Genomic DNA, 72089 nt, shown 5'->3' with positions numbered 1-72089 from the left:
ACTATAGTTGGCCGGGTACGGCACCTATTGTGCAACCACTGATCAGTTGGGTTTTACCGAGCTCCACGTGGCCGGGTACGATTCTACCGAGCCTATTATGGCCGGGTACGATATGATGATGATGATGCCCACAGAGGCGAATGCTTTAATGGTTTATGTATTTATACATATGTATCATGCATTTCATGTAAGTAGCCCTCAGAGGTACTAAGATGTTAGAGGTTGTATATTCTTTATCTTTGCTTACATTACTGATCGTATTTATGGTTCCTTGCCTTACATACTCAGTACTTTATTCGTACTGACGTCCTTTTATTTGTGGACGCTGCATGTCGTGCTGCAGGTCCTGATAGACAGGCAGGTGCAGCTCCCCCACCACAGTAGACTGTCCAGTTCAGTGGTGATTGGCGAGATCCCTTCTCCGGACTTGCCTTGGTCTTGGTATGCAATTTTTGTTATAGACATTATGGGTATGTCGGGGCCCTGTTCCGGCTATGTTGCAACACTTATGTTCTTTTAGAGGCTCATAGACAAGTGTCGGCTCATGTATAGTTTGGTATGCCTTGTCGGCTAGTTTTTGTTGTATAGTCTTTCATAGTAGCGTGGTAGCTCATACCTTATATGTAGTTTCTTGATTGTCTGGACATCCCCTGCTATGTATATTCATGCCATCATATTTTATTGCTGGTTGTCCATGATCTAGGTCTACCATTTATATTGATCTCGTCAGCCTTAAAAGATAATAATGAAGGTTAGATGAAATGTACGTTGGTGCTCGGCAAGTGTGGTCGGGTGCTAGTCATGGCCCTTCAGTTTGGGTCGTGACAGATATGATGTTCGATCCCCAGCAGAGTCGCCAGAGCTGTCACACCTCCTTTTTACTACACCCCGTAAAGGGCATAAATATAAGGGAGTTTTTTCCAATTAAAGGACAATCGAAATGGGATTAGTTATTTACAATTCAGAGTCGCCACTTGGGATAATTTATGGTGTCCCAAGTCACCGATTGAATCCCGAATCGAGGAAAGATTGACTCTGTTTAACGATCCGCGAACCAGAAATCCGAGTAAGGAATTCTTTTAACCCGGGAGAAGGTGTTAGGCACTCCCAAGTTCCGTGGTTCTAGCACGGTCGCTTTGGTCATACTTGGCTTATTAAATTTCTAATTACTCGTTTTAGAACCTACGTGCATCTACTTTTTACCGCTTTTTAATTAAGAAAATTATCTTGAAACGAGTCACGCGTACGTGTACCCATTTGTTTTGGCGCTTCAAAAATCATGTCAGGCGTACGTGTCCACAATTACTAACGGTTTATTATTGTAAAAAAAAAAGAAGAAAAATTGGCGCGCCTAAAGCAAACTACGAACATTCGGCATTTTGTATGATCAAATGGTAAATGGCACACCTCGGACTATATGAGCTAATTTAATTAATAGCCTACGAAAATCCATTTTATTATTAAGAAGGTTTGTTCGAAGTTGCGCGAACGCATACTCCGAATTGGTTTTTAGAATTGTAATCATGTCACGCGAACGTGTACACAATCACAATTGTATTTTAAACGGCCCTAAAGGCTTTTCTACGAATATTCATCACTAGTGTCTAATTAGTATTTGGGAGGGCTATAGAAAATCAACTAAATGGCACACCTCTACCATTGGTAATTTAGTTAGTTAAGGCCCAAGATGTGACTAAAGAAACCTCAAAAGAAACAAACTCACAAAGGAAGGTTGATTATTTAAAGCAAAGGTTTAATCCAATCCCACACATATTGGTGAATTTAAGTCAAAGAGAGACAGCCCATCACTAACGTGCCAGCAGCCCAACGCGAACAAACTAAGCACATTCGAAAGAAATTGTTTCATTTGGGCCCGAGAATGAGCCCCAAGTTCCTAAAGGTATGCTATTCTTATTTTGGGGTGAGGGACTCAGCATCGAATCTCCATAACACCAAATGGATGCCTGAAGCGAAGCAAATTCGGAAAGCCAACGCTATGGCTACCATATAATCCGACTCGAGTTCGAGTCTCAGGCACCACGAGATCTTTTGAGCATTGCTGAAGAAATCCTAAGGCTATCTCCCTCCCCTTTAAATGCATCACTTAATGTAAATTTCTAATCATAGAACCATAAATTAAAACCTCAAGTAGACTGATACGATGATACCTTTCAACATTACAGTCATGTATTCCTTTTGTTAACATATCTAAGCATGGAACAACCAAAATCAACATACACTGAACTTCATGCATCGAATTCAAATGATACAAATAATCAACTACCGAAACAGTGGTATACTATACGTTTACTAGAACAGACCCTGTATTCAGCCAATATAGATTACTAAATTAACCTTCGCTACAACTAACGTAACCAACAGATCCAAAAGCATTTCATGAGTTCAAACAGTCTCTAATTGATTACATAACATGAAGATCTATCTAATTAGTAAACCTAAATGAACTATATTGAATCGAATGAACACATAAAATAGAAGGAATCAGCATGGCTTTTATTCTCATCCTCAACTTGAGAGCTACATCATGATGGATTTAGAACATGTACCTAGAAATTAAGAAAAATGAAAGAAGGAGTGAGGTTCAGCCAAGCAGTAGCAAGAAACAGCCCAGATTCAGCAGTTTGAACAGTGAAATTCACTCAGAACATCAGTTAGAACAGTAAACCAATCAATACACTTAAATCAACTCTTTCAAATACCCCAGCTCAAACCATTTTCAACCTCAAAGAAGATCAAAACTCATTTCAGCAATGGAAAACTCCAGAATTTGAACATAGAATTCAATGGAACAGTGCTTTTCACTCTTTTCAGCTGTTTTTTTTGAATTTTCAGTATTTCTTAGCCTTCCAATTTTTCTCAGATTTCAGAGTGTGTAAAAAACTCCCCTGAGCTGAGAGTAACTTATGCCTTTATAGGCAAGCCACTAGGGCAACTCTAATAAATTCACAATTGCATTTCAAACCTTCAGAAATTTTCGTTTTTGCTTAGGTATCCTTCTTTTAAATCTTAGAACTTCAAACTAGTCCCCCTCCCCAGCTTTCTAGAAGCTTCCTAGTTAGTTAGAACAAGATTCCTTAGGCCAATTCCCTAGACTACCCTTCGAACCCTGATTATTTACTCTAACAACCCATATGGGTCAGATTGACCCGATATGTAAACCAACATTTGGGCTCAATTCTGACCCAATAACCTAAACCAAATCCCTTGGAATGAATTCTGAAACAGATTCAGAGCCCAAACAGCAAAATGGGTTGAACCAGGCTGACAACTAAATGACTTCACAAGACTAAGACCTAAACTAACATACGGAATTGACTGAAGCTGTCAAATAAACCTAATTAAATTAACCTAGAAGGCTGAAAAAATAGGGTGAACTCAGAAGGCGAATTAAACTTTCAGTTGCATTACTATAAGACAACTAAACTAAAGAAAGGGGAAGAGGATGATAATACGACAATGAGAGAAGAAAACACAAAGGGAAAAAGAACTTACCAAATCAACCTCGACACCAGACGGAAACAAAGGACCCAATAAAACTAATGTCGAGCAGTCGTTCTTTGTTAAGAACAGACTGAGAAACATCAGTCTTGATGAGTCCAAGCTTCAAAACTCGACGAAACACCACCCTATGACCATGCATGCTACCAAATTCCATAGAAAATGACTTTTGGATTTTAGGGTTTCTCTTCAAATCAAGATTCGACGGGTTCTAGAAGGTTTCGAGGGAAATGAGTACCAGATTTGGGAGGAGGGGGTCGTGGAGGTCATGGAGTGTTATTTTGGGAGTGGTTGGAGGTGGTGGCACCGGTTGAGGTGGTGGAAAATAGGGCCGCGGATTAGGGTTTCGAATTTTTGAGCCAGATTTGAGACATTCGGGTGTGATTCGAGGGAAAAGGGTGTGGATTTGGAATGAGGAGAAGGAGAGGGAGCTAGGGTGTAAATTTGGTGGCCATTGGAGACCTACCACCGTCGTAGGGTGATTTCCGGCAGGCGGCATGCGGTGGTTTAGGGCTGTTCTAATGGAGGGTTTCGGAGATGGTGAGAGACGAAGAGGGGGGGTCTGAGAAGGGCGGGATCCGTTCGGATACTTATATACCATCAAGACCCACGGTTCCCAACCATTGGATCTAAAGAAGATCGACGGCTGGGATTCAAGCTCATCGAAACGGGGTCGTTTGGTTTAGTGTGGAGATGGACTGGGTTCGGACGGGTTTGGGCCAATTTTAACGGGTAATGGGTGTTTAATACTTGGGCCTGAGGAAAATTCAATTGTAGTAGCCCAAAATCGGATTTTCTTTTATTTCTTTTCTTTTTCTTTTTCAATTTCAAATTCTTTTCTTTTCAAATTAAAATAAAACCTAAGTTAATTTTTTTAACTAAATTAACCTACCCAATTAGATTAATCTCTCATCATGGTATTTACAATAATTAATTAAATCCTAAATTTAAAAAAAAAACTATACAATTCAAAATTAAAGAGTTAAAATGAAAAATGAACAATTTTTGTGATTTTCATATTTTATAAAACGAACTAATTTACTAATTAATCTAAAAAAAATATAAAATTAAATCCTAAATGCAGTACGTGATATTTTTGTATTTTCATGAATTAAATAAAATAAACGTGCACAAACAAATGCAAATAATTAACAGAAAATGCCACAAAATCCAACAAAATTGCAAACACTGAAAGAAATTATTTTGTTTTGAATTTGTTGGAATAATTCATATAGGGCAAAAATCACGTGCTCACAATAACCAGCTAAACCAAGAAAGCTCCAAATCTCCATAGTTGAGGACGGCCTAGGCCAACTCTGAACCGCCTCTATCTTCTTCATATCCACCTGAATACCCTCACTAAACACCACGTGCCTCGAGAACGCCACTGAACTGAGCCAAAACTCACACTTGGATAACTTGGCATAAAGCTTCTCCTTCCTCAACTGCTGCAACACAACCTAAAAATGTTGGGCGTGCTCCTCTTGGCTACGAGAGTACACTAGGATATCATCAATGAACACAATAACAAACGAGTCGAGATAAGGCCGAAACACACTGTTCATCAAATGCATGAACGATTTTATGGTATTGGTCAGCCCAAAAGACATTACGAGGAACTCATAATGACCATAACGGGTCCTGAAAGCTGTCTTAAGAATGTCCGAGTCCCGAATCTTCAACTGGTGATACCTTGACCTCAAGTCAATCTTGGAGAACACCCTCACTCCCTGAAGCTGGTCAAATAGATCATCAATGCGCGGCAAAGAATACTTGTTATTGATTGTGACTTTGTTCAGCTACTTGTAGTCAATGCACATTCTCATAATGCCATCCTTCTTCTTCACAAATAGAATCGGTGCACCCCAAGGTGACACACTAGGCCTAATAAACCTCTTCTCAAGGAGTTCCTGAAGCTGCTCTTTCAACTCAACTAGTGACATACGATACAGAGGAATATAAATGGGTTGAGTGCCCGACACCAAGTCAATAACAAAATCAATGTCCTTATCAGGCGGCATGCCCGACAGGTCTGCAGGAAAAACATCCAAAAAATCTCGCACCACTAGAACTGAATTAATAGTAGGGGTCTCAACACTAACATCCCTCACAAAGGCCAAATAATAAATACAACTCTTCCCAACCATCTGCTGGGCCTTTAAGTATGAAATCACTCTACTGGGAACATAGTCTAAAGAACCTCACCACTCAATCTGTGGCAATCCTGGTACAGACAACATCAATGTCTTAGCGTGACAATCTAAAATAGCATGTGGAGACAACCAGTTCATACCCAATATCACATCAAATTCAACCATACTGAGCAGAAAAAGATCAACTCTAGTCTCCAATCCCCCAATAGTCACTACACACGACCAGTATACACGGTCCACAACAATAGTATCTCCCACCGGCGTAGATACATGAACAAATAAAGCTAAAGACTCATGTGGCATATCCAGATAATGAGCAAAATACGATGACACATATGAATAGGTGGAACCAGTGTCAAATAATACAGAAGCATCTTGATGACATACTGAGACAATACCTGTGATCATTGTGTCTGAAGCAATAATGTCTGGTCTGGCAGAAAGTGCATAGAAACGGGCCTGACTACTACCTGATCGGCCTATCTGATCTGCTGAGATGAACCTCCTAAAAGGCGGGGACAATGCCTCTTGATATGACCCATATCTCCACACTCGAAACAACCTCTCCCAATAAATAGCGGTAGGGACTAAAGGGATCCCCGAGCACCGGGATAACTACTAGAAGACCTTGACACAGATGAACCCTGAGTTGATGGTGCATGAGACGAACTCTGAGCTGGAAGGGCACTGAGAGATGAGTGTCCCTAATGAGAACTGTGAGAACGATGGCTAGATGATGCACCGCGATGAACTGGGTGAGTCGTCTGAGCATGCCTGTAAGGATGACTTCTGCCATGGTGGAACTGACCTCCAGAAGAAACACCACCAAAACTACCTGATCCATGAGACCTCTTGGCCCCTCTCTTAACCCACTCTTGGCTGTAGACCAACTCTATCTGCCGAGCAATGTCAACAACCTCCTCGAAGGTAGCACGAGATACCCTCTTTCTGGTCATAAGCAACCACAACTGAAATGTGAGGCCATCAATGAACCTCCTAATCCTCTCCCTATCAGTGGGAACCAACCAAACTGCATGAAGGGCTAACTTAGAAAACCTCATCTCGTACTGCGTCATAGTCATATCATCCTGACGCAACTGCTCGAACTGTCTGTGCAGCTCCTCTCTGCGAGACTACAGCACATACTTCTCCAGAAAGAGAATAGAGAACTCTTGTCATGTAAGTGGCACTGCACTGACCGCCTACCCCTTTCATAAGACTCCCACCAGGTGAAGGCAACTCTAGAGAACTGAAAAGTAGTGAACGAGACCCCACTGGTATTAAGAATACCTGTTGTACGGAGCATCTTCTAACACTTATCCAAGAAATCCTGTACATTATCTCCCTCTGCACCACTGAAATATGGAGGCTGAAGTCTGCCAAACTTTTCCAATCTACGCTGCTTATCATCATGCATAATAGGAACCACATAGTCCTGAGCAGCTGTAATCGGATGTGCTGGTGTGGAGTCCCTGCATCACCTACTCTGGTGTGCGGGCGGCGGGAGTCTGAATAGCTCCCCCAGCCTAAGAAATGGTTGTTGCAGTCGAAATAGAGACCGCCTAAGCAAGACTGGTGCACACGATCAGAATATGAGCTAAGGCCTCTTGAAGGCCTGGAATCACAATGGGCACAGCAGGTACCTGAGCTGGCCCCGCTGGCACATCCATAACTAGGACCTAATCCTGAACTGGGCAACTGGTGGATTTGCAGGTGCTGTCTGGGCTGTTGTGTGAGCTGCACCTCTGCCCCTACTACGGCCTCTACCGCAACCTCGACCTCTCACAGCCCTGGCTGGTGGTACTAGTGGTTGTCGTCCTGCCCAGCGGTACGAGTCCTCACCATCTGTGAGAGAATAGAATAACAAAAGTTTAGTTACCAGAATCAACATATTCGCATGATAAGAATTCAAGAATGTAAAGTTTCCTAAGGGTTCTGCAGCCTCTCAAAAATAAGTACAGATGTCTCCGTACCCATCCGCAAGACTCTACTAAACCCTCTCATGACTCGTGAGACCTATGTAACCTAGGCTCTGATACCAACTTGTCACAACCCAAAATCAAACCATGGTCGTGATGGCGCCTATAGGCCATCCTCTACTTAACAACTCATCACCATAAGAATAACTTTGAAAATAACAACGGAAGCAATTAATATTAAAGAAACCTATTGAAAACGGAATAAATCCCAAAATGCATTACAATCCAACCCAAAACCGAGGTGTCACTGAGTACATGAACGTCTAAATCAGAGTATAGTCCACTACAAAGTCTAATGAAATAAACTGAAATACAACTAGTGATAAAGAAGGAAAGTCAAGGACTGCGAACGCCGTGCAGCTACCTTGATAGTCTCCAAGCTCTGAAGCCTCAATTAGCAGCCTCCGCTGAGACCAGAAGTGCCTGAATTTGCACACGAGGTGCAGAGAGTAACGTGAGTACATCCAACTCAGTAAGTAACAAATTCAAACTTTAGACTGAAAGGTAGTGACGAACTCAATCGGTACAGATACAATAGAACTAACTATGCAGAAACATAGGCATGCTTCCAAATAAAATAGGCAGCTCAAAATAGTAAAGTAAGCAGATTCAAACAGTATAAGGAATATAATCTCTGCTATCTCTACATGCCAATGCACATACTGTATGTGATGCACAATGTTGTTAGCCTCATGTGCTAACACTCTTAAATGCTCAACCACTCGGTACTGTATATGGCCCATACGGCTCAGGGAAGATCCATCCCGGAATATATACATCACTAATTATAAGTCACCCAACACTGAGGAAGGCCAATCCAGTCCTATGGAGAAGATCCATCTCCAGGTATCAAGTACTTCGGACAAGATCCATGTCCAGGGAAGATCCATCCCTCAATAATATCATCTGCACTCACTGAGGGTGTGTTAGACTCCAGAAGGGCTCCTACAGCCAAAGCGCTATCATAACATCAATATAACCGCTGCGTCGTGCAGCCCGATCCCAAAACTATCACTCATAATCAGGATCTCGACCTCACTTAGTCATCAATCTCTCCAGCCTTACTCACAGGCTCACAATGTCATGAAAACTAGACCGAAACATTGATATAATGTATCAATGAATAACAACTGACACTGAGATATGATATGAAATACATGAACATGACTGAGTAAATAATATCAATGAAATCAGTAATATGACAGTAAGAAATGACCACTAGGGGTCCCACAGTATCGGTATAAAACATAAATTTGATATCTAGCATGATTGGAAGCTCAATTACTTTATCACATGAGGAAAACATGGATATCAACAAGGTAGAGTCACTATACAGTGTCATGGAATCAACCAGGTTACAATTCTCACAGTGCACGCCCGCACGCCCGTCACTTGGCATGTACGTCACCTTAATACCAATCACATAACATATAATTCGGGGGTTCGAACCCTCATCACCAAGTTTGAAAGCGTTACGTACCTCAATCCGGGCAAAATCCTACTCCGCAATGCCTTTGCCTCTTAAATCGGTCTCCAAACGTCCCGAATCTAGCCACAAGTAGTACAATACAATTAATATAGGCTAAAGGGATCAATTCCACAAGAAAACTACTAAATTATAGCTAAAACCCGAAATTAACTCTAACCTGGCCTTCGGGCCCACATCTCAAAATCTGACAAAAGTCACAAAACCCGGAAGTCCATTCACTCACGAGTCTAACCATACCAAATTTATCAAAATCCGACATCAAATGATCACCCAAATCCCCAAAATTCATTCCCCAAATCCCTAGCCTTAAAGCCCCAAATTTCACCTCAACACCACACAATCTAGGTGGCAAAATCAATGGGGAAACAAGATTTATGATAAAAAATGAGTACGAGAAGCTTACCTCAATAATCCCCTGGAAAATCCTCTCCAAAATCGCCTAACTCCGAGTCCAAAATGTTGAAATAAGACTAAAATCGCGAACCCTTGTTTTTAAACATTCTGCCCAAGCTTTTCACACCTGCGGGCATCTATCCGCAACTGCGAAGCCACATCTGCGGTCAAAACTCCGCTTTTGTGGAAATTCACTTAAGCCACTGCCTCCGCTTCTGCGATAACAAGACCGCATATGTGCACATCGCAGGTGTAGTAATCATACTACACCTGCGGATAAATCCCGCATCTGCGCCCATCTGCCCGTTTCAGCGACCATTGAGGTGCGGGAAAGTCTTCGCACCTGCGACCTCTGCCCATCTTGTCTTTGGTCGCATGTGCAATCCTTGCCACACTTCTGCGGGCTCGCACTTGCGGTGCCCACTTGCAGGTGCGGTTACACCAGTAGCAGCAGCACTTCAGCTACTTCATGAACTCAAAATCAAGTCCGTTAAGCACCCGAAATCACCCCGAGGGCCCTGGGACCTCAACCAAACATACCAACAAGTCTTATAACCCAATACAAACTTAGTCGAATCCTCAAATCACCTCAAACAACATCCAAAACACAAATTACACACGGATTCAAGCCTAATGAACTTTGAAATTTCCAAATTCTACAAATGACGCCGAAACCTATAAAATCACATCCGATTGACCTCAAGTTTCTTACACAAGTTATAAATGACACCACGAACCTACTCTAACTTTCGTAAATCCAATCCGACCTCGATATCAAAATTTCCACTGTCGGTCAAAATTGCCAAAATTCCAACTTTTGCCAGTCAAGCTTAATTCTACTACGGACCTCCAAATCACATTCCGAACGCTCCTAAGTCCAAAATCACCTAACGGAGCTAATGGAACCATCAAAATTCAAATCCGAGGTCGTTTACACTGAAGTCGATATCCGGTCTACTTTTTCAACTTAAGCTTTCAATTAAGAGATAAGTATCTCAATTCACTCCGAAATCATTCCGGACTCGGTCGACTAACCGGCAAGCCATAATACAGCTATAGAACACAAAAGAAACAAGAAATAGGGGAACGGGGATCCAACTCTCGAAACGACCGACCTGGTCATTACAGTGTATGGGTGAATTTACTATCTTTTATTTGGGTGTTAATTATTTTATGTGGTCCAAAAATATAAAAAGTCCATGTGGACTGCCATGTCATATTTTTCCAATGAAAAAAATTGATAATTACAGTTGAGGTTATTTATAGGAGAGGATTTCAATAGGCATATTGGGTCGTCAGTTGGTGGTTATGTTGAGATACATGGCGGCTTCAGCTTTGGCGTTAGGAACGGGGGAGGAACCTCATTGTTGGAGTTTGCAAAGGCTTTCGAGATGGTGATTGCAAACTCTAGTTTTTCGAAAAGAGAGGAGCATCTGGTGACTTTCCAAAGTATGGTGGCAAAGATTCAAATTGATTATTTCATCCTCATGAGGTATGATAAGGGATTGTGCGAGGATTGTAAGGTTATCCCAGGTGAAAACCTTGCGACGTAGCATAGGCTCCTGCTTATGGACGTCGGTATCATAATAAGAAAGAAAAAAAGGTATGATCGTGGTAGATAGAGGATCGGGTGGAGAGGTTATTATCCATTGGTTCCTGGAAGAGTAGTGGAGACTCAAGTGCTATGTGGACGATGATGGCGAACTATGTAAGAGAGGTGGCGAGAGAGGTGTCAGGGGTCTCGAAGGGTTTCTCGAGTAGGCACGAAGGCGACTGGTGGTTGAATGGAGTGGTCCAAGGCAAAGTGTAAGTGAAGAAGGCAGCGTACCTGAAGTTAGTAGGGAGAACAAGCAAGGAGGAGCCTTTTTTTTATAGGTAAGACATGGGGAATAAGCCCGCTTTCACAAATTTACGTCTTTCTCGATCGAAAGCTAAGCGTGACAAACCATCTAAGCAAAGTCCTATTTGTCAAAGAAGAGAGCCAAGACAAGCTCAAGTCATCCGGGATAAGAGAAGGAGAGAGAACAAAGAGAGATATAAGGTAGCGCAGAATGAGGTGAAGTTGACAGGTATAGAGGCTAAGACTTTGGCGTTTGGTCATTTATACGAGGAACTGAGGGAAAAAATGGGGATAAGAAGTTATTTTAACTAGATAAGGTGAGAGCGAGGAAGGCTCAGGACCTGGAATAAGTGAGTTACATCATTGACGAGGACGGTAGAGTGTTGATGGGGGAGGCTCAGATTAAGTAGAGATGGTAGACTTACTTTTATGGATTTCTAAATGAAGATGGGGACAGGGATATTGTGCTAGGTGATCTAGGGCATTCAGAGAGTTTTAGATACTTTGGATATTGTAGGCACATTAAGGTCGAGGAGGTCGTGGGGGTTATGCATAAGATGAGTAGGGGTAGAGCGACCGAGCCAGACAAAATTCTGGTTGAATTTTGGAGATGCATGGGTAGAGCGGTCCTAGAGTGGCTGATTGGGTTGTTTAATGTTATTTTCAAGAAGAAGAGGATGCTGGATGAATAGAGGTGGAGTACGGTGGTACTGTTGTACAAGAACAAGGGTCATATCCAGTGTTGTAACAACTATAGGAGTATCAAGTTACTTAGTCATACCATGAAAGTTTGGGAGAGGGTGGTGGAAGTAAGGGTAAGGAGGACTATGTCTATATTTGACAACCAGTTCGGGTTCATGCTGGGTCATTCGATTACGAGAGCTATCCACATTATTAGGAGGTTTGTAGAACAGTACTGGGATAGAAAGAAGGATCTGCACATGGTATTTATTAACTTGAAGAAAGCATATGACAAGGTTCCTAGGGAGGTTTTCTGGAGATGCCTGGAGGCCCAAAAGTGTGTTGGTAGCTTACATTAGAGTGATTAAAGACATGTATGATGGAACTAAGACTTGGGTTAAAACAGTGGGAGGCAACTCAGAGCATTTTCCAGTTGTTATGGGGTTACAACAAGGATCTGTGCTCAGCTCATCCTTATTTGCCCTGATGACGGACGCACTGACATACCATATTCAAGGGGAGGTTCTATGGTGAATGTTATTCCCTGATGACATAGTTCTGATTCATGAGACGTGAGGCGGTGTTAACGACATGCTGGAGGTTTGGAGACATACCCTTAAGTCTAAGAGTTCAAAGTTGAACAGGACTAAGACAGTATATCTGGAGTGCAAGTTCAGTGCTGAGTTAGGAGAAGTGGGCATGCACGTGAGGCTTGGATCACAGGTCATCCCAAGAGTAGTAGTTTTAAGTACCTGGGGTCGATTATCCTAGGGGACAAAGAGATTGATGAGGACGTCACATACTGTATAGCAGTGGGATGGATAAAATGGAGTTTAGCATCAGGAGTCCTATGTGACAAGAAAGTGACATTGTTACTCAAAGGTAAGTTCTATAGAGTTGTGGTTAGACCAGCCATGTTGTATGGAGCAGAGTGTTAGTCGGTTAAGAACTCTCATATCCAAAAAATGAAAGTGGCAAAAATAAGGATGTTGAGGTAGATGTGCGGGAATACTAGGATGGATAAGATTAGGAATGAAGTTATTTGGGACAAGGTGGGCGTGGCTTCTATGGATGACAAGATGCAGGAAGCGAGGCTCAGATAGTTCGGGCACATGCGGAGGAGGTGCGAGAGTTTGGCCTTGGCGGGAAAGAGAAGAGGTAGAGGGCGGCCTAAGAAGTATTGGGGAGAGGTGATCAGATAGGACATGGTAGAGGGCTTCCTAAGAAGTATTCGGGAGAGGTGTCACACCTCCTTTTTCCGCACCCGAGGGGGCGCAGGGGAAGTTTTTTCCAATTAAAGGACAATCGAAACGGGATTTGTTTATTTATTTCAGAGTCGCCACTTGGGAGATTTAGGGTGTCCCAAGTCACCAATTTTAATCCCGAATCGAGGAAAATAATGACTCTATATTACAGTCTGCGTACCAGAAATCCGGATAAGGAATTCTGTTAACCCGGGAGAAGGTGTTAGGCAGTCCCGAGTTCCGTAGTTCTAGCACGGTCGCTCAACTGTTATATTCGGCTTATTTATCTGATGTTAAATACAATTATGAATCAATGTGACAATTTTAACTTTTTACCGCTTTATTATTGTTATTTCAAAAGAATGTGAACATCGCTTAAAACACGTCTTTGGATTGCGTCACATGAAATGCACCCACAATCCGGAACGCATTTTATTTGATGTTTTGAGATTTGGATTTGGGTCACATGAAATGCACACCCAAGTTTAAGAAAATAGATTATTAAACACGCGCCTAAAGAGACTATCGTGTTATTATTTTGGGAAGGCCGTGAAATTCGCTAAACGGCCCTCCTGAATTCTAAGTAATTTAAAACAAGTATTTACTGAGGGCCCCACAATTTGTATTTTTATTCGGCGAGGCTCATCTCAATCTTATTTTTTTTGAAGGAATTTGCAACGACGTGGAAATGCGTCTCGGGCCACGTCACAATCAATGTGCCCGTGACTAGAGACATATTTCGACTCCGTTGAGATTTGGATTTGGGTCACATAAATGTGCACCCGAGTTTAGGGAGATAATATTATTAAAGGCGCGCCTAAAGCAACTAGCGCATTATTATTTTTGAGTAGGGCCGTGAAATTTGCTAAACGACCCATCCCGGAATCTAAGTATTTAGTATATACATTTAGAGGTCCCCGCAGCTTGTGCATTTTTTCGAGGATCGTCTCATTTTATTTATTAAAGGCAAGCCTAAAAGCAATTATGATTTTTACCCATGACGTCATCTGAGGTTAAACGAAAACAACGATTCTAATAAATAATAATATCCATGGTAAAAATGAAAAAGCGATTCAACTAAGATGACTCGCAAACCGTTCATACATTCTCACATTTACTTTAAGCATGCGGTAACTACATAGAATAAACGTTTTTAACACAACAACAAAAATTGCATTGTTGACATTCATAAATATCGAATATTCTCATTTATTGCCTTGAACCATAATATGCAAAATGAATGAAATGAAACAAAGGACGAAGAACACCAACCTTCGAACCTCGACAATCCTAGAACGACAAACAGTGCTTCCTACGGAACTCGAACCGGACCTCACTCGACGAGGAATAATGATGAAACCTCGGACAAACACCTCGACGTACCGGACCTCGACGACCCAAAGTCGACCTCGACGGAAAATAGAAAACTCGGCAAGGCGGGATCGCGGCAACCCACAACTGCTCGCGAAAGACGGGACGACGTCGACAGCAGTAAGGTCGACGCGGGGGGGGGGGGGCTACTGACGGACCTGTTTGGTGGTGGGATTACTGGTTGACGGGGGTGGTGTTTAGTGGTGTTGTTTGGACGATAGGGAGTAGGAGCTCGTAGGGTTTTGGGTGGTTTGTTGCCGGTGGTGATGGAGTAGGGTTTGTTAGGGCTGGGGGGTGCGACTGGTTATGGCATGGGGTCGACGGGTAGGTACGGGTGAAGCAGGACAGTAGGGTGATGGTGTTTCAACGTGAGGGAGTCGATGGGGGAGCTGGTGGTTTTGCTGTTGGTCGTGGTGCTGGGGAAGGTGGTCGATGGTGAGGCTGGTAGCCGGCAGCGTTGGTGGTCGACGACCGGACTGGGACGACGAACAGCTGAGGTCGTCGGGGTTGCAGCGATGGAGGGAGTTTAGTGGTCGTTCATGGTGGTTTTGGGCAGTGACGTTTGGGTGCGACGGGTCTGGTTTTTTGGAGTTTTGGAGGGGACGGGTGGTCGTTTGGTGGTGGTTTGAGGCGGAGAGGGAGCTGGGGAAGGTGACGGGGTGGTCCAAGCGTTGGGGGGAGTTGGTCGTAAGCTAGTGGGGTTGGGGAGCTCCTTCCTTCCTTTTGGAAGGAAGATGATGAACAGTGAATTCAGGTTCAGTAGGGTTTTTGTTTTCACAGGAGGACCCAGAAGCATGAACCGTGATTTGGGTTTAAAAAACTGTCCATTTCCAAGATTTTCCAAGCCCTGTGTTCGTTCGTTTTTTTTTTTAGCAGGTTTTCTTTCTTTCTTCTTTATGAAGAAGAAAGATGAACAGTAATTTTCTTTCAAAAATCCAAAAGTCCCCCCTTTTCCTTTTTCTGTCCGTGTATATTAGCATGGGTTTGCCCAGAAAAATGAGCCCACGCGTGGTGGGGTTCAAGGCATATGTCTCCCACGCGTGGTGGGGTTCCCCACGTGTCCTGGACACTGTTTATTATGGGCTAGGTCCGAAAATTAGGCCTAAAATCGGGTAATTTGAACCCGAATATTATTCTTTTGCCCGGACCCGAGAAATAGGAATACGTTGCTTAACTAGTCCTATGTAAGCAAAGTAGCTACTAAAATAAGACTAATTATTTAAAACAAAACTATATTATTTTCTTAATATTTTTTCAAGATTTAAAATAACTACAAAATATTAATAAAACTATTTTTTTGTAATTTTCGTTTTTTATATAAAGATAAAATATAAAGTAATATTTTTGTATTTTTCCAAAATTAAAATGACTATAGAATATTAATAAAACTATTTTTTGTAATTTTCGTTTTTTAATAAAGACAAAAATATGAAGTAATATTTTTTGTATTTTTCAAAATTATAATGACTGCAAACATTAATAGAACTATATTTTTTTTGTAATTTTCGAATTTATATAAAGTACCAAAATAAAGTACAATTTTTGTATTTTTCAAGTTTATGAGAGATACATAAACTAAAATTTATATATATTTTTTGAAATTTTTCTTTTTGCAACGAAATAAAGTAAAAATAGTTAAAATAGCTATACTAGACCCAATTTCACATATTCACGCTAAAAATGTGAAAATTCTCGGGGAGGGTCAAAAATCACGTGCTTACAGCTGCCCCTCTTTGACTGGAAACACGAAGAGTTTTCCGACAAAGAACGACTAGACGTGTTTTTGACCCGACCATTACTTGGACGGACTACACTTAAGGAAAGGGAGGGAATGTGACCGAGCCCTGGTATCTGAGCTGCCTACATATCCTTGGTTATACAGGAATCAGGCCACGTGTAGTTCGAGCATGGGAGAGATAGTGAAGTGTACCGAGGTGAAGAGCCGATCGAGGTGCCGTTCCGTCGAGGTTCCGGTCCGCGGTCCTGTCATTACAACAAAAATGAAAACTGAAAAAGACTAACTAAGCCTATCAGCTACTAGTTACAAGGATTCCTATCTCTTAAGTCTTCTGAAACTTGGTCTTGAGTCTTGAATGATGCTTCATACAGACTTTGGATTTGAACCTTGATACTTGCTAGTTGTAGGTGTTAGTTCTTGAGCAGACCACATCTGTTCTCCACTTCCGTATTTTTCTCTTTTTTGTTTTTCTCTTTTCTTGTTCTTCTTCTTTTTTTTTCTTGTTTTTTTTTTGTTTTTTTTTGTTTTTGTGACCAGACTATTGATTCGCGTTCTTGAGGCGAACTTCTAACTTGGATTGAATGCTAGGGATTTCTGTTGTAATCCTTCTGCTTTCCAGTGGGTCACTGCTTGATCTTTGACAGGCGGACTCCTGACTTCTTCGATCTTTGACATACCACAAACTCCGTTCTACAGGCGGGTCCCTGACAATCAAAACAATCAAAACAAACAAAATTTCCTAACCCAGTTTGCACTGGGGAGGTTTGTGAGTCGTTAGAAAAATCGTAGCCCACTGATACTACTGATGCAGTGCTGGGAGTGAACTAAAGACTAGGCTAGGATGTGCATCTCCTATGAGTAAAACCAAAACTCTTGCTAGCAAATGTGTCTGCTAAAATAAAAACCTCAATGACTCAAACTAGAAAGTGTGTCTTCTATGGTTGAATCGGAATGAGCTAAACTAGGAAGTGCGTCTCCTAAGGGTGAAAACTTCAGTGACTAGAACTAGGAAGTGCGTCTCCTATGAATAAAATCTCGATTAGGAAGTGCGTCTCCTATGGGTAAACTTCAAAAAACTAGACTAGGAATTGTGTCTCCTATGGTCGAACTTAAAATGAATCAAACTAGGAAGTGCATCTCCTAGGGGTGAACTATTCTTAGGAAGTGCGTCTCCTATTGGTGAAACTGAACTTAGGAAGTGCGTCTCCTACGGTAAAACTGAACTTAGGAAGTGCGTCTCCTATGGTAAAACTGAACTTAGGAAGTGCGTCTCCTATCGGTGAAACTTAACTTGGGAAGTGCGTCTCCTATGGTAAAACTGAACTTAGGAAGTGTGTCTCCTATCGGTGAAACTTAACTTAGGAAGTGCGTCTCCTATGGTAAAACTGAACTTAGGAAGTGCGTCTCCTATCGGTGAAACTTAACTTAGGAAGTGCGTCTCCTATGGTAAAACTGAACTTAGGAAGTGCGTCTCCTATCGGTGAAACTTATCTTAGGAAGTGCGTCTCCTACTGGTGAAACTTGCTTAGGAAGTGCGTCTCCTATTGGGAAAAACTGTTCTTAGGAAGTGCGTCTCCTACTGGGTGAAACTATTCTTAGGAAGTGCGTCTCCTATTGGTGAAACTGAACCTAGGAAGTGCGTCTCCTATTGGTGAAATAAACTTAGGAAGTGCGTCTCCTATCGGTGAAATTTGCTTAGGAAGTGCGTCTCCTATTGGTGAAACTTGCTTAGGAAGTGCGTCTCCTATTGGTGAAACTGACTTAGGAAGTGCGTCTCCTACTGGTGAAACTTATCTTAGGAAGTGCGTCTCCTATTGGTAGAACTGAACTTAGGAAGTGCGTCTCCTATGGTAAAACTGAACTTAGGAAGTGCGTCTCCTATGATAAACTGAACTTAGGAAGTGCGTCTCCTATGGTAAAACTGAATTTTAGGAAGTGCGTCTCCTATTGGTACAACTGAACCTAGGAAGTGCGTCTCCTATTGGTGAAATAAACTTAGGAAGTGCGTCTCTTATCGGTGAAACTTATCTTAGGAAGTGCGTCTCCTACTGGTGAAACTTGCTTAGGAAGTGCGTCTCCTATTGGGAAAAACTGTTCTTAGGAAGTGCGTCTCCTACTGGGTGAAACTATTCTTAGGAAGTGCGTCTCCTATTGGTGAAACTGAACCTAGGAAGTGCGTCTCCTATTGGTGAAATAAACTTAGGAAGTGCGTCTCCTATCGGTGAAATTTGCTTAGGAAGTGCGTCTCCTATTGGTGAAACTTGCTTAGGAAGTGCGTCTCCTATTGGTGAAACTGACTTAGGAAGTGCGTCTCCTACTGGTGAAACTTATCTTAGGAAGTGCGTCTCCTATTGGTAGAACTGAACTTAGGAAGTGCGTCTCCTATGGTAAAACTGAACTTAGGAAGTGCGTCTCCTATGATAAACTGAACTTAGGAAGTGCGTCTCCTATGGTAAAACTGAATTTTAGGAAGTGCGTCTCCTATTGGTACAACTGAACCTAGGAAGTGCGTCTCCTATTGGTGAAATAAACTTAGGAAGTGCGTCTCCTATCGGTGAAATTAACTTAGGAAGTGCGTCTCCTATTGGTGAAACTTGCTTAGGAAGTGCGTCTCCTATTGGTGAAACTTGCTTAGGAAGTGCGTCTCCTATTGGTGAAACTGACTTAGGAAGTGCGTCTCCTACTGGGTGAAACTATTCTTAGGAAGTGCGTCTCCTATTGGTGAAACTGAACCTAGGAAGTGTGTCTCCTATTGGTGAAATAAACTTAGGAAGTGCGTCTCCTATCGGTGAAATTTGCTTAGGAAGTGCGTCTCCTATTGGTGAAACTTGCTTAGGAAGTGCGTCTCCTATTGGTGAAACTGACTTAGGAAGTGCGTCTCCTACTGGTGAAACTTATCTTAGGAAGTGCGTCTCATGTTGGTACCTGAACTTAGGAAGTGCGTCTCCTATTGGGTGAAATAAACTTAGGAAGTGCGTCTCCTATGGTAGAACTGAACTTTAGGAAGTGTGTCTCCTATTGGTACAATGGATCTAGGAAATGCGTCTCCTATTGGTACAATGGATCTAGGAAGTGCGTCTCCTATGGGTAAAAATAAACTTTAGGAGGAAATACATCTCCTATGGGTAAAGACGTGGAATGTATGCCTCTGTTATCTGGGCGGGCTCCCAACTTCAATACTTAAAATAAAAAGACTGAATGTATGCCTCTATTATCTGGGCGGGCTCCCAACTTCAACACTAAAAATAAAAAGACTGAATGTATGCCTCTATTATCTGGGCGGGCTCCCAATTTCAACACTCGAAATAAAAGACTGAATGCAACATATCCTATTCGAGGGCGGATGAACCCAAAATATCCTATTCGAGGGCGGATGAACCCAAAATATCCTATTCGAGGGCGGATGAACCCAAAATATCCTATTCGAGGGCGGATGAACCCAAAATATCCTATTTGAGGGCGGATGAACCCAAAATATCCTATTCGAGGGCGGATGAACCCAAAATATCCTATTCGAGGGCGGATGAACCCAAAATATCCTATTCGAGGGCGGATGAACCCAAAATATCCTATTCGAGGGCGGATGAACCTAAAATATCCTATTCGAGGGCGGATGAACCCAAAATATCCTATTCGAGGGCGGATGAACCCAAAATATCCTATTCGAGGGCGGATGAACCCAAAATATCCTATTCGAGGGCGGATGAACCCAAAATATCCTATTCGAGGGCGGATGAACCCAAAATATCCTATTTGAGGGTGGATGAACCCAAAATATCCTATTCAAGGGCGGATAAACCCAACAGATCCTATTTGAGGGCGGATGAACCCGACATATCCTATTCGAGGGCGGATGAACCCAAAATATCCTATTTGAGGGTGGATGAACCCAACAGATCCTATTTGAGGGCGGATGAACCCAACATATCCTATTCGAGGGCGGATGAACCCAAAATATCCTATTTGAGGGCGGATGAACCCGACAGATCCTATTTGAGGGCGGATGAACCCAACAGATCCTATTTGAGGGCGGATGAACCCGACATATCCTATTTGAGGGCGGATGAACCCAACATATCCTATTTGAGGGCGGATGAACCCAACATATCCTATTTGAGGGCGGATGAACCCAAAATATCCTATTCGAGGGCGGATGAACCCGACAGATCCTATTTGAGGGCGGATAAACCCAACAGATCCTATTCGAGGGCGGATGAACCCAAAATATCCTATTCGAGGGCGGATAAACCCAACAGATCCTATTTGAGGGCGGATGAACCCGACATATCCTTAAGACTTGAAAATGTCTTATCTGGAAAATTTGGTGGGGATTATTTACTTACCTGTTGGGGGTAAAATGTTATCAGCTGGGGGTACCCGACCTCCAGAAAATTTTCTAAATTTAAGGAAAATTTTCTGCCCCAGTTTGATAATATCCCTTGTGGCATGCGTTTCTGCATCAATGCCATTTCCTTTACCTCTGTCAAATCAAACAAAATTTGTTAGTTTAAAACATGGTGGTTGGTTGTGATACTCCTACTGGGAGGGCTTTCCCTTTCTCCTTCCTTGCTCTGCGCTCCACAACTTGTTGGGGATGATATTATGTGCTGGGGATAATCTCTTCCTGCTGGGGGATATCCCTCTTCTTTTGTGGCATAGCTTGGAAACCGGCATTTCCCCGACCTTTTAGTCTAGTATGGATTCCGCCAAATCATGCTCACTACTTTCCTTGCTTTGTTCATGGGCCTTGGCCTTGAGGCTTATAACTTTTGATAAAGGCAATGGTATCCCTCTTGACACTTGTCAATCCTTCTGTCAATTCCCTTTGCTGGGGATATCTTTTTTTGACACTGGCCTCACGCTTGTTCCTCACTGACTATACCACTTGGATGTACTAGTCAGATCTCATTTTGGAAAGCTGATGGCCTATTTGAAGTCATTTCATACTTGTTCTGACCAGACAGACTCTATTGGGGATTTTTCTATGAAAGGAAAAAGATAAACATGACTTTTTAACAAAAGAAACTATAAATAAAAACCCTACCAAATGCAGACACCGACTCTAATGGCCATGACATGCGTATGTGGCCTATCCTCTATCGTCAATCATCTTTTAAGATCTTCAATTGGCGATTCCCCCTCTGACTCTCAATCTTATTCGACTTGTAGTGCCCGAAGGGTTTTCACTATCAAGTCTCTCTCATTTTTGGGTTCTTCTCTCAGTTTTCATCGCCTTATGGTGCCTGTGAAGGTTTTCACCAATAAGACTCTCTCATTTGTATCACTTTCCAGCTGGGGATTTGGGAGTGTCGCCGGTATGACTTTTTCTGCTGGAAATTAGAGTTCTTTCTGCTGTGGAACAGAATGTTATGTTCGCCGGTAAGACTCTTCATTTGTCTGACTTGGCATCTTTTGAAGACTGATCAGAAGGTCTTTCTTTGGACCGTAATGTGGGTTTTGGATAGGCTAGAAAGAAAGGGTATAAAGGGCTCAAAGAATACATTAATTTTGGGTTATTAATTACAACCTTCGGAATTAGATTTATTTACATCAAACGCAACATCTGCCTCAGTTTCTTTCTTGGGGATATCTTAATTGATTTTTTTTTTATTTTTTCAAAACTATGACCGAGCCGTGAAGCGCCTACGTATCCTCTTTGAGGAATCAGGTCAAACGTAGTTCCCAATTCCTCTTTTTTCTTGTGACTTTCTTTTCACTCATTCTTATCTTTGTTTTCTTTTTATTTTGCCTTTTTCTTTTCTCATTTCTCCTTTCTTTTGTCGTTTTTTTTTTCTTTCTCTCTTTTTTCTTTTATTCTTCTTTTCCATTTTGTTGTTTTCTTTTCTTTCTTTTCTCTTACCTGCCATGCTTGCGTATTCTAATCGCTGCTACTAATTCCGAACGAGGGGTATGAAAGAAAATAAATAAGGCTCAAAAGGGGTAACGAAGGATAAAGTGTTTGGGTAGCAGAACAAAATGCCTTCGTCATTCCAGTCTTCAAAACATGCCAAGTGCAGACAACACAATTTAAACTTGTAGTCTCTTCTGATGGTGCTGGACTTGACAATTATGTTAAACGTTTTATTTTTCCTTTGTCATTTCTAAAGCACCGTCGGGCGACACTCTCATTATCATGACCGAACCTCATGCCAATTTGGCGAATCTTGCTTTGAACGGTTTCCTTTGTGCTTAACTTGCCCCAGTTCCACATGACTCGGGCTCTGAATAATCTCAAACCGTTCTTATTTCCTTTAAATGGTCTGATCACCTTTTCGGGGTGTTATGATTAACTTTAAATGCTAGGCCCAAACTGTGCATGCATGTCATGTCACTAGAATCGGCGTTGAATAAAAATGATAAAATGACCAAACAGAAAGATGACTGGGAATAATCCAAGACTGAATTTTTTGCATTGGACTGAACAAATAGTTTCAAAAACAAAGCAAACCGGAATAAAATCCTAAACAACTTGGACAAAACTTAAACAAACCGCTATGACAAAACGGAAAGATAAGCGGAAAGATATTGACACAAAACAAATCCGAATTACAATCCTAATAATCCGAACAACGGAAATGACAACAAAATAGACCATCAAAGATCCTCTCCGGTTGACCCAAAATGGAGTGTCTTCCAACTGCAAAGCATGACATTTTAGCCATTGAGCTCTATATCAACATTTCCAAGACCATCCCCAACTTTAGTATTATCAACATCAATCAACAAGTTCTCAAGATGATTCGCCTGCTCCCTGTCACTGTCGTCGATCACAATTGCCCCTTCCTGAATCATTCTTTCGATTTCCTTTTTCAAAGAACGACAGTCTTCAATGCTATGTCCTTGGACATTAGAGTGGTACATGCATCGTTCAGCAGGATTGAACCCTTTTGCATATGGATCTGGAGTATAGCCAAGGAGTGGCTCAATCAGTCCTGAAAGCTTTAGCTTTTCAAACAAACTTGCGTAGGACTCCCCAATTGGAGTGAAATTGTTTCCTTGCCTTTGTTTTCCCCCATGCCCCTGTTTTCTAGGGTCGTTGGGTGCTTGGAAACGATGTGAAGGCAAGAATTCATTACGTGGTGTTGGCTCTCGCCAGCGGGGGTGACCTGATGGTTGACCCTGCGACCGGACCTTGTTTGGAGGATAATATTGAGGCGGATTATATGGAGCTCGGGGGCAGGCTTGGGCATGATAGGCTGAACAGAGTGGCTCTGATGGTGGGTAGTAGGGTTGTGGAAGGTTGTATGGAGTGCGTGGATAATTTGGATGACTGGGTTTGGGCTGGTAGTGAGATGAAGGACCTCTGAATTTGGACCCAGTACCTGCTTCGACTGATGCGACCTCGCGTGCACCTTCCCGTGCCGCTCTGAATAGCCTGGGTCGTTGCCTTGAGCGCTGAGTAACTTAGGATCTTGTTAGACCTTAGGCCCTCCTCTATCATGACCCCTATCTTTACCACTTCATTGAAGGATTTCCCAACCGTTGTCACCAAGTGACCAAAGTAGGTTGGATCCAATGTTTGCAAGAAGTAGTCCACCATTTCTCCCTCTCTCATGGGAGGATCAACTCTGGCCGCTTGCTCTCTCCAGCGGAACCCAAACTCACGAAAACTTTCCCCAGGCTTCTTTCCAGTCCTCAGCAATGTGAGACGGTCAGGGACTATCTCGAGATTGTATTGAAAATGACCTGCGAAAGCCTGCGCCAGATCATCCCAAGTATACCATCTGCTGGAATCCTGCCTGGTATACCATTCTAGTGCCGATCCACTCAGACTTTGGCCGAAATAAGCTATCAGCAGCTCATCTTTGCCACCTGCCCCTCTCATTTTGCTACAGAATCCCCGCAAATGCGCCATGGGATCACTGTGCCCTTCATATAAATCAAATTTAGGCATCTTGAACCCGGCCGGGAGTTGGACGTCCGGGAAAGGGCATAGATCCTTGTAGGCCACGCTGACATGGTTGCCCAAACCGTGCAGGCTCCTGAAGGACTGCTCCAGGCTTTTGAACTTTCTCAACACCTCATCCTGTTTAGGGGCTTTAACCGGTTTTTCGACCTCTGCCGGTACCTCCAAGTGTGGATTGTAAGCATGTGGTTCGGGGGCATGGAATGCAGTCTTAGGGGGATAGTATTGCGTATCGTGAGCCTGAAACAATGGCTCACTGGTCGTTCTGTGCAAGGGGGCTGATGTGGGTCCCACAAAAGTGGGAATATCGGGTGTGGGGAGAGGTTGATGGGGTGGTGGAGCCTGGGAATCATGAGGGCTTCTTTCTTGATGGTAACGGGGATTTGGGAGGCTTGTTGAAGGGCCGGAGTGAGGGTATTCTGGCATGTGCCCCAATGGCTCAGGGCTCTTTTGTGCTTTGGCTAGAGCTAGCTGCATTGCATTCATATCTAGTCCCATCCTTTCTATCTTTCACATCGCTTCCTTTAACAACTGGCTCATCGGCCTTTCTTCCTCGGTACTATTCTCTGAAGTAGTCATGCTTGTTGTTATCGGTCCTTTGGATCTAGTTTGGTAAGGGTGTGTTGCCAGAATTCTTTAACAACTAACTGTTTGAGATTCGGAAAACAACAAACTTGTTAGCGTTTAGAGTGTAACAGATTTGATAACAACACATTGAGGATGCAATGCCCCTAGGCAGTTAACCGTTTCTAACATGCTTTGCTTCAAACAACATGCGTCATCTCGGCTTGCTTATTTGCCCCTTTGAAGTACTTTGGGAACCCTTGTATTTTATTCTATTTGTATTTTCTTTTTCTTTATTACTGGCGGTTGAATCTTATGCGGATTGCCTACGTATCACGTCCCCGCGTGAATCAGACCTTGCGTAGTTCGGACCAATAAGAGATAAACAATAACAAACAATTTTTTTCAATTTTCATATTAAAACAAACTGGGTTTCAAAGGTTTGAAGATGACCTACAAACTCGAAAATCAAATAACCCATATACTTTAATCAAGAGATTTATAAACTCAAAAACAAAAGGCTAACTCCCTTTCTCTGTTCGACAAATGCAACCAAATGGTTATTTTTGCAAATGTGGCCCCTTCCGAATTTCACATGAATTTTGAGGCCGGGGAGGATTATTTTATGACACTTTACCAACTTGTCCATTCTTTTACGAAAATAGCCTTTCGACAACTGAAAGATACTCTAAGGCTATTTCGGCAAGAACGGTTTAAGACGCGGCCGAAGCTGGCTCGGCTTATTTTATTTTTCATTTTTTTTTTGACTAAACATCCAAACGGCATTCACCTGACCGTTTACTCTTTGTTTTTTTTCAAATTACGATAAAAACCTTGTGTTGCAAACACGGCCTTTCGACGTATCGGGGACGAAGCCTTTTAAGGCTGTGTGGGTCAATTGGACCAAACTCATAGACATGACCCAAAAGGTGGCTATTTATGCAAAGTCAGCCTTCCGGCGTCCCTTTCGGGAACATTCGGCTACGTCTTGATAAAACAGCGTCACCCGACTTCTTTATGACAAAAACTAAAATTTGACATGTATTTTTTGTTATTATTATTATTATTTGTTTTTTTTTTGGCTTTTTTAGCAAAAGGTGGGGTAGGACCCGATGAGGGTTGCCTACGTATCTCACATCCGGTGAGAATCAAACCCGCGTAGTTCGGGCAAAAGAACTACTTTAAAAGAAGAAAGGAAGCATTTTTTGATTGATTTTCTTTTTACAAGAAACACTTCTAAGATATATTTTGAATTTTCATTTGCTCTTTTTTTTTCTTTATTCTAAAGAAGAAGAAGAAAATATTTTTTCGGAATTTTGCTTTTAATAAAAGAAATGCTTCTCAAAATGTTTTTTTTTTTTGGATTTTGAATTTTCTTTTCAATTTTGAAAAAGAATCAAAATATTTTCGGATTTGTTTTTTTTTTTATATTATATTATTTTTTGAAAACAATTAGAAAGACTTCCTAAAGAAGTCAATAATGGAGAAAATATTTTTGGATTATTTTAATTTTGTCATTTTCATAAACAAATAAATAACACATATTTTAAAAACAAGACTCTTTTTTTCATTTTTATGGCAAGGCAAACAATTTTCTTTTCTATTAATGCCTTTTTTTTTTAATAAAACAAACTAATAAGACATATATTTTTTATTTTATCTTCTCAAAATTTCGGCAGAGTTTCGACACTACTTGGACATTTGTTTTTTTTTTCTTTCTAAAAATAAGTAGTTATATCTCTACACTGCCATTTCCTCATCTTTTCACGATTTTTCTAATTTGTGGAAAATGATGACAACATACAAAATCTTTTGAATTTTCATGCCTTGTTTTTATATGCATTTTTATTTTTTATTTTTTATATTTATTGTTATTTTCAAAATGTGGCATGGGAAACATAAGGATTTCCAAGACATCTCGGATTTCGCAAATGTTCCCCATGCGCTTTTTCCAACATATGAAGCGTGGGGGACATATGGGAATTCCAAGACTTCTTGGATTCCACAAATGTTCCCCATGTGTTTTCCCAAAAAGCAAGCGTGGGGGACATAGGGAATTCCAAGGCTTCTTGGATTCCACAAATGTTCCCCATGCTTTGATTAAAATAACATCATGCTGGAAATGACCAAATGACCCATTCGCCCTTGACTGAATACAACATGTAGCACATAGGATGCCATAAGCTGGTCTATTATTTTCAGGTTGCTTGTCCTAGACGGACCCAACCCCTGTGTTGAGTCCCCTAAGTCAAATGCACATGATGCAAATAAACGTTCCTACTAGGGATCCGGCATGTGGCTTTGTTATACTAGGTTCAGAACCTGGGTGTTTGTTCTAGACCTGGCTTACCCGAGCGGACAGCTCGAGCCGAGGGGGGCAGCGTACCGGGAATACAGAAGCTTCACCGGCTTAGCAACTTGTCCGAACCTCGTTCTAAATTGGGATTTGACACTATACAGAAAAGAAGTCGTACGAAGTACACCCTTCTTCATGATTCAGAAGACTCAGAAAGGATATGGGTTTCGGCACAGTTTATATACAGTTCAAATAATATCAAAGCGGTAAAAGCAACATTTAACACATTAGGCTCAAACATGTAAAAATCAGATAATAGATAAAGCCAAATAATAACAATTATTTTAAGCTCGAATTCTTAACCCTGAACAGTGGTTCTGGGTCCTGATCCCCAGCAGAGTCGCCAGAGCTGTCACACCTCCTTTTTCCGCACCCGAGGGGGCGCAGGGGAAGTTTTTTCCAATTAAAGGACAATCGAAACGGGATTTGTTTATTTATTTCAGAGTCGCCACTTGGGAGATTTAGGGTGTCCCAAGTCACCAATTTTAATCCCGAATCGAGGAAAATAATGACTCTATATTACAGTCTGCGTACCAGAAATCCGGATAAGGAATTCTATTAACCCGGGAGAAGGTGTTAGGCATTCCCGAGTTCCGTAGTTCTAGCACGGTCGCTCAACTGTTATATTCGGCTTATTTATCTGATGTTAAATACAATTATGAACCAATGTGCCAATTTTAACTTTTTACCGCTTTATTATTGTTATTTCAAAAGAATGTGAACATCGCTTAAAACACGTCTTTGGATTGCGTCACATGAAATGCACCCACAATCCGGAACGCATTTTATTTGATGTTTTGAGATTTGGATTTGGGTCACATGAAATGCACACCCAAGTTTAAGAAAATAGATTATTAAACACGCGCCTAAAGAGACTATCGTGTTATTATTTTGGGAAGGCCGTGAAATTCGCTAAACGGCCCTCCTGAATTCTAAGTAATTTAAAACAAGTATTTACTGAGGGCCCCACAATTTGTATTTTTATTCGGCGAGGCTCATCTCAATCTTATTTTTTTTGAAGGAATTTGCAACGACGTGGAAATGCGTCTCGGGCCACGTCACAATCAATGTGCCCGTGACTAGAGACATATTTCGACTCCGTTGAGATTTGGATTTGGGTCACATAAATGTGCACCCGAGTTTAGGGAGATAATATTATTAAAGGCGCGCCTAAAGCAACTAGCGCATTATTATTTTTGAGTAGGGCCGTGAAATTTGCTAAACGACCCATCCCGGAATCTAAGTATTTAGTATATACATTTAGAGGTCCCCGCAGCTTGTGCATTTTTTCGAAGATCGTCTCATTTTATTTATTAAAGGCAAGCCTAAAAGCAATTATGATTTTTACCCATGACGTCATCTGAGGTTAAACGAAAACAACGATTCTAATAAATAATAATATCCATGGTAAAAATGAAAAGGCGATTCAACTAAGATGACTCGCAAACCGTTCATACATTCTCACATTTACTTTAAGCATGCGGTAACTACATAGAATAAACGTTTTTAACACAACAACAAAAATTGCATTGTTGACATTCATAAATATCGAATATTCTCATTTATTGCCTTGAACCATAATATGCAAAATGAATGAAATGAAACAAAGGACGAAGAACACCAACCTTCGAACCTCGACAATCCTAGAACGACAAACAGTGCTTCCTACGGAACTCGAACCGGACCTCACTCGACGAAGAATAATGATGAAACCTCGGACAAACACCTCGACGTACCGGACCTCGACGACCCAAAGTCAACCTCGACGGAAAACAGAAAACTCGGCAAGGCGGGATCGCAGCAACCCACAACTGCTCGCGAAAGACGGGACGACGTCGACAGCAGTAAGGTCGACGCGGGGGGGGGGGGGGGGCTACTGACGGACCTGTTTGGTGGTGGGATTACTGGTTGACGGGGTGGTGTTTAGTGGTGTTGTTTGGATGATAGGGAGTAGGAGCTCGTAGGGTTTTGGGTGGTTTGTTGCCGGTGGTGATGGAGTAGGGTTTGTTAGGGCTGGGGGGTGCGACTGGTTATGGCATGGGGTCGACGGGTAGGTACGGGTGAAGCAGGACAGTAGGGTGATGGTGTTTCGACGTGAGGGAGTCGATGGGGGAGCTGGTGGTTTTGCTGTTGGTCGTGGTGCTGGGGAAGGTGGTCGATGGTGAGGCTGGTAGCCGGCAGCGTTGGTGGTCGACGACCGGACTGGGACGACGAACAGCTGAGGTCGTCGGGGTTGCAGCGATGGAGGGAGTTTAGTGGTCGTTCATGGTGGTTTTGGGCAGTGACGTTTGGGTGCGACGGGTCTGGTTTTTTGGAGTTTTGGAGGGGACGGGTGGTCGTTTGGTGGTGGTTTGAGGCGGAGAGGGAGCTGGGGAAGGTGACGGGGTGGTCCAAGCGTTGGGGGGAGTTGGTCGTAAGCTGGTGGGGTTGGGGAGCTCCTTCCTTCCTTTTGGAAGGAAGATGATGAACAGTGAATTCGGGTTCAGTAGGGTTTTTGTTTTCACAGGAGGACCCAGAAGCATGAACCGTGATTTGGGTTTAAAAAACTGTCCATTTCCAAGATTTTCCAAGCCCTGTGTTCGTTCGTTTTTTTTTTAGCAGGTTTTCTTTCTTTCTTCTTTATGAAGAAGAAAGATGAACAGTAGTTTTCTTTCAAAAATCCAAAAGTCCCCCCTTTTCCTTTTTCTGTCCGTGTATATTAGCATGGGTTTGCCCAGAAAAATGAGCCCACGCGTGGTGGGGTTCAAGGCATATGTCCCCCACGCGTGGTGGGGTTCCCCACGTGTCCTGGACACGGTTTATTATGGGCTAGGTCCGAAAATTAGGCCTAAAATCGGGTAGTTTGAACCCGAATATTATTCTTTTGCCCGGACCCGAGAAATAGGAACACGTTGCTTAACTAGTCCTATGTAAGCAAAGTAGCTACTAAAATAAGACTAATTATTTAAAACAAAACTATATTATTTTCTTAATATTTTTTCAAGATTTAAAATAACTACAAAATATTAATAAAACTATTTTTTTGTAATTTTCGTTTTTTATATAAAGATAAAATATAAAGTAATATTTTTGTATTTTTCCAAAATTAAAATGACTATAGAATATTAATAAAACTATTTTTTGTAATTTTCGTTTTTTAATAAAGACAAAAATATGAAGTAATATTTTTTGTATTTTTCAAAATTATAATGACTGCAAACATTAATAGAACTATATTTTTTTGTAATTTTCGAATTTATATAAAGTACCAAAATAAAGTACAATTTTTGTATTTTTCAAGTTTATGAGAGATACATAAACTAAAATTTATATATATTTTTTGAAATTTTTCTTTTTGCAACGAAATAAAGTAAAAATAGTTAAAATAGCTATACTAGACCCAATTTCACATATTCACGCTAAAATGTGAAAATTCTCGGGGAGGGTCAAAAATCACGTGCTTACAATATACAGACTAAAGAGAAGATAAAAAGTGCGACAAATTTCCGAGGACATGGCCCTTGATAGGAAGGTGTGGAGGTCGAGCATTAGAGTTATAGGTTAGGACGTAGTCGAGTCCGGGGGTGAGGCTAGTTCGATAGGGTTGGCCTTAGACTGCTAGTGGTTTATGTTGTGTTCTCACTATCCTTCCGGTTTTCATAGCATTGGGGCTTATTTTGTGGTATTGCATTTCAACTATTTTCTAGTTCTTATGATGTTGTTATTATTTTTTTGGTTTCTGTTTGATGGTACTAATATATTGTCCCTTCCCTCTTCTCGTCTTTTCTGTCTTCTTGAGCCGAGGGTCTTTCGAAAATAGTCTTTCTACTCCTTCGGGGTAGGGGTAAGGTCTGCGTACACACTACCCTCCCCAGACCCCACTTGTAGGATTTTACTGGATCGTTATCGTTGTTGTTGTAGGAATAATTGAGTGACTTTTATATTACAAACGAAAGAAAGGTGGCTTTAGTGTATAATTTTAGATAGTTGAGTGAACTCCTGGAATTCTTGCCAGAGTTAGTTTGTATAATTAGCAAAAATAATTAGTAAAAGCAGATGCCCATTTTGCCCTGTCATTGATTTGAGCATAATTTAAGGTGGATTTCATATCTGCCACCGCCATAAAAGATTTGAACTTTTAATTTTTCCCTCTCTATTTGATAGTATTGTGAAAATAAAATATACGATAAAGGCTGCCGCTCACGCTAGGTGTTTATCCTCCTGCTTTTAAGATTTAAGAACAAGTTAATGGCGGAGCTGTAATATTATGTACGAGTTTGGACGAACTCAATAGTTTTGTTTGAATGCAATATTTGTATTAAAAAACTTAGAAAATATACATAAATATTTAAGTATGAAACTAATAACTAAAACGAGTTATGAATTTAGTGACAAATTCATAACATATAAACTTTAAATTTTGATTCTACCTCTAGTTAACGCCTTCACACCACTAGAATTATATATCTACCTCTTATTTTGGGAGTATAATTACATGAGCATGGCACCCTGGCAATTGACAGATTGGAGCAAACAGGATTCTCAAATAATGTGTATGTCTAACGAGTTTTGGAACTTTTTTAATCAAAATAACAGTGTGGACTTTGACCAATTTGTAATAGTACAGTTGTACTTTGAGCCCGCGCCAAGTTTATTAAATTCCAATACCCCTCTCAAAACAAGCAAAAACAAGCAACCGGAGCCAAAATGAATTTGGATGTGCCTGTATTTTGCTTGAGAATGGAATTAATTTATATCACTAATAATTAGAGCTTTATACGCTATCAGTACAATTTAAAATACTACAAAAGGATGCTTTATTTTTTTCAGCTACTCCTTCTGTCTCAAATTATCTATCATGAATTATAAAAATAGTTGTCTCAATTTTGTCATTTTATAAGTTGAAAATAAATTTAATTATTTTTTCTCAATTTAACCTTAGTAGTAATTGCTCTTGAAGACTACAAACACCTCAATTATGGCGTAATATTATGATTATTCAAATACCAATAAAAATTTATAAGGGTAAAGTAGTAAAAAATATCTCATAATTATTATTTTCTTAAGGAGCATGTAAAATAAAATACAATAAATAATTTGAGATGAAGGAAATATTTAATTTCACTAGTTATTGATAATTGTTATTGTACCTTTCAAATGATTTAATAATGTATATATTTTTTTATACTATCGATGTATAGAAATTAAATTTGGAAGGAGATTGCCATGCTTGTACGTCAGCAACAGAATTCTTCATTAAGAAAATGAAAAGAAACAAATCTGAATCAGAATTCAGAGAAAAAGATATAATATAAAGCATTAAATAATGATTGAGTAAACAAGTAGCAAATAAAATACATATACAAATGCCTTGGTGAATGGTGGTATCACGTGACACCATGAGAGGTAATCAAAATCTCTTTTTGGTTGGAGGAGCTGTAGTGCCATAGTGGGAGAAAAGAAAGTGGGAAAAAGCTAGTAATAACAACGACAACAATAATCCAGTATAATCCCACTTAGTGAGGTCTGAGAGGGTAGTGTGTACGCAGACCTTATCCCTACCCTGGGACAGAGAGGTTGTTTCCAAATAGACCATCGGCATCCTCCCCTCCAAGAAATTCCCACCTTGCTCTTGGGGAGACTCGAACTCACAACCTCTTGGTTAGAAGTGGAGATTGCTTACTATCATAGCAACCCCTCCTTATCGAAAAAGCTAGTAATAAAAGAAAGGGAAAAGGTACAAGAAAGATGAGAGATGCATCCAATTAGAGGTGTCTTTAACTATCAATTAAGATAAGAGAAACTAAAAAGGGCTACTATGTGAAATAGGACAGGTTAGTCCTTCGTTAAAAGTTGGTCTCTATTCTGCTCTTGCCGTCAATAAATGGGCTCGTATATGCCCTCCATCACTAACGGAAAACTCATAAAGCCACATGAAATATATGTAAGGGCAAGTTAGACCTAGTTCGAATTGTACAGGGGCATATATGAGTCAATTATAATAGTCATTTCTCAATTACTTCACAACTCCATATCAGTTTACTTAGACACCTATTTGGCAACACCAAACTAATTATCACAACAAATAAACTAAGTCATAGACACAAACATTCAAATGAACCGCAATGACTTCATTAAATCCTAGTAGCTCAAAGGGGTCGAATCATAACAAAAGACAATGTCAGAATGTTCTAATAGCTCAAATGGGTCAAATAGAAGGTGTCATTACGGACTTACTGCCAATTATTTCATGGCATGGATACCTTTAAATGCTAGGAGAAGGTTTTTCAAGTGCCCGAAGCATGAGGTAAGTAAATTTTTTGATGGGTTCTTTTAATTATTCCGATTTGCTTGTAAATTTATTTTTGGTTTTTAGGATGAAAATAATTCCTATTGGGAATGGCAAGATGAAGAGCTTCCTCCTAGAATTTCAAATCTCATATGTAGTTTAAAGAAGGAAAAGGAAGCTCTAATCCGTGAAAGAAATGCTCTCCAAAAGAAAATTTGATCTTGAGAATGTTATGATGCTCGTCGATCATGGAGGAATAAAAACCTTGGAATTGAAAAGAAATGTTCTAATGAAGAAAATGACCGATTTAGAGTACTCAGTTGTGCTTGATGCTAAATTTTGGAAGAAGATGTTGATTTTCATGTGTGTGATATTGGGATGTCTTGTTATGTTCTTTGGATTAGTGCGAAATGATATGTAATGCTAGTGTTATTGTGGATTAATTGTTGTCTTTTATTATGTAATGAAGCTTTATGTTTTTATACAAGGATTTAATAAAGTCATTGCGGTTCATTTGAATGTTTGTGTCTATGACTTAGTTTATTTGCTGTGATAATTAGTTTGGTGTTGCCAAATAGGTGTCTAAGTAAACTGATATGGAGTTGTGAAGTGTTTGAGAAATGACTTTTATAATTGACACATATATGTCCCTGTACAATTCGAACTAGGTCTAAATTGCCCTCACATATATTCCGCGTGGCTTTATGAATTTTCCGTTAGTGATGGAGGGCATATACGAGCCCATTTGTTAACGACAAGGGCAGAATAGAGACCAACTTTTAACGGAGGGCTAGCCTGTCCTATTTCATATAGTAAAAGGGCATTTTAGGCCCTTTTCCGTAAGAGAAATTATGAGAAATCAAGAGTTTAAATTTCAGTCGAAATAAAACAAAATTAGATAGTCTTTTTATTTACCAAAGTTGATAAATCAAGTTACATGGAGGGTCTATTGAAAATAATCTCTCTAATCTTTACAAGGTATGGATAAGACTACCTTCTCCAAACTTGACTTATAAGATTACACTGAATTTGTTGTTATTGATAAATAAAGTTACTTTATATATTGTGCTAGTGAAAAATAATACCACCAAAAGTTATAATGGGTGAATATGATCTTTCCACTCTTATATCATATTTGGCCGAGTTTCTAAAATCAGCTTATTTTGAGAACTGTTTTTCTCAAAAGTATTTTTGGTGAAAATTAATTTGTATTTGGCTAATTTTTTAATTTGAAAAGCATTTCTGAGCATCAATTAGTGGTTGACCAAGATGTAAAGTACTTCAAAGTGTATTTTTCTCAAATCTCAAAAGTGTTTATCTCTCTTCTGCTTCTGCAAAACTGTTTTTGCTTCTATTCAAAAGCACCTTCAACTTCAACTTTGAAAAAGAGAAAAAAAGAATATATTTTTGGCCTTGTAAAAGTTTGGCCAAACAAGTTGTTAATCGATCTTGAGTTTGACTCGTGAGATTAAGAGCCCGTTTGGCCATGTAATTTTTTCACTTTTTTCGAAAATATTATTTTTTTTAAATCAGTGTTTGGCCATAAAGTTTTCAGTTTTCACTTGAAGATGAATTTTGAAATTTTTCGAAAATTTAAAAAACTGTAAAAAGCTATTTTTCAAAATCTTCATTCAAATCACTCACAAAAATTTAAAAACAACCCAAAATTATATTCATGTCCAAACACCATTTTCACTTAATACAAAATTTCACTTTTTTCCAGAATTTTACAATTCTTATGTCCAAATGGCCACTAAAATTTTTCTTGTAGGAACATTTTTCCCTTTAAAGAGCTTATACAATGCATCAAAATTAGCCGAGGTTTCAGAGCAAATACGGGATTTGAGTGAGTACAAGATTTGTCCCAAAAAAATACTTTTACTGTTCCAATTTATGTGAACCTATTTTCTTTTTAGTCCGTTCCAAAAGAATGATCGCTTTTTTAATTTGGAAACAATTTAGCTTAAACTTTCAATTCTACCCTTAATGAGAAGCTTTTATAACCACACAAATACTCTGGGCCTCATTTTAACTTATTTAGGACCACAAATTCTAATTTTTTTTTTTTTTTAAACTCCGTATCCAGTCAAACAAGTTCATATAAATCAACGAGAGGACTAATAGTAAAGGAAAAGTGTGAGGGTCACAAGGGTAGTTTAGATTGAAATCGAGGGTCACAAGGGTAGTTCTTCAACAACGTGAAATCGATCGTATCAATAACTCATGACACACTGCTTTCAATGTGCTATTTCTATAGACATAAATTTCACTCTCATTTATTTACTTTTAGATCTGAAAACATTGAACAGACACAGTACACAGTCACTCTTTTTTCTCTCTCTTTTACATTGGATAACCTGTCCTTTTAAATAATTTTTGCGTTCAAAGCTGCTGACCTCCACTTTCTCTCTTCCAATTCTGACACCACCCCACTACTGTTATTGTCCTCTGGAGCCTACAGGACCAAGAGAAATCAGACCCCAAAATAAGATACTCAAGAAAATAAGAATACTCCACATTAAACTAAAGAAGAAAAAAAAAAGGGATTAATTTAAGTTATATATAGAAAGAATTAATCGAGTTTAAGTTATATGCATTGATTAATGCATAACGGTATAATAATTTTATACACGTGCATGACTTAAAAGATAATTGTAGGAAACTCAATTAAATAGGAGTACATTAATTAGTAATATAAAATAAATGCTAAGTAATCTACTTTAATAAGTTCAATTATACTCCAAAAACAATAGCAAATAATACTTTATCTTAAATAGTTACCTATCAACTAAGACAAGTGTAAGAAATTTATGCAAGTCAATGAAGAATTTATTAGACTCAAGAAGGAAATAAAGACCAAGCATCTTTTGGCCCCCCAAAACAATACCAGAAAGAACTGCTCCATAATGCAAATATATCCATCATATTCAAAGCTAGCGTGTATCTCTCGCTTTCACTTTTAATATCCAGTCTTATTTTGTCTTTGTATTTTTGCTTCATTCACTACTTTTCCTTCTACTTTAAAAGCCTGAGAATAGCATATATAAAAATATATATATATATATATATATATATATATATATATATATATATATATATATATATATAATTCTTTCAAGTTCTCCTCCAATATTTTCATTTACTAATTAATTCTATGGGGAATAAGAAAGAAAGATCTTCATCTTCTTGGTTGACTGCTGTTAAAAGAGCTTTTAGATCTCCTACTAAAGACCCTGACAAGAAGAAGCAAAATAAAAGAAGAGATGATAATAATCAACCTATGGAAGTTGACGAAGATGAAGAAGAAAAGGCACAACCCCCACTTCTCTTTCTCTTTATTTTGTTTAGTTAATCATACTTTACGTTGCAGAAATGCAGGCTAAGGCTGTTGATCCTTGTGGTTCGGTCCTTCTCCGCTCTCTTGCATCGCGGAGCTTAGTGCACCGGGCTGCCCTTTAAATCCATCTTTTGCTATAGCTAACTTTCTTGTTTTTGAATTCATGCAGAAGAAGGAAAAGAGAAGATGGCTTTTCAGGAAGCCAACTAATCTTGAAAATGGGACAACACATCAGACTACGATTAAATCGGAGAATGATGATGTGTCCACTCCTGCAGCTGAGGGAACGGACCAAAGGCATGCCATTGCAGTGGCTGTCGCAACTGCAGCCGCGGCTCAGGCTGCAGTTGGCACAGCTCAGACAACTGCTGAAATAGCTCGACTTGTCAATCCGCCTGTTTCTAGATTCTATAGTTCTCCTATTTATGCTGGGGATAGAGAGCATCAGGCTGCAATTATAATTCAGACAGCTTTCAGGGGATATCTGGTATGTGATGAGTTCTGATACTATCTTTAATTTGCTCTTGAGTTGTTGTTTGCCTTGTAGATGTATCAACAGATATACAATATTCAATCCAAAAATTCTAGGTGATTTTTTATATCAGTTTAAACTTTGGTAGACAGAATTACCCGATACCTTTATATTGGTGAAAAATAGCAGGTACTCGATAAAATAGTCTACTTGTCGAACTGTGGCACAAATAGGCTGAACACCACCTTTGTCAAAGAAGATTTATTGAATCATATCAAGAATGCTATCTGGATTTTGATTTCCTCCCACCTTAGAATGAAGACATTTCTTAGAAATGAAGCTCAATTTAAAAAGGGGTTGTTATATAAATAGCCGGTCAAATTTCCTATTTACCTTTTCTAGCCGGTATATATAGGTTATACATAGTTATACACATATTACACATGAATTATACATATATACATCCGCGAGCTATGTTTAATTTAAAAATTTAGGTGGGCGACTATTTCGGTTAATTCTTCCTTTAAAAATGGCATTTGAGCATCAGACACCGTAGTGTCTTAATTACAAAGTGAGCAAAAGAAGAATGGTTTCTTTGACATTAATTATGATTATCCAATATAGGAAATTATCTATTTGTCAAGACTTGTAAACTTGAGAAACTTGGCTGATTGAATGAATTGCTTATGTTGTGATTGTAAGGCAAGAAGGGCTCTAAAAGCATTAAAAGGTCTAGTAAAGTTGCAAGCTTTAGTGAGAGGTCACAATGTTCGGAAACAAGCGAAGATGACTCTCAGATGTATGCAAGCTCTTGTTAGAGTTCAAGCGCGAGTACTTGACCAGCGGTTTAGGCAATCTCAAGAAGGAAGTAGAAAATCAACATTTAGTGACACCAGTAGCATGTGGAATTCACAGTATCTTCAAGATATCACAGATAGAAAATCAATGGTAAGTCAATATCTTGATGTATTGTTAATTTTCTTACCTATGGTACTGCTAGGAGTTTCTTTCCAAGACTACTATTTTGATGCAGGTTGAATTTGGTTTTGTTCTCGAAATAAATTTAGAGAATAATCTTGGAGGTAAATTTTGTTTTGAGTTTGATGTTCTCTCTGAGCAAGGGAGAATTGGATTTGAAATTGATTTTGGAAAGGAAAAAGATTCTTCATGGTTTTAGATTTCCGAAAGCAACAATTTATCACCTTGTTTCTGTCCAATTCTTGGTTTTAGTTTTTGAAAAAGTCTCTGTGTGACCTACAGGTTCGAGCCGTAAAAACAGGCAATAATGCTTGTATTAGGGTAGGTTACCTACATTACACCCCTTGTGATGTGGGCCTTCCCCGAAACCTGTGTGAACGCTGGATGCCTTGTGTTGAAAATTTTTTAAATCAAAATCTGCATTTGGTGGTATTTGGACTTGATTTTGGGAATGCTTTTGTAAGAAAGTGTGCTGTAAGATTTGAGTTTCCAAAACCAACCAATTTTGGATGGCATGTTGGTTTTGGGATTGGTTTTAACACCAAACATGAATTGTTCTAGGCCTAAGAGACTGATTTTAGTACCAAATAGGCAGTGATAGTAGATATCTTTCGTCTAACTCATCAGCATAATTTGTGTATGCCAGTCAAGGGATGGAAGCAGCATTCCAGATGATTGGGATGAAAGGCCACACACTATTGAAGAGGTAAAAGCAATGTTACGAAAGAGAAAAGAAGCTGCTTTGAAACGCGAAAGGACCTTATCCGACGCCTTCTCTCAACAGGTTCTCTATATCCATGTTGGTTATTTTCATGTTTCCAAAACTTTCTTGGTGTAAGCTTCTTTTGCCAATCCTTTCTATTTTTTGCATGACAGACACGGAGAGCAGGAAGAAATTCCTCGATAGGAAGTGAAAGTGATTTTGGAGAAAAGCATCAATGGATGGACCGGTGGATGGCTGCGAAACCATGGGACAACAGCAGGGGAAGAGCATCAACTGATCAAAGTATTGACCCTGTTAAAACTGTTGAAATGGATACGTCGCAACCTTATTCATATTTAGCTCCTAATTTAAGAAGATCAGATGAACGACAACAACATCAACAACACCAACGACCAAGTTCACCCCTTCATATATCCTACCAAAATCAATCTTTTCAATTCCCTGTTACACCTTCTCCATCCAAAACACGACCTATTCAAGTCCGTTCTGCAAGTCCTCGATGTCCAAGAGACGACAGAAGTAGTAGCGGGGCTCAAACTCCAAGCCTGAGGCCTAATAATAACTACTCATTCAATGGTATCTCACACCAACGTAATAGACCAACTCCCGGTGCTGCACCAATTCCCAACTATATGGCTGCTACCGAGTCTGCCTTGGCAAGAATCCGTTCACAAAGCGCCCCACGACAGAGGCCTTCAACCCCGGAGAGGGATCGAGCAGGGTCAGCTAAGAAACGGCTTTCTTTCCCTGTCCCTGACCGTTATGGCAATATTCCTATAGGTTATGAAGCAGGGTATGAACATAGTCTGAGGAGTCCAAGCTTTAAGAGCCTTAATGGAGTACATTTCGTATATGAACAACAATCTAACTATTCTTCTTGTTGCACGGAGAGTCTTGGTGGCGAGATCTCTCCTTCATCAACAAGCGATTTGAGGAGGTATTTGAGGTAACCAAAGGGCAATAATAAGGTGATCAATGTACATGTTAATGCAACTTATCATCCTGAAGCATAGTTGGACTATTAGAAACCACTTTTCTTGTTTCCTTTGTTATATTTAGCTTTGTTTGGAGTCTCGTTTTCTTTTAACCATTGCACCTTTCTTGTTATGAAGGGAACCTTGGAGCAACGGTAAAGTTGTCCGTGTGACATATAGGTCACGGGTTCTAGCCGTGGAATCAGCCAGCCACTGATGCTTGCATCACGATAGACTGCCTACATTACACCCCTTGGTATGCGGCCCTTCCCCGGACCCTATGTGAATGCAAGATGCTTCGTGTACCGGGCTACCACCTTCTTTGTTCTGACTTCTAATGTATTTGAACCCATTGATGTGCTAGTCAAGACTATTGTAACTAGTTGTTGAAGCATTGTTTAGTGAAATAACACTTATCTTACCATTAGAAATAACATTGATGTGATCATACTTACATGTGTTTTTTTCAAACTTGTAATATCTCACAAGTGCAGACAGCTACTACATTGATTTTCAGTTGAAGTTAAAATAGTTATAGTACTTTTCTATTGTCGGCACATCCACCTATTCATTTCTGCTTTCCCTCTATTAATAAATAAATCTGTACAGGTTCATTTCCTCTTGAAATTTCTCCAAATTGATGTAGAGCATAGCCCCACCTATTTAACAAAGAATTATAGAGGGGAAAGTGGAGGACCCCCACCCTATAATAACACCAGTTTGGGGGCCCTGTATCTATTATTTCTCGGCAAGAAAGATTTGACTTGCAATGATTATAACTCCGTCTTGTTCATTTTAGGTATGTATTTAAGTAAGGGTTTGGACAGAAAAATTATGATTCTTGAAAAAAAAATTAGGTTTTGGAGTTAAGTTGAAAATAAAGTATTTGAAATTTGAAATTTTGTTTAGACATGCAATTTACTTAAAAAATTGTTGCAGTTTTGTGACGGGAGATGAAATTTTACATGAAAATTCATCTTCAAAATAAATTTAAAAAATTCAGTGCAATGTATAACCAAATATAGTTTTTATACTATCATTGTCATCTGTTGTTCAATCGATGATAGCAATTTAGTTATCATTTTTTCTTGGTTATCAATTGATGCTTATAAATATTTGCATATAATTAATCTATAGGTAATGTGATTAATTAAATATATTTTGCATGCATCAAACTTAAACTCCTTAGGTATATAGAACATTAATCAAATTTAACAGAAAATGCTCTCTCCATCTTTGTCCCTCCCTATAATTACTATTCCATCCCATCCTAAAAAGGTTTATAGGAAGTGCAGCAAAATTGAAATAATTACGAATAATTTCCTTGTATCCCTTAGTCACGAGCCCACTACAAAGCCTACTTAAAAGTAATTCTCCAGTTATTGCATTGTTGGTCATGGTCACAACTCCATAATAATAGTCGTCATAACTTCAATGATGGTCGGCATAGCAATCTTTATAATCAAGACTAAAATTCATTTTGTTGCAGACCTAAAATAAGTAACTAACTTATCCTTTCTGGAAAAAGTTTAGGCTTTTAGATTAGACTATTCAGTCCAGTCAACATGGGTATATTGGTATTAGATTAGTTATAGATCCTGAATTTGAGTTTTATCACCACTAATCAACAAGATTTACTTTTACATACTTTCTCAATAAACTAATTATGTTCGGACTTGCAGGTGTATGTTGCTAGGGGTGTTCAAAACCGAACCGAAATCGAAAACCGAACCGTAAAAATGGCGTAATAGCTTATTGGTAACGGGTTATCGGCTTAACGGATGGGGAACAGATTGAATTTTTTTATTAACGACTTATCGATTTGGGGGCGGATTATTCAATTTTCTTAACGGATAATCCGTTAATTAACCCGTTAACAATATATATATATATACTCTATTAAACTTTAGAAACCCTAACACTCAAGAATATATATATAAAATTACCCATACATGTACTAAATAATAAAAATTCCTTCCACACTTCCACTTCCAGTAATGATTAATGACGTCTGGACCAGTATAGTATTACTCTATTAAACTTTAGAAACCCTAACACTCAAGATGTCAGATCTCAATTCTCATGAGCAACAACAAGTCACAACTCATAACCTAGCCGCCAGCCCTCTCGACCTCGAGGCTGGCCTGAGCCTCTCCCTTTCGCCTTTCCCTCTCGCCATAGCTAGAGCAGGCAGCAACGGATGGTAAGTTTAGTATTCATATTCAAGCTAAAAAGCAATGAAAATCTGCACATCTTTATGAATAACCTAAACAAAAAAAGGTTAACATGAAGGTTTTTTTTAAAAAAAAAGTAAAATAAATGAAGAATAGTGCAATCTGAAATGAATGCAAATCTTAGGAATTACTGGAAGCTCACTCCTCCAACTCCCAGTTTACATTTTAAAGTGCAATAAGTAGTACCTACTATATTCTTAACCTGTCATCGCTTGACAGATGTAATTGCCATGTTTGGAAGTGATGAAGTACTGTTGGCTTTTTGCTGGTATGTACAACTGTAACAATGTAACATGAAGGACTAAAATAGTCCTCTGTAATACAGAGTGAACTAGGCCGATAACCGCCCGATAATAGCTAAACCGATACCAATCCGCCATATATCTTATCGGGTGGCTAGCGAATTAATATATTTAAAAGCCGATAACTGATAAGCCGAACCGTTGAAAGTAAATAACCGCCCGATAAATAGCCCTATATGTTGCACATCTAAAATAAGTAAATAAAAGCGTCTCATATTTAGAATTTCAAGGTACGTATTAGATGAGGTGGTACATAATTGGAAATCTTACGGAAATGTCACAAATAAGTCCTAATTTATCAACTTCTAGCTATTAATCATAGACTTATCAAAATTAGCTAAGCACATACAAAAATTTAAAACCTCTCCTTTCATATTTTTAAGCGTGATCATCAATATTAGATGCAAGAGGAAAAAAATATAAAAATCTAAGCAAAAAGTGACTTTTTTCAATGGGTACAGTTGAAATTCATTGAAAGTGCATAGATGCGTCAATATACAACATTTGAGGAAGATTGGAGTTGATTTGAACTGATTTGGTATCAAAGTTCTTAGTTAAAATCGAGTTCAAAAAATCTTTTGCGACACACGTATTAAACATGTATCACACATATGTTTCACACACAGGTAATATATGGATATGCATGTGATACAAATTTGATGCAAATATGATACATATGTGATGCATAAATAATACGCATATCATCTTTTTTCATGTTATCTTCTACTTCGAAATTTTAATTCAAACCACTTCAAAACTCTACCGAATCATCCAAAAAACTGAAATTTAAGCTCTTTAAGATATATCCAATCTATTTCAACTACACCCACTCAAAAAAAAAAAAAGCAAAAAATTGATATTTTGTTGCTACAAATAGCTAATTAGCTAATATTGGTAATATTTGATGAATTGACTAGTTTTTGTACTAACTTATGGACTGACATAACTGATAATTTCCCTGCACAATTCTAACATATTTTATATCCAACCCTTTAAAATTTGATATGCAAGTCCTTATAGGTTATCTATCTCTGTTCCTTCCCCTTCCCTTCCTTTCTCTACAAATCTTTTGGCATTCTCCTTCTCCAATTAATTCTTTATTTCCAATCTTGTAGAACTCAATCACAATACTTGTATGATTTTTTATACAATTATATTATATTATAAACTTATTTACTTCTACTAGAGAAGTTTTAGCGTAATTATAATTTGATTTACGATTTATCAATTATATATAAATTAATTATAAATAAGGATCCCTTAATATTAGACATTTAATAGGGAATAATTGATACACACGTATCTCTTTTTTCGTCTCTCTCTTTCTCTCTGTTATTTTTCTTCTTCATTTTCTCTATTTCTCTTCTCTTTTCATCTTCTTTCTCTTTTCTTCTTTAGGGAATTCAATAATGGATTTTCCATCACTTTTTGTCACCAGTGGATCGCCCGTTGACTTTCCACCATTGATAACCACTAAAAAGAATTTAAGCTTTAATTTTGAATTTGGGTTTCCAAAATTATTATTTATATGAATTAAGTGTTATTGCAAACGATTGGCAATGTCTTTTGGAGTTTACATCTTAAAATTTAAGGGTGTACGGCGAAGATTAGAGTTAATTTTGGTTGAATTTTCAAATTGTATTTTTAAATTTATATTAAAGTTATATGAAAATTGTATTTAAGTTATATGTTATTTTAGTTGCGTTACTTGTGTATGAATATTGTATGAAAGTTATAAATAAATTGTACAGAAGTTGCATACTATATGAATAGTTAAATAAAATTAATATTGAATTTATAAATACTCTCTTTTATATAAAGTTGTGTGTATACATATTAAAATTGTTATATTATAGTTGTATGAAATTTATATGAAAATTGTACTTTAGTTGTAATAGTATTTTCTTGTGCGAGTATCGTATGAAAGTTGTATATATGTATCAAGTTATATCAAAATTCTATTATAGTTATACTAAAATTACATTTAAGTTGTATGCAAGTTAATCTTGTTGCACTATTAGTTGAACTCCTCAAGTAGAAATTATTTACCTGTACTGCTTCTGGCACATAGCTGCCAATACCTTTCATTTCTAGTCAACATTCTGTAAAATTTAAAGGCTTTAATTTTTATTTTTTTGGTAAATAAAGACTTTATTACCAAGTAAAATATGTACAGCTCAACAAAAAAAGAAAAAAAACGCTCAATAGAGGAAAATGAACACCAATTGCATTTTCCTGTACATCATCCATTCCCCTCTTACAATGCCCACCTACATACTCAAGGATAAAAATTAAGGTGCTGCAGCGTCCTTGCCATAGTTGCCTCCTTGCTTGCTCTATAGAAGATGTCCTGAACTATCATCTTGGTGATTTTTGTTGTACTTCTTTGTGTTTGCCTAAACACCCTTTGATTCTTCTCCATCCAAACATGATATAAAGTTCCGGCCAACACCATTCTGTAGATTTTTGACTTAGGATTCTTGCCATTATAGTGCATTACAGGTAGGGGTGTGTGTTCGGTACTTCGGTTCGGTATTTGAGAACTTCAGAGTATTTCGGTATTCAGTTTATCAATTGTGTATATCAAATACCGTACTAAAGTAGTTTGGTACGGTACGGTATTTCTTATTTTGGTTCGGTATGGTTTCAGTACGATTTCGGTTTGATACATTAACGAAATCATGTCTTTTTAAAGGAATATCAATTATCATAATGTACACATTGACGATTAACACACGTTCAGGCTCGACCAAAAAAAATATTGAAGAACGAGCACCAACACTTGCCAATTGCAGCAACAACTAAGGAGCATCAATTATTCTTATTTCTAACTTGACAATTGGAGCAGCAACTAGCAGCAGCACCAACTGTTTAACCAAAAAATAGAAATTTCGGTCAAAACTTATTTTAAGAAGTACTCGAGCTACTGATAATCAAATACAAGAATATTTTTGTAAAAGAAAATTAGAATGGAAAATAGCAAAGCAATCGATATAAAGCAAAGTAAACTAGTATATTTCAATAGTAATCATATCGTGTCCATACATATATCATTTCTCTTCCTTTTATAGCTATTTCTAAGTACAACGTCTCTTTCCTCTCATAATCGAGTCATTATGAGCATTTAATGACATTAATAAAACGTTATAATTGGTAATTGTAACTATTTCGTGAAGATTCTAGAACGTTTCCAATCATTCATGTTGATTAATTGAAGATTTAGCGAATCTGTACTTTTTGTTGTCTTGGTTCATTCCACCGGTGCCTCTTCAAATTATAAAGAGACCTGAGCAACCGTTCCTTCTTGTCTTCTAGACACTTTGCTCGTACCTATTAAGACTCGCGTCTCTTTAAGTACGCTTCGCCAGCTGTCACTCTTCTAATAATCCACGTGTCTTGCCATGTCAGCCACATAATTAATTCCAAGTGTACTATTGATTTTTTCCAATATAGATAGTCCCCCCACTTGCTAATTATTAAGCAATTGAATATTTGGGAAGTGGATCTCATTAAAATGGAAATTTTTGTTGCCGTTTCCCATATATCATTATACCTTCTTCTGAACTGACACATCGTATGTCACTTCCATTTAATGCATATGACACATGGTGGCCAACGATTGGTTCTGCAATTCTTCAGTGGATTCTAAGGTTTTTAAGGCTGCATCAATCACGAAGTGACAGTTTTCATAATGACGTTTCTATCATTACCTTTTTGCATGACGGTTGCTTCCAAGTATAAATATATCCTTTGTCTTTTCTCTTACGAAAAAGTTTTCCATAACTTGCTTGTTCAATTTATTCTACTCCTTCATACAACTATGTCTTCTCCAAACCCTGATCCTCAAAAAGTTCTTATTGTAGATGAACTCCCACTCGCTCCTACCAGAGGTAGGAGAGGTGGTAGATTGCATTGTTTGGGGCCAGTTTCTGTACGAGGTTCTTCTTTTCAACCTAGTTCTATTCCTCCACTATCTTCTAAAACTAGGGCTTCTTTTTCACATAGGTCTTCCGCTAAAAATAGGGATTCCAGCGAGCCAATTCGTGAACCTACGGTCGATGAGATTATCCCTGCTGAACTTTCTTTTTTTTCCGATAGAGAATCGATTAGGAATCAAGTCAGCTCTATGACTTTTCATGATCGTGCTGATGTTTACCCTTCCCAGATTACTGAGGGTTTAATTTCTGTTGTTCGTAGAAATTGTCATTGGAAATATGATTTTCCAATTCTGGTCCCCAATGAAAACCAAAGGATCACTTCTTTTAAGGCTGGCTTTTCTTTTATGTATACGTATCCCTTCACATTAGGTTTTAGGCCTCCTATTGACCCAGTCATATTGAATTTTTCCGTTTCTTCAATGTGTGTTTAGGACAGATCGGCTCATTGTATGGAGGGTTGTAGCATGCCTTAGGTATTTGGCTAACTTGGCTCAATTACCATTCACCTTTTATCATTTAATCCATCTCTACTCTCACAAATTATTCCGTCATGGGGTTTTTACTCTCGTGGCAAGGAGGAAGAAAGTTTTGGTCAGCCCTGAGGATGATAAAGATCGTGGCTGGTACGCCTGATTTGTTGCTGCTCCTACAAATGGGTTAGTAGGTGAAGAGAATATGCCCTTCCCTGAGAAGTGGAACTTTGCACATAAGTTTCCCTTTCAATTCTTTTTTTTGTATAGAGCCTGTACTTTCTCATAACTGTTTTACTTTTCCTTTTCAGCAACCATGGAAACCGTTGAGGAGATTTACGGTTTCCGTGGTTGGGTAGAAATTTTTTTAACAATTTCTCCCATGGATGTAAGGTCTTGAAAGCATCTTTCGAATAGATTTGGTTGGAAGGTTAAGACTCACGGTAACTTTCTCTTCCTCTTTCTCCTTTTCTTTGTTCTTACTCTAGAACTTATTAACCCTTCTTTTTATCAGGGTTTTCCATTCGGGGTGTGAGTGCTGATTTAATCGCGGCTTCAAGGCTCTCTCTAGCAAGAGCTCAGGAAATAATCTTGAGTTCTTCGTCGAAAAAAAAGCCGATAGACCGCAGGATTCTGAAATTGGTTCTTCTAGTGGAAGCAGGATGATGAAACAAGTTACCATTGAGATTCCTGTCGATGGTAACCTTTTGGAGAAGTCAGGCCAGGCTGACGTGTGGATAAAACCTCAGATAGGCTCGGTGGAGAAGTCAAAACTGGAAAGTCATAGCTCTCTAACTTGGATGAACGATATCGTCCAGTCATCCTTGAAGGTATAAACTCCTTCTTTTTATCTTATGTGATTCTCCTTTCGTTAAGATCTCAGCCTTTTTTTATGTAGATTAATCTCATTGGTACGGAGATGATGAAAAGGGTTGTCCATACGGAGCAGTTAATGCATGACTATCACACTGAAGCAGATAATTGGAAAGAGCAATACGAAAGCCTTCAACTTGAGATGGAAGTTTTAGAGGGAAATAAATGTACCTTGGAGAAGCAAATAAAGGTTATGGCAGCAGAGCTAGCAGTTGAGAAAGCCTCTTGCAATTAAGCGGGCAAGGACAAGAACCTCCTTGAGTCTTCTTTTGCTGAAAAGCTTTCTGAGGCCACCAAAAAGATCAGAGGTCTGAAGGCCCTATTGAGTGAAAAAGAAGTTTATGCCGGTGAGCTTGTTCAAACGCTCACCCAAGCTCAAGAAGATCTCTGAGTGTCTTTCGATAGGGTTCAGTTTTTGGAGAGTTTATTTGTTCCCTTGAAGGCTTCTTATGATGTTGCCTTAGCTGAGAAGGAAGAGCTTAGGAATGAGATTGAACATTGGGAGAGAGATTACGAAGCTCTTGAGGACAAGGCTACTATTGAAGTAAGTTGGGCTTTTTTGAATGCACGCCATGATACTCTTATGGAGGCAAGCCGGGAAGGCTTTAACTTGGCTGCAAAGATAGCCAAGATCAAGGAAACAATTGAGAAAACCCAGCAAAGTCAGAGTTTTTCTTCACCCGTGGCTGATACTCCCGAGGGTGATGAAGCTAATCCCGGTGAAGTGGCTATTCAACCCTCTTCTGCTCAAGCTGCCCATCTTGACCCTGATGATACCATTGCTGGTTCAGATTCTGCCCCTTAGTGAAAAGTTTTCCAGAAAATTTGAAGTGTGTTGTTTTTTATATTTGGTGGAAAGTTTTACCCCTGGTTCCATTTAGGGGTAGTGTTTTTTTGGAAATATCATACCCCTAGTCAGTTTTGAGGGTTTTGTTGAAGCAAATTAAGTTGAAACTAAGTTTATACTTAGTTTTAACTAAGTTATCAATATATTATAAAGTTTTTGCTCAACTTTTATGATACTTTCATTTTGAGTTTCTATTTTACTCTTTTAGTGGTCCACCCATGCCTTTTTCTTATAAGTTTGGGGCTTTAATTTTCACTTTAATTCTGATATGTGGATTTTTATTTTACCCTTTAACTTTTGCATTAAAAATGCTTTGTTGATTTCGTGACTTTTTGAATCAAGCACGAATAATAAAAGAGGACCCTTTTATACACGACACTTAATGAAGAAGACGTCTCAACTTTATAATGGTGTAAACATATGAAAGAAGAAATAGGAACAAACATGTTTCTTTGAACAACTTCGAGAAAAGTTTTATGTCATTCGAACTTTTCAAACTAAATAATACTTTACATATATTTAAGTATCATCTATAACTCTTTCGTAACTGTTTTCTTTACAACAGATTTGTAAAAACTTCAGGGGTTTATCTTGCAACCCATGACTAAATATTGCCTTTAACCTAAACATTTGTAAGATTTTGGAATTTACATCTACAAGTGTATTCTTCATAGGTTTTTGAATCAGGCTTGTGTTTTTAGCTCGTGACTTTGCTTTGAACTTGAGATTTGTTGAGTAGACTTTAGGCTTGACTTGGATTCTAATCGTTCCAGTCTTCTTTGTCTTCCTTATACATATATTATATAGTCCCCCAAGTGTTTGAGCTTTGAAGCATGAAATCTTGAGCACTTGATTATTCCTCCCACGCGGTACTTTTCCTGAAAAGGAAAAATATACGGGATTCGGAGGTATAACTTAGATGAAAACTGCTTAACCCTTTATATTTCCATCAGAAAAGCTGTAACCCTAGACCGGGAGTTATGTTTCTTCCGCGTGTCTTTCAGGTCTAATATCATCATTTGGCGTGGGCTAGCTTTTCTCCTATCATTTAAAATTGTTAGTATGATTTTAACTATTCAAAAACAAAAATCGTAACTGAAGATACCTGACCGTGGGTATTTCCTTTCCTTAGAAATAGTACTTTTTCATATGGAAAACATTCCAACTCGAGGGTAGAACTTTGCCATCCATAGTTTCAAGTTCATATGCACATTTTCCTGAGATACCTCGAACCTTGTAAGGTCCTTCCCAATTTGGACTCAACTTTCCTGCATTGCTCTTGTGGATTGAAAAACCTTCTTGAGTACGTAGTCTCCAATCTTGAAGTATCTAAGACGAGCTTTCCGATTGTAATATCGCTCAATAACTTGGTTTTGCGCAACCATCCATATTAAAGCAGTTTCTCTCCTTTCTTCAAGCAAATCGAGATTTACCCGCATCTCCTCTTCATTTGACTCTTCGGTTGCTTGAGCATATCTCATACTTGGCTCCCCTATTTCAACTGGGTTTAAGGCTTCAGCACCGTACACAAGTGAGAATGGTGTCTATCCTGTACTTATTTTGCTGTTGTTCGGTAAGCTCACAAGACTCCAGGTAGCACCTCTGACCACTTGCCTTTTGGCTCTTCTAGTCTTTTCTTCAAGTTATTGATAATAACTTTATTTATTGATTCAGCTTGTCCATTGGCCATTGGATGATAAGTTGTTGAGGTAATCCTTTTAATCTACCAATTTTGAAAGAATTCTGTGATTTGCGCACCTATGAACAGCGGGCCATTATCACACACGATCTCTTTTGGAACTCCAAACCGACATATGATGTTTTGCCAGATGAAGTCCATGACCTCTTTTTCTCGTACCTGTTTGAAGGCACCTGCTTCTACCCACTTAGTAAAATAATCAGTGAGTACTAATAGAAATCGTACCTTGCCTTTGGTTTGTGGTAGTGGACCTGCTATATCCATCCCCCACTTAATAAAAATCCATGGTACAATGAACCGGATGTAATAATTTAGCTAGTCGATGCATGTTGTTACCATACCTTTGGCACTCGTCACATTTAGCCACAAAAGTTTCTACTTCTTCTTCCATTTTTGGCCAATAATACCCTGCTCTAATTAAAGTTCTTACCAAGGATCTTCCCCTGGCGTGATTTCCACAATGTCCTTTATATACTTCCTTCATCACATATTCTGTTTGAGAAGGTCCGAGACACCTAGCTAGAGGGCCGCCGAACATTTTTCGATATAGATTGCCCCGATCTAAACAGTAACGAGCAGCCTTTCGACAAAGTGCCTGAGCCTTTTTCTTATCTTCAGCTAGTATTCCGTACTACAAAAAACTAACAATCTCGTTTCTCCAATCCCAAGTTAAATTATTTAAATTTACCTCGTTTTTATCTTGGTCGAGTACCGAATGAAATAAATTTATTACAGAATCATTCTCTTCATTGGTCACTTCTGCAACGGATGCTAGAGTAGCTAACGCGTCTGCTTCAGCATTCTCATCTCTTGGTATCTGCACAATTTTCCAAGTTTGGAATTGTCTAATTAAATCCCGTGCCTTTTCCAGATATTGTTGCATCCTCGCCTCTCTAGCTGTATAAGTCCCCTGCATTTGGCTAACTACGAGCTGCGAGTCGCTTCATATTCTACTTCATTGTTAGTAATAGGATGGCATTTTATGGCTTGTCATATAGTTTCTCCCGTAGGTGGGATCAAGACAATGCCTAAACCTGCTCCCTTTACATGTGAAGAGCCATCGGTAAATTCCAAGTACCTGGATTAGTCCCGTTAAATACCTGCAGTTTTTTTTCTGCCTCTGCTTGCATCCATGTGCTAAAATCTGCCACAAAATCTGCTAAAACCTGTGACTTTATTGCAGTTCTAGGTTGCTATGTGATGTCATATTCACTTAGTTCTATAGCCTATTTGGCTAACCTACCTGATAATTCTTGTTTATGCAATATATTACGTAAAGGGTATGCAGTTACTACGGAGATAGAATGACATTGAAAATAAGGCCTCAATTTTCTAGATGCCATAATTAATGCTAGTGCACGTTTTCTAAATAAGGATATCGAGTTTTAGCATCCAGTAAAGACTTGCTAACATAATAAATTGGAGATTGTTTACCTTGGTCCTCTCGAACTAATACATCACTTACTGCTACTTCCGAAATAGCAAGGTAGATGAGTATCTTTTCCCCGTCCTTTGGCTTGGATAGCAATGGTGGATTTGACAAGTATGCTTTTAAATTTTTGAGCGCTTATTGACATTCTTCAGACCATTCAAATTGATTTTGCTTTATCAAGGCTGAAAAGAACTTAAAGCATTTTTCCGATGATTTGGAAATAAATCTTCCAACACTGCTATTCTTCCTGTCAACCTCTGCACTTCTTTTTTGCTCATAAGTATATCCTGTATTTCTTCAATAGCCTTAATTTACGCGGAATTTACTTCAATGCCACGGTTAGAAACAAGGAATACTAAGAACTTACCTGATGACACGCCAAATGCACATTTCTTAGGATTTAACTTCATGTTAAATTTGCGAATAATCTGAAACGTATCTAACAGATGTTGAATATGATCCCCTGCTTGCTGTGATTTGACTATCATATCATCTATATAAATGTTACACCCCAAGTTTTCATACGTGAGAGTATGTCGTAAGTCATTGATGTAAGCTCGGAAATGAGATTATATTTGGAAGAAAATAAAGTAAGTTAATCATGTTACCTTGGAGGTTATAAATATTTAAGTTCATGAATAACGAGTACCAAGAGGGTTGGAAATCTTAGAAGCTAAACCAATTGAAGAAAATAAGTTTCGTCAAAAGTCGACAAGTTTGGAATGTTATAACATGTACTTTGGGGTGAGACTAGGGTTCTTACATGATAAGGAGGTTATTCTATGAGTTATTTTAGTCGTATGATATTCATTTTCTACATTTTGAAGGTAAGCAAGTTGTAGAACAAGAGTTGGCAAAAGTCATCACAAGTTACATTCATAAATTTGCGGAAATTTAGGTCAAATGTATCTGAGAATTTCTACAAATATACTTGGAATCATGGGGTGTTGTACCTACCAAATTGAATATCTATGAGTCTAGTTTCTAACTCATTAAACCGTTCATCAATACGACATTGGAGTAGAGAGATATTCGTATTTTCGCAAGACCGCGCAAGCAGCTCCCAATGGAACCCACTTAGGCGGTGGTTGACCTACTTCAATTTATAAACGATTTGGACGCCTATTTTTGCTCATTTTTTAACTAATATTCATCTACAAACTTCTCCTAACCCTCCTAACATAGACCACAAGGGTTTGAATTGATTCCAAAGTGATTACACCATATTTTAACATCAAAACTTAGTTCTAGTGAAGAACAACACCTATTTGAGGTTGTATTGTCATTGAGGATTGTTGTGGGCTGTATTTGGATGAAATTCCAAGTTGTTGTTACTGTCTAAGGTGAGTATCACAACCTACTAATTGTGCTTAAGCTTGCTTGTATGTTGGTTAAGTTGTTAGGATGATAAACTACAAGATAATACTTGGATTAGCTTAAGTCACTTCTATGGTGTTGTATTGCTATTAAGGGTTGTTGTAAAATGAATATAATTTGGATTTTGACTTGAAGTTACTGTAGGAGGTATGTATATTTTGTTCTTGCTTGTGCCTAAGGTTATCTTGATATTGATTAAATTAAATGGATGGGCTAGACATGAACTAGTGAATAAAGTTGCTAGTTGGGGATAGTTGAAGTTGTGGATTATTTTCGTTGTTATAAATATATGGTATAAGGCTGGAATCATTGATTAATGACTTCATTATCAAGTTAATGATACTTTTATGTTGAAGTAAGAAGTCTATAAGGATTGATAAGGGGTATACGGATTCCAATCGGAGCTTGCCGCTCGTCGTAATGTAGTTGTGACTTGTTGTTGTTATATGGTGTCTTGATATTGATAATTATGTATTGATGGATTGCTCTGGTCATTGTTGTTTGTATATGGTATTGGAGGAGACCCTTGTTACAAGGGAGATGCTGCCAAAATTTACGTAAACGAGCTACTAGCTTAAGTTATAGACTTAGCCTTTGCTCAACACTGATTTTGAATCTCCTTATACTATGATAGATTAAGTGGACTTATTTGAAGAGTTGCTTGGAAGTGATTAAGGACTCAACGGGTTTAAGGTATGTTAAGGCACTTTCTTCTTTCATTTGGCATGATCTAAAATGAAATGAACATAAACTATACGCTATTTCGTAATGACTCTACTCCTAGCAACTAAGGTTGTCTATGTTGTTCTTTCCTTATAAAATTATTCTAAACAAGTGTGTATGATCCTTAAATCCTACTAAGGTTCATATTGATGGTAGGGATGTCCATAATGTTCTTAAGTCACTCCAAAAGGTTTAGAATGTGATTCCATGAGTTGAGCATGCATTATGTATATGTATTTATTTTACTCTACCGAGCCGCGCTATAGTCGGCCGGGTATGGAACATATTGTGCAACCACTGATCAGTTGGGTTTTACCGAGCTCCACGTGGCCGGGTACGATTCTACCAAACCTTATGATGGTCGGGTACGCTTTTACCGAGTCCTCTTTGAGGCCAGGTACGATATGATGATGATGATGCCCACAGAGGCGAATGTTTTTAAAAATTTTATGTATATATATGTATTATGCATTTCATATCATAGCCCCTAGAGGCACTTAGATGTTACAGGTTGTATCTCCTCTATCTCTCTCTTTACATTATTGTTCTTGTTTATGCTTTCCTGCCTAACATACTCGGTACTTTATTCGTACTGACGTCCCTTTTGCCTGGGGACGCTGCGTTTCATTCCCGCAGGTCCCGATTGATAGGTTGACAGTCCTCCTAGTAGGTTATCAGCTCAGCGAAGGTGTTGGTGCACTCCACTTACTCCGGAGTTGCCTATTTGGTCAGTATGCTTTGGATATGTATTGATTGGTATGGCGGGGCCCTGTCCCGACCTTTATGATTTTATGTACTCTTAGAGGCTTGTAGATAGATGTCAGGTGTATGGATAATCGTATGGCCTTGTCGGCCTATGTTTCAAGTTTACTAATGGTCATGTCGGCCTTATAGGCTCGTATGTCACATATATTAGTTTGTATATCATGTTGGGTCTTCATATGTTGAGTATTCCCTTATGTTTTATTCTTGTTATCTCATGACGGGTTTTCTGGCTCATTTACTCATGATAACATGTTAAGAAAGATATGTTACGTTGGTACTCGGTTGAGTAAGGCACCGGGTGCCCGTCGCGGCCCTTCGGTTTGGGTTGTGACAGAAGTGCTATCAGAGCAGTTCTGTCCTAGGGAGTCTACAAGCCGTGTCTAGTAGAGCCTTGTTTATAGGTGTGTTGTGCACCACACTTATAAGCAGGAGGCTACAGGGCATTTAGGTCTGTCACTCTTTCTTCTTACTCTAGATCGTGCAGTAGAGCTCAGTTGTAAGAATTCAAACTCTTAAATTCGACTTTAGTTGTAATACAACGATACCTACATCCACAAAGACTGTTGGTAAGAGATTGCATGTGGATGTGGAAGAGTTGAGTCAGAGGAACTCGATTTCACATCATGCTTATGATTAGTAAATATGAGGTCTTCAACAGATTATGTGTGTACTAAGATGTGTATGCTTCTTAATAAGGAGCCTTAAGGCACAGATATCTATTCACGAATATGGTGAAAATCTATGAGGAATTCAGAAGCTAGATACAAGTTTTAACAAGTAAAAGAAGTAAGGTGAAGAGGGGTACGAGGTACCCAGATAATGATGATTATAAATATTTTCAAATCAGGCAGAGAAATATAAGCATTTTGGTACCTTCATCAATGATAGAGGTAAGTACAATTGGCCACACCCATCTTAGTTATGTTCTATGGGAGCTAACAGATATTATTTAAGAGAAATATGGGATATCAGGATCCAGTTGGAGTTAGAGTAACCCAAAAATTGTGGATAGGTTGTTATCATTAACTAACGTTTCCGAAAGATGGTGCAAATGTGGTAATAGATCTCCTTCTAAGACACCCAGATGGTGAACTCTAGAGTAGTACAATCAGATACGAATACTGGAATATTCAGAAATTTTAGAAGATAGGCAGTGGGATCCTAGAAGGGACAAATATTTACCTTAGTATGACTCTAGTCCCGAGTAAAAAAAAAAGAATGTTAGGCATTCCCAAGAGCCAGTGAGATGAAGCTAGGGGAGCTTATAGGGAAAGAACTTTTTGTTGAAGTTTTCAGAATAAAGTGATAGACAAAAAGAATATTATCCGGAGAATAAGAAGAAAATAAATAAAGCATCATGAGTAAGATGTGATATAGGGGTGATAACAGTAAATCAAAATATGACACGATGACAAAGTCTATAGTCAAAGTTAAGGAAAATACAAGAGGTGACAAGCCTTAAGGCAATAAAAGAGTATAAGCCATAAAGTCATATTCTTATTTCGAGAAATGAGATGGTGACTTCAACGTGATTACCAGGAGGAAAGGTTAGACCCTAGAGTAATAAAAATCAGTATGGGCTGGTGAACAAGATAAAACCGGACATGAATTAGGGATCGGAGAATTTGATAATGGTCGACATCGTGAGAATTTCAAAGATTGTGCTCCAACAATAATAGAATAGACAACAGACGAATAACCTTTAAAGGACATTTAGGAAGTCGCTTACCTAAAGCAAGCACTCTGAGCAGAGTTAATCTTAAGGGACTAAGTGTGCCTGTTACAGTAGGTGTCACCTTCGTGCATAAGAAATTTAGTTATCCCTGGTACAGAAGGTTACCATAAGTTGATTAGGGTTCATTGATAATGTGAAAAGACGCCAAATATGAAAAGGTAAAACAACTATAGGTATATCGTCGTAGTACTAAATCTTAGTACTCCCCTAAAGGGGGGAATATGGTGTGATATGATATTAAGTCGGAGTTAAGCGGTTCAGTTAACTATGGAATGGTAAAGAAAGAATGTGGTAAAAAGGAGAAAGGGATGATGTTGCATTTATTCAGTTCCTGCAGATATGTTGCGACTCCAGAACATTATACAAGCACGACACCGGAGAGAGGCAGTAAAAGTTTCTGGCCAGGATGTTATTGATAAATAAGTGTGAATGGACACTTGATACATCAGGAGCTAGTGGCGAGAGATAAGTTAAGACAAAGGATATATCCCAAGAGGGATTATGCAGAACTAGACAATATGAGAATGGACCAACGAGTAATTAGTAGTTGATTCAGGAAGAGCCCAGTTATGGCTAGACAAAAGGTCACAGATAAATCAATAAATCATGCAAGATAAATGTAGTGAATCGCAACATAGTGAATTCAGTCTCGCAGATACGAGATCACAATCATTTGAAAAAAATTTCAGATAGGAGTTGAGTCAGTTAAAGGTACCATTTTTAAGGTTTATGAAAATAAGAGAGAGTGCCACTAAGGAGACAATAAAAATTTGAGCTTAGAAGTAACCCTACGAGCACAAAGGCATAAATTTATGTAACTAAGGATTATTATAGGCGAGTAAGAATAACAAAAATTACCTTCGGGTGTACGATATATCAAGCTCGCAACTTTACAAGAGCCAGAAGGTCTCCCTAAGTACTACAATAAAAGACTAGCTGAGGAAATAAGGAAGAAGGTTTCCACCTAAGCATAGTGAGCTAAAGAGTAAATTATCCTGTAACAACAGTCTCACTACAATATTGTATACACTCCATAAGAAAGTGACACCTATCATGGCTAATGAATGGTAAAAAAACGCCATCAAAGGTGATGTTTGAGATCATATGAGGTACAAGAAATTATAGTATTCGTGGGCAAAATGACAAGCCAAGTATTCATGCAACAAGTGATAGAACGACCAGCAAAAGTAATTGCTTACATTTAAGGACAACTGAGAAGGCACGAAAGGAAATTTATGGTGCTAGCAAGTTAAAGGAAGGTTGCGAGTAGTATAAATAGATCGGTGTAGGTCCTAAGGTAAAGTATTGTAGAGCAACAAGGTTTTAGGTTGATAGGAGTAAAGATATGAAAAGTTGAGTGAGAAGGTGACGAGAATATGTATGTCCTCGGGATTAAACCCATCAAAACAAGGGAGCTGATGATTTCCATATGTAATAAAAAGCTCGGTACAGCCTGAATGAACACAGAGGAGTCTGAGACTAGGTGCATTTGGAAGAGATGGAATGTTGCCCTGGCAGTAGAATAAGGGTCTAATTGTGATAGATAAGAGGATGATGCTTAGGCCTTTGATTGAGTAACGATTTAACGAGAAAGGGATTTCATTAATTGCACGGGATTAGAATGCCCCCATAAGATGAATCGCGTTGGGATGCAATGAAATACGATTATTGAAGTATAGTATTATCCCTAGGTGGATCAGGAAAATCACTTCATATGTTCCCCGATAAGATGTGAGCCCTAGTGATAGTGTATTACGTAAGAGGTTGCAAGTTATCAGTGATAGATTATAGATCAACATTAAGGTGAATAAACAATAGATGGGTACAAGTTCCAAAGTTCGAGATGAGATTTGTTTGTTATTCTTAGATGAATAATAATGAGGAAGCACTAAAGGACTTAGATTTATACATATAGGATAAGCAGCGAGAGAGTAACCTGGAGTTGGGTAGCAAACCTCGGTAATAATAAATCGAAGTAAGTTTTATGGTATAGTATAACCTACTTAGATGTAGTAAATCCATAAGGATAGATATACAAGGCTATGAAACAAGAGATAGAAATAGTCTTAAGTTCGATAAAGTACCAAGCGAAAGACATCAGTACACATATAGATGCCTAGAGGGACAGCTTGTCATAATTCTGTATATGTTCATAAAGTGAGGCTTAGAGATTGGCTAAAAGATGAAGGAAAAATAGAAGAAGAGTCGCTAGGTGCTCATATAAGGACACAGTCGTACATACTGCATGACATAAGGAATCAAATGTTAAGATGTTGGAAGAATTCCAACCATATGTCATGGTGTGACAAAGAGGCCTAAAAGGGGGGAATGCCCAAGCATTTGGATTTATTAACAAAACAATTGCTTAGATGGAAAGATGAGCATTAAAGTATTCGTAAGAGCCATAGTTTATGAAACTGATAAGCGCATCAGTCAACATTCGAGGACGAATGTTCCAAAGGGGGGAATGATGTTACCACCCAAGTTTTCATACGTGAGAGTACATCGTAAATCATTGATGTAAGCTCGGAAATGAGATTATATTTGGAAGAAAATAAAGTAAGTTAATCATGTTACCTTGGAGGTTACAAATATTTAAGATCATGAATAACGAGTACCAAGAGAGTTGGAAATCTTAGAAGCTAAACCAATTGAAGAAAATAAGCTTCGTCAAAAGTCGACAAGTTTGGAATGTTATAACATGTACTTTGGGGTGAGACTAGGGTTCTTACATGATAAGGAGGTTATTCTATGAGTTATTTTAGTCGTATGATATTTATTTTCTACATTTTGAAGGCAAGCAAGTTGTGGAACAAGAGTTGGCAAAGGTCATCACAAGTTACATTCATAAATTTGCTGAAATTTAGGTCAAATGTATCTGAGAATTTCTCCAAATATACTTGGAATAATGGAGTGTTGTACCTACCAAATTGAATATCTACGAGTCTAGTTTCTAACGCATTAAACCGTTTGTCAATACGACATCGGAGTAGAGAGATATTCGTATTTTCGCAAGACCACGCAAGCAGCTCCCAATGGGACCCACTTAGGCGGTGGTTGACCTACTTCAATTTATAAACGATTTGGACACCTATTTTTCCTCACTTTTCAACTAAAATTCATCTCCAAACTTCTACTAACCCTCCTAAACATATACCACAAGGGTTTGAAGTGATTCCAAAGTGATTACACCATATTTCAACATCAAATATTAGTTCTAGTGAAGAACAACACCTCTTTGAGGTTGTGTTGTCATTGAGGATTGTTGTGGGCTGTATTTGGATGAAATTCCAAGTTGTTGTTGCTGTCTAAGGTGAGTATCACAGCCTACTAATTGTGCTTAAGCTTGCTTGTATGTTGGTTAAGTTGTTAGGATGATAAACTACAAGATAATACTTGGATTAGCTTAAGTCACTTCTATGGTGTTGTATTGCTATTAAGGGTTGTTGTAAAATGAATATAACTTGGATTTTGACTTGAAGTTACTATATGAGGTATGTATATTGTGTTCTTGCTTGTGGCTAAGGTTATCTTGATATTGATTAAGTTAAATGGATGGGCTAGACATGAACTAGTGAATAAAGTTGCTAGTTGGGGATAGTTGAAGTTGTGGATTATTTTCGTTGTTATAAATATATGGTATAAGGCTGGAATCATTGATTAATGACTTCATTATCAAGTTAATGATACTTTTATGTTGAATTAATAAGTCTATAAGGATTGATAAGGGGTATACGGATTTCAATCGGAGCTTGCCGCTCGTCGTAATGTAGTTGTGACTTGTTGTTGTTATATGGTGTCTTGATATTGATAATTATGTATTGATGGATTGCTCTGGTCATTGTTGTTTGTATATGGTATTGGATGAGGCCCTTGTTACAAGGGAGATTCTACCAAAATTTACGTAAACGGGCTACTAGCTTAAGTTATAGACTTAGCCTTTGCTCAGCACTGATTTTGAATCTCCTTATACTATGATAGATTAAGTTGACTTGTTTGAAGAGTTGCTTGGAAGTGATTAAGGACTCAACGGGTTTAAGGTATGTTAAGGCACTTTCTTCTTTCTTTTGGCATGATCTAAAATGAAATGAACATAAACGATACGCTATTTCATAATGACTCTACTCCTAGCAACTAAGGTTGTCCATGTTGTTCTTTCCTTATAAAATTATTCTAAACAAGTGTGTATGATCCTTAAATCCTACTAAGGTTCATATTGATGGTAGGGATGTCCATAATGTTCTTAAGTCACTCCAAAAGGTTTAGAATGTGATTCCATGAGTCGAGCATGCATTATGTATATGTATTTATTTTACTCTACCGAGCCGTGCTATAGTCGGCCGGGTACGGAACATATTGTGCAACCACTGATCAGTTGGGTTTTACCGAGCTCCACGTGGCCGGGTACGATTCTACCAAACCTTATGATGGTCGGGTACGCTGTTACCGAGTCCTCTTTGAGGCCAGGTACGATATGATGATGATGATGCCCACAGAGGGGAATGTTTTTAAAAAATTTATGTATATATATGTATTATGCATTTCATATCATAGCCCCTAGAGGCACTCAGATGTTACAGGTTGTATCTCCTCTATCTCTCTCTTTACATTACTGTTCTTGTTTATGCTTTCCTGCCTAACATACTCGGTACTTTATTCGTACTGACATCCCTTTTGCCTGGGGACGCTGCGTTTCATTCTCGCAGGTCCCGATTGATAGGTTGACAGTCCTCCTAGTAGGCTATCAGCTCAGTGAAGGTGTTGGTGCACTCCACGTGCTCCAGAGTTGCCTATTTGGTCAGTATGCTTTGTACATGTATTGATTGGTATGGCGGGCCCTGTCCCGACCTTTATGATTTTATGTACTCTTAGAGGCTTGTAGACAGATGTCAGGTGTATGGATAATCGTATGGCCTTGTCGGCCTATGTTTCGAGTTTACTAATGGTCATGTCGGCCTTATAGGCCCGTATGTCACATATATTAGTTTGTATATCATGTTGGGTCTTTATATGTTGAGTATTCCCTTATGTTTTATTCTTGTTATCTTGTGACGGGTTTTCTGGCTCTTTTACTCATGATAACATGTTAAGAAAGATATGTTACGTTGGTACTCGGTTGAGTAAGGCACCGGGTGCCCGTCGCGGCCCTTCGGTTTGGGTCGTGACAATAAACCTCCATGGTTTTTCCTAGATGTTCCTATCTTGGTCACTAGCCTCTGGTACGTGGCCCTAACATTCTTTAGACCGAATGGCATAACTTTATAGCAGTAAGTCCCCATGTCTGTAATAAATGAAGTTTTTTCCTCATCTAGAGGATCCTTTTTTATCTGATTATATCCTGAATAGGCATCTAAAAAAACTTAATAGCTCATGTCCTGCAGTAGTATCAATTAGTTGATCTATGTGTGGTAATGAAAAAGAATCTTTAGGGCTTTATTTAAATCAGTATAGTCTATACAAACTGGCCACTTACCATTTTTTTGGGCACTACTACAGTATTAGCTAACCAATCAGGATATTTTACCTCACGAATATACCCGATTTTTAAAAGTTTTTGTACCTCATCTTGAATCACCCGATTCTTGAAGGAACCTTGCTTCCTTTTCTTTTGTTTGACAGGTGGATATGTTGGATCTTCATTCAGTTTATGGGTCATTACCTCCGGTGGTATACCTGTCATATCTGAATGCGACCAAGCAAAATAATTTGCATTAGCTTTTTAAAAACTGAATTAACTTACTTTTCATCTCCGGGCTGAGGTTGGTTCCAATGTAGACTTTTCTGTCCGGCCAATATACAGATAATACCACAGCTTCCAGTTCCTCAATTGTTGTTTTGATGTTTTCATTTTCTTCTAGTTCCTGAATAGTATCAGGCCTCGAGTCTACATTTGTTTGCCGGTCTACAGTTGAGGCTTGTGTTGCTAAATCCTCAAGTGAATTCAGTAATTGCTATTTTTTGTTACTTTTCGCGCTTGAATCTGCCACTGAGTTAATGCTTCAAGAAGCCTATTGATCACTGCGGATTTGTCGTATTCCTCATTGTGAAGGAAACTTGATAACTTGATGTAGGGTAGACGGAACAAAATCCATTTCGTAAATCCACGGTCTGCCGAGAATCATATTGTACGCCATGTCCATTTCTATCACTTGAAATTTGGTATCGCTGAGTACTCCTTCTGCAAATGTGGTGAGTTTTATCTCCCTTTCTGTTACAACACTTGAGTTGTCAAAACCGAATAAGGTCCTTGCTTTGGGTACCAATTTCTCATTGGCTTACATCTCATTTGACACTCCTAACAAAATGATGTTTACGGAACTTCCTGGATCAATCAAAGCTCATTTTATGTTAGTATCATGTACAAGTAAAGATATCACCAGTACATCATTATGTGGGATCAGCACGCCATCTGCATCTGCATCATCAAATGTTATACTATCCTCTTCCAAAACTTGTCGAACTCGCTTCCCGTGCGTGATTGTGATTTTTGACACCTTCTTTGCTGCCATATATGTTACGCCATTGATATCCTCCCTTCCACTTATGACATTAACCATTTGGTGATGGAGGTTTTGGTGGTTCTTGCCTATTCTTCATATATGCTTGCTTACCCTTTTCACTAGACAATTCAGTTAAATAACCTTGTTTTAATAATTGCTCTACTTCATATTGTAGCAATCTGCAGTTCGCCGTTTTGTGACCGTGATCGTTGTGAAACTCGCACCAAAATTCGGGATTTCTCCTGTTTGGGTTCGATCTTATTTGTTTTGGCCACCGTACCTTATCTGCCATGCTTATTAGAACAGCCACCAACTCGGATGTGCTAACATTAAGACTGTAACCACCAATTTTTGCTTTTGAACCTCTATCATCGTCCCGCGTATCTCGCATGTTTCGCTCCTTTCCGAATCTCGTCGACGAACCCGATTCTATGTCCCTTGACTTAGGGTCATATCTTGGATTTTCCTGTTTTGAACGTGAATCCCTTACTGCTGGTCCCATATAAGGTCCGTAGCTATTTTTACCGGACCTTTTTTCAGTTTCTACCTACCTTAAACTTATCCTTTTATCTTTCCGAGACTGATTGATAGTATATTCTCCTATCCGCAACTTTGTGATGTATCTATTGTAAACATCATTCCAAGTTGTTGCTAGAAATTCTCGTGATCTTTCCTTGAGTCTCCTCGTGGCTTCTGAGTTTTTTTCATTTAATCTACTGGCAAATGCCATAGCCACCCAGTTATCGGGTACACGTGGCAACATCATCCTTTCACGCTGGAATCTGTCTACGAATTCCCTGAACAGCTCCGTATCTCCTTGTTTTATTTTGAAAATGTCTTCCATCCTTTTTTCAACTTTTTGAGCTCTCAAATGTGCTTTGATAAATGAATCTGCAAGCTCAGCAAAAGAATCAGTAGAATTTTCAAGTAAAAGAGAATACCATGTCAGTGCTCCCTTTGTGAGTGTTTCTCCGAATATTTTGACCAATACTAATTCAATTTATCTCTTGGTCAAGTCATTGCCCTTTATGCCAGTTGTAAATGCAGTTACGTGATCCCGTAGATCAATTGTTCCATCGTACTTTGGGATATCGGGCATCTTGAATTTTTTTTGGAATTGGCAAAGGAGCGGCGCTTGGCTTCCAAAGTTGTTGAGAGTATTTCTCCATATCTATTCCCTTAATTATAGGTGGTACACCGGGTCTCTGCTCTATGCGATCACTCTGTTCCTTGAGCTATTTCTGCAAAGTTAATACTAACTTTTATAAATTAGAATTAACTGGGTTACTTGAACCTCCATAACGAGATTCGCTGGGAGTTCCCCCATTGCCTGCTTTAGCGAGTCTCGAGCGGGAATTTTCTATGGTTGCGGTGTTATTTGGAGGTGGATTTGGTGGTACAGTTGGCAACCCACTGACAAAATCTTGAAGAGCATTGTTGACCTATTGGGGAATTAATTGCTTCAACGTTGCATCAATAGCTTGATCATTCTCATGCTGGTCATTGATATTCGATTCAGATCTGTTAGGAGTCCCTTCTCAAGATTGTCGAGGAGAGTTTTGTGGGGAGGGGATTGGAGTTCCATCTCCTTGTTGATTTAGTTGATTCAGCTGATGTTGCTGAGTTCCGTCCCTTTGGTGATTTTGTTGGTTTTGTAAGTTTTATTGGTTGTTGTCGTTGATGTTCGACATGATTTTTTCATAGAAGAACGGATTTGAAAAGTGAGAAGATTATCAGATTCCCGATAACCGAACCAATTTGTTTAACCAGAAAATAGGAGTTTCGATCAAAGCTTATTTTAAGAAGTACTCGGGCTATTGATAATCAAATAAAAGAATATTTTTGCAAAGAAAAATTAGAATGGGAAAAAGCAAAGCAATCGATATAAAGCAAAGTAAACTAGAATATTTCAATAGTAATCAGATCGTGTCCATACATATATCATTTCTCTTCCTTTTGTAGTTATTTCTAAGTACAACGTCTCTTCCCTATCATAATCGAGTCAATATGAGCATTTAATGACATTAACAAAACATTATAATTGAAAATAGTAATTGTTTTGTGAATATTCTATAACGTTTCCAATCATTCATGCTCATTAATTGAAGATTTAGCGAATCTGTACTTTTTGCTATCTTGGTTCATTCCACCGGTGCCTCTTTAAATTGTAAAGAGACTTGAGCGACTGTTCCTTCTTGTCTTCTAGACAATTTGCTCGTACTTATTAAGACTCGCATCTCTTTAAGTACTCTTCGCCAGCTGTCACTCTTCTAATAATCCACGTGTCTTGCCATGTCAGCCACATAATTAATTCTAAGTGTAATATTGATTTTTCCCAATACACCAACCAACGAGTGACATGCTCCATCTCACAATATCTAGTTACACATCTGATTGGAGCCTCAAAGTCATTCCAAACAGCAACTAATTAATGTTTAGAATCAAATCAAACATTCTATAGTAGCAGTAGTCATTCTATACTGACCTATGGAAGTATATAATGAGTAAAGAAGTTCGGTATTTCGGGTAAACTAAAATATTGAAACCTTAAAACCGAGAATCGTACCGTATATCGAATTTGTAGAAAAATTAATACAGAATCAATACCGACATATCAAAAAATCCAAATTAAAGTATCGAATTAATTCGGTTCAATCCGGTGTTTCAGTTTTTTGGATTTTATGCCCACCCCTAATTACAGCCCATGTTAATTCATCTTTCCATCTCAGTGCTTGTCTTTGAGTTCCTTGCCATTCCAGCATTTTACCCCGTATTACAGAGGTTACTTAGCATTCCAAGAATAAATGTGAAATGGTCTCATCCTCTTGGTTGCATAGTGAATATTTTTGGTTCACCAATATGGACTAACGAGTTATCCTATTCTGTTTAGATAGTCTCTCATGTGCAGCCAGCTGGAGGATAAAAATCCATTTGGGGGCAACCATATTATTGCATATCATTCTCTTCCAGGATACCTTGTCATAAACCCCCCTGAGCTTCCTATACATTTTCCTGATGAAAAGCTTTCCTATTCCTAGGAAATCAGTCAAGGTGATGTCAGTTTGCTCCAAGTACTTGCCTGCCTTAATGATCTTTTGTACACACCAAGGTGCTTGATTACATTTTGCCGCCCAAATTGGTCCTTCTTTCTAATAGTAGGCATGAACCGATAAGACCCACTTTTTGTCCTTTTTTTTGCATAGATTCCAAAACTTTTTAAGTATAGTAGCTTTGTTCCACACCTGCATTTCAGTAAAGTTCATGCCACCTGCAGATTGAGGTTGGCACAGAATATACCATGCTCCAAGGCTTTATTTATTTTTTATTTCTAAAGAATTTTATGTTTTAAGTTGAGCTAGCTGATAAGTAGGGATTTTGACTGCGTATTTGCTCTCTTTTGCTTGCGTTTTAGCTCAAAAATGCTTAAACATATTCCCGAAAACTAACGAAATGTGCTTACTTGCAGGAATATTGGGAAACGAGCTAAAAAAGTCAAAATCAACTCATAAAGGAGTCAAAAGTGAACAAGAGCCAAAACTGGGAAAAGAGGCTAGCAGTGCGGACCGCACAATTCTAGTGCGACCGCAGAGTGAGATTCAGAAAGGAGGTTTTAGCCAGCTCAGACTATGTGGACCGCACCAAAAATGTACGGCCGCAAGAGATCAAGTGTGGCCGCAATCATTATTATTCGGCCGCATAATCAGAAGTGCGGCCGCACCTACTTTTATGCGGACCGCAGAAGCCTGAAGATCCAAGCCCAAAATTCCCAAGACTGCGGACCGCACTAGAATTGAGTGGCCACAGAAGCCCATTTTGCGGTCCGCATCAGAATTATGCGGCCGCACAACCTCCGTAGGGGCATTTTTGTCAAATATTTTTAACTTAGTATAAATACAACTTTTTGTCCTTTTTAGGTAAAGTTTAGTTTGCAGAGGTGCACTTGAGCGGTTTTCTTTACTTCTTTGAGTAAATTTGTACTAGATTGACTTCTTAACATTTTGTTTTTTGTTTAATTAATTATTTTACAATATATCTTAATTTCTTCTTGTATTTCTTTATTTTTCATGAGTAGCTAAATCTTTAGATAGAGTTGTGGCTCAACCCTAGTGTGGGTACTTAATGGTTATTTAATTTTAGGGCGTGTTTGTGATTGGGTTAGTGTTATTTAGCCTTGTTTATACTTAAATCCTAGAATTAATGGTTGCAAACATTGATTCATGCCTTTTTTGACCTAGTCTTTGCTTGAGAAAGAGAGAACAGGTTTAGGAAAACTTGGCTAACAAGGAATTGGGGTGAACTCAAGAAATTGATAGCCCCAATTAAAGGGTCAAATCTAGAGATAGTAAGATCCGACTTGAGCATATATCACTTGATTTGTGCAAATACCCATTTGAGCTTGAGAAAGCCAAATTGGGCAAATCACTCAATTTATTATTGCTTCGACCACCTTACGACGTAACTGTGGTGTGAGTTTGGGTGAGATCATTTTTTGGCTCTGTTGCCGGGGAGATAAACAGATTTAGCTATATATTTAGGTTTTGTGTGTTTTGTCTTTCTTTCCTTCCGAGTTATGAATTTGTGTTTGAATTGATTTTTGGTACGAAATGACTCTCAACAACGATCCCATTGGAAATGTGCCATTAGGGGAGGACGTGGACGATGATGCAATGGATGAGGTTCCTATTGAACCTCAAACTAATAGACAAGGCCGCCCGCCTCACGGTAATATGGTCGTCCCTCCCCTACCTCCAACAAGAGTGGAAGCCCACCAACAATTGCCAAACGAGAATTATGCAAGTGCTATAGTCCCGCCCTGTATTAGGGCGGGCAACTTCCAAATCCAACGTGATACTTACACTACTTGAACAATGGGGTTTCTTCACTGGGGCTCCGAATCAAAATGCCTACAAGCATCTCAAAGGGTTCGTTGATACTTGTTGGGAGAGCAAGCAAACAAATATTTCTGAGGACGCGCTGAGGTTGAAGCTATTTCCCTTTTCTCTACGGGGAAAAGCATTGGACTGGTTAGAGAGGTTTCCCAACTATTCCATCACCACTTGGGATGAGTTGGTAGAAAAGTTCATTTCCAAATTCTTCTCTCCGAGACATATGGCAATGCTTGGGGATGAGATTCTCGCTTTCAAGCAAGAACCCAATGAGCCATTGCACGAGATTTGGGAAAGATACCGTACCATGGTTATAGAGTGTCCGAACAATGATATGACTGAGGCCATGATCCAACAAACCTTCTACAGGGAGATCAACACAACTAATCAATGTGTGGTTAACCAACTCGCCAGGGGGGACTCTATAAACATGCCATATGCCGAGGCTTGTGAAATTCTTGATGAGATGGCGAATACCTCTTCGGCATGGCAAAGTAGAGTCAATGTACTGCAAGGTAACCCTAATGTTATTCACCTACACAAGTAGCTACATGACCATGGGCAAGTCATTGCCGAGTTGACAACTACCATGAACCAATAGGCCAAGGCTCAACTTCAACAAGTTCAAGGGCCGAAAAAAGTGCATGCAATGGAAGGTGTGAATATGATGGTAAACAAAAGACGACAACAAGGTCAACAAAAGCAAAACCGCCTGGAATAATTTATGCAAGTTGATAGTGGTTATGGTCAAGGTGATTCATTCAATGAGCAAGATGAAGAAGTTCTATATGTCAATAAATATCAAGGTTAAAGAAATAATACTCAAGGGCAAAATCAACAATAATGGAGGTCACAAGGGAACCAAGGTAATTGGAACAACCAAAACCACCAAGGCAATTGGAGTGGTGGTAATTCTAATCAAAGCAATTGGAACAATCAAGGAAATTGGGGTAATCAAGGCAATTGGGGCAACAACAATCAAGGCAATTGGGGAGGCAATAATCAATGAGGGTGGAACAACAACAACAACACTTGGGGGCCGGGTTTTCAAAGGCCTCTGAATTCCAACAACCAAGCAATCTACCTCCCTATCCTTCTCAAGGCCGAGCTCTTCTTCCAATGAGATGGGTAAAATTGAAAACATGTTTAAACAGATGATGGAGAAGAATGCCGACTCCAATGCTTAAATAGCCTCACACAACACTTCTATTCAGAATTTGGAGGTTCAATTAGGCCAAATCTCACAAGATTTTGAACACTCGTCCTTAGGGGGCACTACCTAGTGATACGGTGGTGAACCTGAAGGGTGGGAATAATACTAGACAAGCTATGATCGTGACTACTAGAAGTGGAAAAGGTGGAGATGCAACCACCTCAAATTAAAGAAGGATTGTGGATGAAGATGGTGTGCTTCAAGAGGATAAAATCCCAATCAATGTGGTTCAAGCTAATGAAAAAGTGAGAATTGACATAGATGAAAGTGTGGAGGAGATGCAAGAATAGGTGAACTCGTCTAGGGAACACATGATTGACATACCGGAACCAGTGGTGCCAAAGGCTAAGGCACCAATGCTAAGGACTCCTCCTCTACACCCTCAAAGGCTTGCAAAGCAAAACAATGAGAACCAGTCCAAAAGGTTTATTAAAATGATGAAGAGTTTGTTAATTAATGTGTCGTTGGTTGAGGCATTGAAACAAATGCGGGGATATACAAAATTCATGAAGGATTTGGTAACCAAGAAAAGATCAATGAATTGGGAGACCATCAAGATGACTCACCAAGTGAGTGCTATTGTGCACTCAATGGCTCCAAAGTTGGAAGATCAGGGCGCTTTCACAATCCCTTACTCTATTGGGAGCGCCGATGTTGCCAAAACATTATGTGATCCCGGGGCAAGTATCAACTTGATGCCCTACTCGGTGTTCAAAACTTTGGGAATTGGGCAACCAAGACCCACATCCATGAGGTTGCAAATGGCGGATCGGATAATGAAGAGGCCTTTGGGTATTATTAATGATGTTTTGGTTAAAGTTGATAAGTTCATCCTCCCAGCAGACTTCGTTATCCTTGATTGTGAAGTGGACTATGAGGTGCCTATCATTTTGGGTAGACTTTTCCTTGCTATGGGGAAGGCTCTTGTTAATGTGGAAGCCGGTGAGCTCACTTTCCGGGTGGGTGATGAAAATGTGGTCTTCCATGTGTGCAAGTCAATAAGGCAACCGAATAGTAATAAAGTTTGTTCATTTGTGGATTTGGTGACCGACGTAATAGTTGATGATGCTAGTGCAACAATGAATGTTGAGGACAAATTGGAAGCCATTTTGCTCAACCTAGATGATGATGAGGAGAGTGATGGATATGTGGAGTGTGTAAATGTATTGCAAGGCATAAGGTTGTACACTTATGAGCCCCGAAAGATATCTTTGGATGTTGAAACCGGAAGACTCCTCCAACAAAGCCCTCAATCGAGGAGCCTCCTACCTTGGAGCTAAAGTCATTGCCCCTGCACCTCAGGTATGAATTCCTTGGCCCTTCCTCTACTTTACCAGTTATCCTTTCTTCGTTTAACTAACATGCAGGTAGAGTCCACCTTAGAGGTACCACAGGGGAGGAAAAGAGCAATCGGTTGGACTTTGGCGGATATCTTGGGCATAAGCCTCGCCTTTTGTATGCACAAGATTATTTTGGAAAAGGGTGCCCAACCCTCCGTTGAACATCAAAAAAGATTAAATGAAGCAATTTAAGAGGTGGTGAAGAAGGAGATAATCAAGTGGTTAGATGCCGGGGTTGTGTACCTCATTTCCGATAGATCGTAGACCTCTCCAGTGCAATATGTCCCAAAGAAAGGGGCATGACTGTGGTAACAAATGACAAAAATGAATTGATCCCAACAAGAACCGTCACCGGGTGGAGAGTCTGCATGGACTATAGGAAGATCAACAAAGTTACTCGGAAAGATCATTTCCCGCTTCTATTTCTTGACCAAATGCTTGATATGTTGGTCGGGCGTGATTTTTATTGCTTTTTGGATGGATACTCCAGTTATAACCAAATCTTTATTGCTCCTGAGCACCAAGAAAAGACCACTTTCACTTGTCTGTATGGTACTTTCTCGTTTTCAAGGATTCCTTTTGGGTTGTGTAATGCACCGACGACTTTTCAACGGTGTACGATGGCTATTACAACTTGGATATAGTGTTGGCTAGATGTGAGGAGACTAATTTGGTGTTGAACTGGGAAAAGTATCACTTCATGGTCGAGGAAGGCATTGTCCTCGGCCACAAAATTTCAAAACATGGTATTGAGGTTGACCAAGCCAAAATTGAGGTGATCACCAAACTCCCTCCCCCCACATCCGTAAAGGGAGTGAGGAGCTTCTTGGGTCATGCGGGTTTCTATCGCTGATTCATCAAGGATTTTTCCAAGGTGGTGAATCCATTGTGCAAACTTTTGGAGAAGGATGTCAAGTTCCATTTTAATGAAGATTGTATGCAGGAATTTGAGTTGCTTAAGTTCAAGTTGACTACTACTCCTATTATCACCGCACCGGACTGGAGCTTGCCTTTTGAGCTCATGTGTGATGCTGGTGATGTTGCGGTTGGAGTGGTGTTGGGGCAAAGAATCAACAAAATCATCCATCCGGTCTACTATGCTAGCAAGACCATGAATGATGTCCAAGTCAACTACACAGTGATCGAAAAGGAGTTACTTGCTATTGTTTTTGCCATGAAGAAGTTCCAGTCGTATTTGATGGGTACTTAAGTGATTGTTTACACAGACCATGCGGCGCTTTAGTATTTGATAAGCAATAAAGATTCTAAGGCAAGGTTGATGCGGTGGGTGCTTCTTTTGTAAGAGTTTGATCTAGAGATTCAAGACCGCAAGGATAGTGAGAATCAAGTGGCGGACCACTTGTCCCGTTTGGAGGAGGAGGGAAGGCCACATGACGGCCTTGAGATCAATAATTCATTTCCCGACGAGCAAATCCTATCCGTTTCAATGACCAAGATGCCATGGTTCGCCGATTTAGCCAATTATCTTGTGAGCGGCATTGTATCGAATGAGTTCTCTTCAAGCTAAAGGAAAAAGCTCAAACGGGATTGCTTGGATTACTATTGGGATGAGCCCTATATTTTTTGAATATGTACTGATGGTGTGATCCGGTAATGTATGCCGGAAGAAGAATAAATGGGAATCCTTGAGGCTTGCCACTCTTCACCGTATGGTGGTCACCATGGTGGAGCAAGAATGGCTACAAAAGTTTTGACTTGTGGATTCTATTGGCCTACCCTCTACAAAGACGCTAGTGATCTTGTAAATC

At 39.1% G+C, this 72089-nt stretch overlaps 1 protein-coding gene across 3 annotated transcripts; it reads left to right on the top strand.

Moving 5' to 3' along the window:
• The first annotated feature begins 36506 nt into the window (after window positions 1-36506).
• LOC107791755 (protein IQ-DOMAIN 17) lies at window positions 36507-40515 on the top strand. 3 transcript variants are annotated; one of them, XM_016613886.2, is made up of 6 exons: window positions 36507-36811; window positions 37008-37325; window positions 38013-38258; window positions 38935-39072; window positions 39165-39958; window positions 40125-40515. In XM_016613886.2, the coding sequence occupies exons 1-6, from the start codon at window positions 36656-36658 to the stop codon at window positions 40201-40203; spliced, it is 1731 nt and encodes a 576-aa protein (XP_016469372.2). In that variant the 5' UTR covers window positions 36507-36655; the 3' UTR covers window positions 40204-40515. The 3 variants fall into 3 exon arrangements, with proteins under 3 accessions (XP_016469372.2, XP_016469374.2, XP_016469373.2); XM_016613888.2 differs by having other exon boundaries at window positions 39165-39980; XM_016613887.2 differs by lacking the exon at window positions 40125-40515 and having other exon boundaries at window positions 39165-40064.
• The last annotated feature ends 31574 nt before the right edge of the window (window positions 40516-72089 follow it).

Source organism: Nicotiana tabacum, chromosome 1 (assembly GCF_000715075.1).
Source record: "Nicotiana tabacum cultivar K326 chromosome 1, ASM71507v2, whole genome shotgun sequence".
Lineage (NCBI taxonomy): Eukaryota > Viridiplantae > Streptophyta > Magnoliopsida > Solanales > Solanaceae > Nicotiana > Nicotiana tabacum.
This window is presented reverse-complemented; position numbering and strand designations above follow the sequence as displayed.

What these genes read in the sequence shown, in the direction of transcription:
- LOC107791755 (XM_016613886.2), top strand. Translation starts at nt 36,656, where the DNA reads ATGGGGAATAAGAAAGAAAGATCTTCATCTTCTTGGTTGACTGCTGTT. An exon ending in CCGACGCCTTCTCTCAACAG is followed by an intron (nt 39,073 to 39,164) that starts GTTCTCTATATC and finishes TTTGCATGACAG; the next exon opens with ACACGGAGAGCAGGAAGAAA. An exon ending in GATTTGAGGAGGTATTTGAG is followed by an intron (nt 39,959 to 40,124) that starts GTAACCAAAGGG and finishes CTTGTTATGAAG; the next exon opens with GGAACCTTGGAGCAACGGTA.